Genomic DNA, 71,818 nt, shown 5'->3' with positions numbered 1-71,818 from the left:
GCTCACTGGGCAGCCAGAAGCAGCCACGTATTATCATCGACTTCCTACAGCGCTGAAATGCCCTCGGTGGCGGGGGGGAATCGCAATAGCCAGCGAGGGGAGGGAAGAAGCTGCGGCGTTTATTTGTGAGGACTGTTACACCGTGGCACGGCATAAAAACGGGGGGGGGGGGGGAATGAAGGGAGCAAGAGCGAAAGGGAGAGAGCCGGGTTCCCCGCCAGCCTCCAATACACACGCATTCAAAATGTCGGTGCAGCTCCCGGAGGGCTCCCCGAGGGGGGGGGCGGCCGCAGGGTCGGGGCAGGTCGGTCGGCCCCGGGGGGAGCGGGGGGGAGCGGGGCAGGGGGTGGCGCGGCCGGCCCCGAAACCGTTATTTCAGCGCTGCGGTTCCCCTGCCCTCGCTCTTCCTGTCCAAACAGTTTTAAATTTACGCGCCTTCCCCAACAGTCTCATCTTATTTATTTTGTTTCCTCCGCCGCCGCCTCGCGTCCCCGTCCCCCCCCATCCCCCGATGAACGCCCCCCCCCCCGGGGGCAGCCGCCGCTCCGCGTCCCCGCTCCGCCGCACCGGGCACCCCGCACCCGGTACCCCCCACCACCCCCCCGGCCCCGTAACTGCTTGAGGCCGTCGCGTTTCTTAGCTATTTGGAGCCCCTTTTCCTTCCAGCCCTCCCCTTCTCCTGCTTCTGCTCTCTTCCCTCCCGCTCCCCGCAGCCCGGACTGGAGCCTCCTCTGCATAACCCCGATGCCTCCGCAGCCCCTCCGCCGCAGTGAGTACAGCACAGAAAGGGACCCACGTCTCGCCGGGGGGGATGGTTATGACTCGTATCTGTGGCTGCTGCCCGGGCTGCGGCGCTCCCGGGCTTCCCTCCCCGCTAACCCCGAGGTTTCAGGGATGCACAAGCATCTCTTCCTACATAGAAGACAAACAGCAGCAGGTTTATCCCCAGGTTTCCTTAACAAAACGGGAAGCAAGGTGGATCTGCCAGGCTGAGCGCCTTTTGTTGGAAATGACAGAGAGCAGAAAGAGCAGGGAAGCAAAATGAATCAGCAGCCACCCTTCTTGGTTTCTATATCACAGAGGCGAGGAAATTATCTTGCGATGTGAACCCCACGGCACGTTTCTGAGAGCCACATGTGCCAAGTCTGCCTCTGCAGACCTGATTTACAGAGCTCCACTCGAAAAAGAACTAACTTCTGCCATGGCCCTGAGTGGTAAGATGGCTCCTTGCGTTTTGAAGAAGCACCAAGTGCAAATCACCAGGGACGTTTCCCAGTGCTAAAGGTCACTGTTTGTCAGCCTGTGCTTCTTCCTAGAACGTTTGAATTACCTTTCAGCACGGTATCAGTTGTAGTTGTGCGAAGTTCATCTTAAGGAATGACGAGGGAGAGAACTCTCCTGGGTTGGATACTTCAGAATAACCTTGACCTTTCATCAGTGCTTATCCTAAATCAGGCAGGGAAAGCAGGGAATTGGGCAAGGCACCTGCAAAAGCATAGATGGAACGTCTCGGGGTTGAAAGGAGTGTTAAAATGGGTTCTGAATCCCACACAGCCAGGGACACTGAGGGGCTAAAAGACAAAACCCAGAGCTCGCAGGCAAAATTCAGCCTGAGACACATACAAAGACCCCGGGTTCATTTCCTCAGCCCCAGATGCATTTTCGGCCGTCAGTCCAATCAGCACTGCTGAAACTCAGACTGCCAAAAAGGGTAAATTCCCTCTGAAAGCAACTGAATCAGCCAAAATCAGCTTTTCAGGGAAGTACAAGACCACTGAACCGTGTTTCCAGTCGCATTTCTTTATGCCTCCGTAACTGCTTTCTGATATTTGCAGAAGCAATTAGGAGGGCTGCTGATATTTATGAGTATTTTAAACAAACCTGTGTGGGAAGCATGAACCATTCTGCTTCGCAGTGCGGCCACTAAAAGGTTAAAGTCAATGCAGAGCTCCTGGTGAAGTTTTCCTTCAGCAGATAGTGCCTATCAAAATGGTCTTTCTTTCTCCTGTTACACCCTGAGAGCAGAAAACGGGGCAGCATTTATATGGCAAAGCAGCCCTGTCACTCCTCAATATTAAGATCAACACAGTGATATTTTAATGAACACTTTCATCCACGGAGCTAATGAATGTTTAAAGGAAAAGATACTCACCCAGCCCAGACCACAGTAAAATGTGATGCCCTATAGAAATGCTGAGTGTTCGGAAGCTTTTAGGGTTTGACCCTACAAGAGCAATTCTGGGTACACATCACATTTACACGCAGAGTATAGTGCAGGCTGGAATGAGGGCTTCTGCTAAAGTTAACTGTCATTTTCTGGTGAGGGAGGATCACATGTTTAGGCCTTAAGTTATTAACATCTATTCTGATGGAAATAGGGACATTTGGGTACACTTTGTCAAACCCAGGAGAGTGCTTTCTGCTTTAGGTATGTTGCCACCGAGGTGATGTGCCACCGCTTGAATAGCTGCGCTTCCCAATCAGGCATGCCAGGACAGGAGCATATTGATCGGTCGTGAACTTTTGCTTCTATTTAGTAACGCTGGAGAGCAGGCAGAGGGGATTTTCAGTCCATGCTGGCTGGAATAGCAGCAGGCCTGGAAACCGAGCTGTTAACTGTGAATGCCTCCTACAAAATGGATTATTTCTTATTAATTTCTGAAAGGAGAAGTCCCCTCTGCTAGAAAAAAGCAGCTTTATATCTGGACACACCATAGTTCTCGAGGGTGTGACTGTAGGTGTGTGCAAATAAAGCTGTATTTAATCTCTCTCAGGGAATTTTATAGAGAACATCAGTGAAAGAGAAAAGTGTATTTGTTTCATGAGCGCTGTAACTTTTAATGATACCGCCTCCTTGCTCCAACATATATGCTCTAAATAGTGTGATGCCTGTGGATTTCTCAGATGTAATTTGGTTTAGCTCTTGTAAAATAAGGGCTGCAGACAAAAAAGCTGTGCTACCCTGTCATATATTCACAGCATTCACAATCCAAGCACTGCATGCCTATATTGGAGTGAACAACAATTTCCTTCGTGTACCAGCATTTTAATTTATGGAAACATATTGTTTTGTGTAAAGAAGGTAGTAGATAATTAACTGTATTCATTTAATCTAATTATAGGCCTCTGAGGCAAAAAGCTGACACTTTTCATTGTGGTATATTCAGAGAAGTTAATTGAAAAAACATTGCAGCCACAAGGCATAACATGCCTATCGTATATTTGATACTAATTCTTTTCTCAAAAATGGGATGAATCTGATGCTCGCTCGAGATAAGGATTACTGTTACTCACTCGAGTAAGGCAAAATCTGGGGAAGCTCGTTATGCAACGCTGCAGTGCACTGCAATATCTCTGCAATTCCAGAGCTAACCACAGACAACTTAATTTGCCAAATTGCGAGATGGTTTTGAAATGCACACAAGTATCTATTACAAATTAAGGAAAGATTGAGCACATTTGTAGCTGGGACGTAGGTCAGAATTCGAACAGAGATCTGCTTTGAGAAGCAATAGGTCAATGTATCAGCTCCTAGCTCTGTTTAATCTTTAGGAGGAACCAAGTAGTAACAGCAGCCTTACCCCTTGGAGTTGTTACTCGGAGTGTAATATGTGTTTTTAAGCTATCAGTATGGCAAACAGATAAACAAACAGCAAAGCAACGCTTGCAGCTCCCAAGTATACAAAGCATCAGACCTTTTGCAGTTTCAGGGTCATTTTTCCTATCACCTGATACACACCAACAGCTTAATCTTCTGACAGCAGTGCTACTTTCATTCTCAAAAGGAAAGTAAAGCAGCTCAGCTCTGCAAAGCTTGCCTCCCAGCTGACACAGAACACAACAGACCAGACATACTGATTGTGGGGAAGCATTTGCCATGTATGTTAAAGAAATTCCAGCTTTCAAGCTGAATCATCATCTTAGAGGCAAATATCACCATTCCCCCCTACTTTTGTCACTGGAGGAGTGTAACTCTGGTGTCTCTGCAGCTCTAGCAGCACCACGAGCAGGACACCTCCAGCTGCTGAGCACCCTGGCCCCTGCTCCAGGGGCCTCCATTTCTGCTCTGCCCGTGGGCATGCTGAGGCCACCCAGCCCTCTCCATCTCTCTCCAGGCGGTGTTGCTCTTAGCTGGTGGGAGATGACACTGCAAAGGCATCACACTGTGATGAAGTGTGCCTAATTACTGCGGTGGTGGTGCTGCTAGCCCCCTTAGGTGATAAACAACCACAGTGGAAGGCCACCGAGCTGATCCCAGGGCTTTGCTCTGCTCTGCCCTGCCAGGGAGAGGCATTGCTGGCAGCCCCACGTAGAAGTCCAGAATTACTTGTTTTCAAATGTATTTTACGGAGATGTTTTTCACTGTGGCTAAAAAGGCAGCAGATTGCACTTTAGGCTCTTCAAATGTTTGTTAATAAAGTCAGAGGAAGTCTGAAAAGTAAACAGATGGTGACACGCGGTCACCTTAACTCTGGAGCTCTGGCTCGAGAGATCCAGAATATTTGATAAAGAAGTTCTCTAACAAGAAAAAGAAGTGTGGCTATAGATAGCCATACCCAGCTCCTGCTCCTACACCATTACAGATAAATCACGATTTGCACTGATGTCAGACTCAAAACCCCAGCCTGTTCTTTAGGAGTTCAGCCTGCAGCCACACTCCTCCTCTCCCTTGGTGCTCCTAACTAATCTTCCTTCTGCCTGGCTCCTGCCTTCTCTTTCTCCTCTGTGGTTTTGTCAGATTACTCCCAGCTCTTGCTCTTTCATGATTCGTTCATACATCCATTCCATGGCTCCTGCCTTTTTCCACTCTTCATGCTCTGTTTTCACCTCCTAGATTCCTTTCCTTCAAATGCACATCCAGCCTCTATTTTGTTGCTTAATTACTTCCCCTGGCATCTTATCTTTATCTCCATCATGCTTATTAACCTCCTTATGTATCATACCCTTTCCCCACTGCATAGCAGAATCTCATTATGTAGATTATGTATAATCTTTTTTTAACCCCTAGTCATGAAGAGCTGCTTCCACAACTGATTTCTGTCTATGATGTCCTAGGAGAAGTCCTAGCACTGGTCAATAATACCGGTCTCCTTGGCATCTACCTCTTTCATCTGCTCCTGCTTCTCACTTTCCTCTCCCTCCCATGCTCTGCCAGTTACCAGCCTCCTCCCAAACTCTTTCACCTGGGTGACCCAGCCTTCTTTCCTCACTGCCTCAGCAGCGACAGAAGAAAGGGAGATGATACACACAGGGGAGATGATGCACACAGGAGTACCCAGATGTCACAAACATCAATCTCTTAGGAATGCAGGAGGAGATATAGCAGAGAAAGGCTGCTTGGTTCCCAGTGCCTCAGGCAAAGAGCATACCGGGTTGCTCTGTGAAAGAGCTGCACATGGTGCCTGCACGCCAGGCGGATGCTGAACACGGAATGGCTCTGTCAGCACAGGCTCATCTTTGGAAAATTTAGCTGCCAAAAGCTAACAATTCTTAACCCATCACGTGCAAACCGAGATGCTGTGGAGCCTTCTGACTTTGTCATGTTCGGATGCGCATCTGTGAAACCACAGCAGTGGTGCTGCCAAATTCCAAGTTGCCACTGAAGAGGTACATGGATGAAAGCAGGCCAGTGATGGTGTTCCAGTTCAAATTCCTTCTCTTGAGAAATGGGGATGCTGATAGTTCTGAATGAGGCAACTGGGTTATTATTTTTTAATATGGGCAAAATATTGTTTTAACCTTGTTCTTGAAAACGACTACAGTGGTTTAGCTGGGAACTGCCAAACCCCAAACCTGGGGCAGATGCTTGGCTCGGAAAATGGTGACAAATAAGATGTTACTAAGACACAGTGGACAAGATTAAGCAGAGCAGTTCCGTGACTTTGGCCTAAATGTGGAAGATTTTCAAGTGACCTGTAATGAATTTCTTAATACCAGCTTTGCTGCAATAAGCAGAATCCAGTCAGAGTTCACGTTTTGGGGTGAAGACATTTCCTCTGAAAATAAAGGTTATGATCCAGAGTGCTCTGCTGTGAAGAGGGAGAGGAAGGAGTGTGCTGGGGCTGAGACTGGGAACACTGGGGCTGAAGGCTGGAGCAATTTCTTTGGCAACAAAACCAACTTGAAAGACCTATAGAAGTGCAGAAATAAGTTATCAAAAGGTGTTCTATGGAGATGAAGCTTTATGGAGACAGCAGGGAGAAGTGGGGGAAAGGAATTGCTTCTGATCAACAGAATTCTGATCAATTTTCCTCCGAAACATCAGAGCAAAAGAAAGGGAAGCCCAAATATTTTGTTAGCTCTGGGTTTTAAATACCCCAGCTCTGTTCTGCAGGTGCCAACGGATTGAGCCCACAGAGTGAAGCAGGTACCCTTGCCCCACACCCTCACTAGTGCAGTTTACCATCACAAGCCCCACGGAAAGCACAATCTAACAGCCCTTAAAGGTGCTCCCCATCTCCCAGAGTTGGCTGCTTACCTTCATACACCAAACTGAAAACTATGGGTGTTTGGGTGCTGCTCTCTACGTTGAAGCATCCCTGCAATGGTGACGGATGTCAGAGCAGGTTGGACAGCTGAGGGTATTACCTGGTTCAGTCATCTGACTTCAACGCTCCGCTGCCTCCCTACTAGAGATTTCAAGAGTAGGTTCCCAGCAGCAGTTGCAGCTATTACCACTGAATGCTACTGTGCATTTGAAATTGCCATTCCATTTCTCTGCTATGGATGAGAGTCACACAGGTCCATTCTAATACACAATGGACTGCCTGTTAATTTGCTAGTACATTCATCACCTTTCTTGTCTACAAAATTAACACTTTCAAATTCTCTTAGCAGATCTAATGGATTCTCTGTCTCTTGTTTGCCTGGAAGATATGCTCTTGCTTGAAAAGAGCTTAATTCAGGAAGTCCTGTGGCCTTTGTTTTGCAGGAAGTCAGATGAGGTGAAAATGGTGGTCCCTCTGGCCACTTTATGAGTCTCTGCTTGTCTAGGATTTTAAGAGCAAAACTGCACTGATGCTGTGAACTTATAACTAGTAGAGTTAAAACATTCTGAAACACCTAGCACAGCCCATGTTTGAAGAAGTTTGGTTGCATTTAAGCAAAATATTTGATATTATTGACCATGACTGTATAAATTACAGTCAAAATAGTGGTGGCCTGCGATAACACTGCATGGAGAAAAGTATGGAATTAAAACTACTTTAATTAACAGTAACCCAGCATCTATCTTCATAAGCATCAAGCTGAAAATTCATTCTAGGTGCTGCTGCTTGGCACACAGCTTCTTTTGCTTTTCTTAGAAGTGCAAGTGTTTAACATGTCCAGATTTCTTTTCAGGTTTAATATTAAACCTGAGTTGGCAGCGCTTAGTTCTGGGACCACTGCAACATTTACACAACATACCTTAATCTTCATGGTATTTTATGCTCAGCACCTTCTTCCATTTGATACAGTTTCACTTTTTTGTCTTTTTAGCTGGAAAAAAACGAGGTTTAAGGATAGCAGGAAAATTGTCCTGACAACATGAGCTAATGAACCACAAACTGCCTTCAAAGAGAAAAAGTAGCAGGAAGTTCTTTCATACCAGGTATTAAAAATAGACTGCCCCAAGTCCTGGAATGCACACGGCAGTTATGTAACGATCTTTCAGTGACATGCATTAGGAAATATTCCCAGTAAAAGCTTCTCTTTCCTAACACCCAGTTTTACCCCTCTGAAGCTTGGAAACTCTTCATATGGATGCTTCGAAGAAGTCTGAAATTACAATGTCCATTTGAATAACCTATCAATTAGCAAGCCACATAATGACACCATCTAATGGTACAATTGAAGTATTTGAATTTAATATAGTGTTTTCATAATAGTACAATATGAAACATGATGGAATCCAATTCCCCCCCCCCCCCCCCCCCAGTTAGACTTGATTTTTTCCTGACAATGTAATAACTTTGCACTGGAGCCACCAAAGAGATAAATCAGTTTGGGTCCATATCTTAAGTAATGAGAACACCAGCTATCTTGGAGCACTAAGTATTTCACGTGTTTCAAAAAGGGTTACTTGTTTTTAGGTGCCTTTGATAAGTGGCAGGCATCTGGGGAGGACTGACAGGAGCCATAAGAGCTGTACCTAGCTTCTACCATGTTGAGGAAACTAAATTGGAAATTATTCCTCAGGCTTTTCCCCAGAGACTGAGGAGCTTTCCCAGAGGTCTAAGCTCTGGATCCTGAAAGTATGATTTGAGAAGGTAATAAGGAGATGGAAAATAATTAAAGTCTAACTTTTGGATTTTCAGTGTCCTATTGTTTTCTTGGATTACTTAGTGTTCATAACACAGCCCTAGCATCCTCTGCCTATAGCAAAAGCACCATACAAGGTGAGCAACATACTTCCTTGTCTGCCCAAAGCCTGGTCTGCCTTTTCTAATGTCTATTAAAAGACACAAGCCCTACCACAACCTTTAGACTTCCACAGCCACCATGAAGTTATCTCTAACATTATTGATTTCAGTTTATACTTCAAAGACAGCAAAACTCCCCAGTGTGAAGGCTCACAGGTCCCTCTCACCCTGGTTAGTACCTAACTCACGCAGTGCCAGTATTTCCTAGGTTGCCACATACCAAGGTGTATCCAAAAGCACAATTGCAGTTTTCATCATCCACTCCTGTCAGAGATGGAGAGTGATAGGAAGCAGTATAGTGGGTGAAATTCTGCTCACATTTTGGCTCCTACTAATAAGGTTTTCCCAACTCATGTAATGGAAATTAGATTCAGGATCTCCTAAATGACTTATGGTAAAGCAATATGAGGGTTTGTTTTTTTTTCAGATGAGTAGAACTCCACTCTTAGTGTTGGGTCTGGCTCTCCTGAGATGTCTTTAAAATATTTTCAAAGCCCAAACTGCTTTTTGTGGAGCAAGTAAAGCTCCACACTGTTCTTTGTGAGAACACAGAGAAACTGAGGTACAATCAGAGAAAACATCGGATTTGTTTTCTCTCCTTCTTGTTCTGCAGAATGGCAGGATTAAAAATTCCATATTTGATGGGTGGAAAAAACTGTACCACATTCAAAATACTGCATTTTGGGAAGATACATAAACAGTAACAGCAGGAGCACGAATGAGCCTCTTGGAGGGAACCTGTCTGTTTGGTAAAATAGTGAGAAACATCTTAATAGGCAATCTGAAAGAAAATTAAATAGGGCACATGGAATCCAGGTCCAAAATCTGTATCAGAAGAAGAAAGTGAGTATCAGAGCTGAGAGAAAAGTTCTGCTTTTCAAAATGACAAACATATTATTTTTAAGATCAAGGTGCCTTTAAGGTCATAAAATGAAAGAAAAACCAATGAAGTTATCAGCACATTCGTTTGCTTCTAGATGCTGTTCTACAAATACACTTCTGGGAATCTAGTGCCTAAAAAGTAATTTGTGAATAAGTCAATACTTATTTTTCTACATTGGTACATATGCAAAGCTCGAGTTGTTTATGTGGGGAGGAACTGTTTCATGCATAGTATTCAGTAGTGCTCCGAATTACAGGAAGACTCTCTCATCATTCAGCCTGATCAGTTTACATGAACTGAAGCAAATAACATCCTCTGTTTTCTTATGCATTTCATGTCTATTTTCATAGAAGCAAAAATGCCTTAAATCAAGACTTTGTCCGTTTTGAGGGAAGGACATTTTAGCGCAAATAGAGAATTACAGACTCCTGTTACATCTAACTCCTCTGTAAGCTGGGCTTCACTCAGGCATTTGGGAATATTTCTGAGGTTTACTGCATACATTCACTTCTTGTATGAGATTTGCTGTCACCGAATGCGATATTCAAGGTCAACATTGCAAGTGTAGCTGTAAATGAAAGCTATTTTGGCTAAATTTAAAACCTCAAGTCTTTTCTGTCCCTAAACCAACATGGAAAACCTTATTTGCATATTCAGAGAAAAAAAAACATTCCCTTCTTTTCCCAGAATTTTCAGTTATTTTGCTTGTATTTTTCCTTTTGTTCACATACCATTTTTTTCTTCATTAAAGTTGCTGATGTACCTAAATAAGTCTTATTATTATATTCATAAATGAGGCAAATTTGAGCTCACCTATGAAAACAAAAGCAAAGCTCTGTCACACCCCCATTTTCATGCACTTTACAGAAAGGCAGAGATTATTCTGCAGCACTGAAGGCTGTATTTTTTGTCATGGTCTGAATGTTACACTGTTTGCTGGCTATGTACAACAGAACAGAAAAAAACCATCTGAGCTCGAGACACTTAACTCTTTGGAGTATTATGATTATGTTAACCTTTTCTTTTGCTTGAGCCAGCATTCCCCTCGAAAGGAAGAGAAATGATGCTGAGACAACTTACCACTGCAGATTAATTGTATGGTCTATTTCCCAAGCATTTAACTTGGCCATGGCAGCCTGTTTAAATCAGATGAGCTGCTGGAAGGTGACATAAAAGAGAGACCAAGTTCTTTAAAGGTGGCCAGTAAGTTTTAAGGGATGAAAGGAAATGGCTGGCCTTACTGCTTTTGTCCAAGTAAAGCCTAAACAGGGTAGGGGAAAACGGAGTGATTTAGCCTCAGCAAAATTCCTGCTACTTGAGATCTTTGGAAACGTTGACTGAAGAGCACCTATAGACTGGAGCAGGAAAGAAGTCAGGCTTCATATGGCAAAAGCATATGAAACATAAAGAAAAAAGGGTAACTTTTGACTACTTCTCATAAGAGAAGCATGAAATCTGGAATATATTTTTGAGAGAGGAACAGGGATAGGTGCACCTGCTCAAACCTGTCTCTACCTGCATGAGCACAGATGAGCTTGTTGCAAAAAGGCCCCTCCATTAGGTCCCTGTTGCTTCTAAGTCAGTGGGTCTGAATTTGATCCTTTACAGCGTGGTTTGTTTTCTCTTTTTTAGCTCTGGCATTCTAGGAAGTATTTCCATGTGTGTACCCCTTGCCTGAGTCCACTCTTGGTATGCGGGCCTTCATGATTAAGCAATCCTGGATCCTTAACCCATTGCCTCCAACTTTCCCAGCTTGCTGCCTTGGTCCTTCTCTCACAGCTTTTCAAAATCCAGTTTGATTCAGTCTGTCCACACAGGAACTTCTATTCAAAATAAAACTTTTTGGGGACCACAAAAGTGTAATTTTATGGTTAAATCCATCTTTTGTTTTCTCTGGGAAAACTTAAAGGCAGTGCATAATGAAGACAGTTTAGGATCTGGCATTTTATCAGACTCTCAAGGAATCTCTCTGAGTAAACTCTGTTTCATTGGGAATAGTTATTTTTCAGGAAGCAACACTTAAAATTTTCCTTGCCAGGAAAGAATTCTGCAGAATCCTATAGAAGAAGGTGGTGTATCACCCCAAAGAAATCTTTCACTACTCTGATTGCTGCATCTAAAACAGTGCATCCTTCCTTCACGAGGCAGGCAGGCCTAAGCGAATACTTCAAATGGGGAATTACTCTTTAAGAATAGGGCATAGACATTTTAGTTATAGACAGCAGAAGACTAATAGACACTAACACAAATTTAGAGTGGATAAAATGCTTATCCCAGTGTATTTTAGAGGTAATAAATTCCTATTTTGGTAGCACGTCCTAGAGATGACTGATTTTCAGGGAATTACCTCTCACAATTCTAGATTCCAGAGACATACGATTCCCATAAGCTCAGGGATTCCTTTTACTAAAGTAACCTTGGAGAAAGGATCTGTTTCATTCTGTGCCTAGTCTCTTCCTTTCCTGTCTCCCCTTATCGCTTTAGAGAAGGCAGTACCACCAGTGACACACACTCTGCAGGCTCTGTGCTCCTGCCAGCCCGCCTGCCCTGCAGACCATGGGCAGGAGCAAAGCTCCTTGCAGGGAACGAGCACAAACTCGTTCTAAATGTTACTCAAAAATCCTAATCTGAATCTTGGTACCAGATATCCATTCATTTATTAAGAGCAAATAGAAGAGACAACTAATGCTGCACTTTTTGTATTATTCAAACCTGCTGCTAACAATGAAGAAGATGATGTCATTCCCTGGATGTGACAAAGGACTAATATTATATGCAGTAAAAACAATGAGTCAACAGTTTCTATGCCCTTGAGGTCAAAGCATTCAACAGTTTTGAAAGTAGACTGTTCTTTTTGTGCACAGAGCTTGTAGCTATATATTAATACAAAATGTGTAAAATCAAGATACAATTAAAAAAAAAACACAGATTTTTTTTTTTAGTTTAAAACTGATTGTTCCCAACCAGAAGTCCAATTAAAATATGTTATAACATAAACTAACTGATAAAGAAGTCACCCACATAGGTTAAGTATAATATTGCAAAACAATTAAAAATACATTATCTACCTTAAGTTATCATTTTTGTGATCTTAAAAGGCACTTTGCAATTCCCAGTAACATTAGTAAGAACTGTGAGTATTAATGCAGCAATTAATATGAAATGCTCTGGAGATATTTTGTAATGGTCTGAAAGATAAGAAAGACCTTTAGCATGGAAATGCGTTTTGAGAGACAATTGAAAGCAGGGAGTCTAACAACCAAAGTTTCCCAGATATTCTGGAATACATGAGGTATTGACCAAATCCTGCCCATCTTTAACCAGAGCTGCATTTAGAATGCTTAGTGTTGATACAGAACCTTTCTTCAGTAAATGTAAAATCATTATGGAGGATTATTATCCTCCTCACACAGACAGTGAAACTGAAACACAGTGAAGTGACAGCTCAAGGTCATTTAAAAGTCAGGAGAGTTTGGAAAAGAACCCAGATTTCTCAATCCCTGTCCAGCACTCTGCCCACTAGGCTTCATTGCCTTGCTCAGTATCTGCTTGATACAGTTCCTTTTCAAAACCAGATAATTTAACAACTTTGAGAAGTTTTCAATTCACCATGTTGTTGTCTATAATAATTTTATTTTCTGGAAAAACAGACTTGCCTGATTAGATCAGGCTGCTGACACACAATCAAATGCAAGGGAATCCCAGGCCATCTGCAGCCTCTGTTCCTGTTGTCCTTGCAGACTGAAATCAGAGACAGAAGAGCAAACTGGATCGTATCTAGATGGGCTTCTATATAGCAAGAAATACAATTTTGCCTGCATGGATGCTAGATGACAGTGTTTTGGGTTAATATGAGCCCTAGTGTGAATTAACAATATTCAGCATCCAGACAATTAACTGAAATTACACCTTTGGTTCTGAATCTTTTTTTTCTGGCATGCTTGACAAAGCACTGACAAGGTTTTCTCAGTTTATGCTGACTGCTTTATTGTGTCACCTAAAATAACTGCAAATGGGTTCAGATATAACTTATGCAGTAGAGCCCAGGCCCAGTCAATTACTTACCCAAAATATAGAAGAGCGCATCTATCAGGCTAGCTGGTCAGCATCTTGACAGCTTTATTAGAGAAGTAAATGCAAGAGACATGGCTCAATCTGATCTTCAAACTCTGCTTTCTAACGCTTAAGAAACTCTTATCTTTTAGGTATCTACACCAAATATTTAAGCCCTAAAGGTATTTCAGGTGTTTAAGGGTTATGTCATACTGCTCAAGCAAGGTGAGGAAACTTCTGAGTTATTCCAACAGTCACAAGGGCTCCAGGGCTCCACACAGTTCCTTGCAAGCGACAGAACTCAGAGGATTTTAATGATGAGGACTCATTAGAGCATTCAATACAAACAGACACATTTCCACCAAAAATTCAGTGACAAGCTGCTCTTATAAACTCAAAATCAGACAGAGCTGAGACATCTGAGACCAAATGAAAAGACTGAAGTAACTTATAGAATTTCCTTTGGATATCTCAAGCTAATTACAAATTGTATGGCATGCAGAGTCTGGTATTTTAATTTCCATTGTAATTGATCCTCTATAGTCACAATTAAGGAAAGACACAATTATTTTGATGTCATGTAAAAGAGTGATGAAATGAATTTTCCCATGTGAAATAGGCAGGCATTAGAATCCCTTTTTGAAATCGTGAGAGATTTTTCCAGGCAACATCTCTTAAAGAAAGCCATCATCTGAATGTACTGCAGAAAGAGTCACGCATGCTGCAGCCATGTTAGGAATGCTGCTCAACAGAGAATATGTATTTTTTTCTTCCTGATACTCACACAAATACATTTAATTATATTAAAAGTAAAGTCATAAATGGTCTATTAAATAAGTAGGCTTATGACAAAAAATAAACATTTGGGTTCATATTCTAGTGTGTTCCAAGGAGGGATCTTTACCTGACCTTTGCTTTTAAAGCCCAGATCACAGCAACAAACTGAAAATCTGCATAACATTAAGTACTGTAAGTGCTATTGAAGCGGCTCCTTTGTTAAACAGGATATGACAAGTTTAGGCACAGAGATTCCCAGTCAGGAAAATACTGTAGATTGTATTTAAAATTAAAAACATTTTCATATTATTTTTTAAACGAAAGCTTACCTAAGCAAATGACACTTCCAAAAGACTATCATAAGCCCTCCCCAAGCAAAGGCATATTAATATTAACTTAGAGCCACCTTAGTACTACAAAGTTTGGCTAATATGAGATCTGACAAAACTGAAGTTCTGTTCAGTGTTAGTTTGACTGTCAGCACAAAAATGTCACACCAGTAGCATTTATGAATGCACAATTACAAATGTATTCTTGATGTTAAATAATAAAGATAAAAAAACCTGAAACCCAATAAAAAGTTTTTAATGAAATTGTGAAGCAAATCATTAGGCTTTGGGCTATTTTATGTCTGTGTTCATCACATCACCATTAGACCCATTTGTAGGCCAATCCTTTACTGTATGTTGCAGTGTCTATTTAGAACCCCACTCTCAACTACCATTTCAACAAATCAGTTACACAGTATAGCATGATGTTATTGATCTGCAACAGTATTACAAGCTCCAGGATTACAAAAAGGGAAAGTATGCACCAGCACCAACTCCAGTTCTGATTTTACCCTGTGATACAATTGCCATCACGCTGCAGTATGGATACAGATTGAGCTATGGCCCAGGGGTTTGTATTTCTTGGATGTATTAATCAGTTTCACAGTTCTACTGTTACTTTTCTCATGTATTAACACAGACAAGAATGTTTCACAATGTTAAAGAAAAAACAAGAAGTTTAGCTGGAAGGCCTTTTGAGAGAGCATCATATGCTCTCCTCTAATTATTCCATAAAGTTAAATCTTTGTCTTATTTTCTCTCCCTGGTAATTTTCTATTGTTGGGAGGAACAAGAGGGAAACTTTATACCAATTTTAATATATTTTCCCTGGTGAAACAAACTAAGAAGCAGGCATAACATGCATAATAGTTAACTACGTTTTGTCAGTTAGTGTTGCCTGTGGAAAAGAGGTTGTCATACAAACCCTGATGGATATTTCGTCATTCTGGAGAGATCCATACCCCCTCCCAGGGGGGAAACTTGGGAGACCTTTGACTTGATCAGTCATTTTCCTAAGTGCATAGATTGGTCTGAAGCCTGTGCTTTCTACAGAGAAATGGTGAGAAGGGCTCTGAGAGGGGCCTCACGGCCTCACTGTATGCTATCTTCAGCTGCAGAGCTGAGGATGAACCCAAATCCTACATCCTGGGAGCAGTAGCAGGACCCTGCGTGCATTTTCAAGTCAAGGTCTGAGTCAAACTGTTCCTGAACTTCAAGACAGGACTGGGGATGTTGGATGTTCCTGAATCCCAATATTAGACAAGCAAGCATAGAGGGGCTTCAGGTAAACGGGTATGGTGGGTAGGCTTTCCTACTGAGGTGATGAAATAGGGCAAGACTTTAGATGGGATAATTTTCTTGCAGAATACATAATCTGCCCTACCAGTCAGATGGAATTATTATCTACTCACAGCATTCTAATAGCTAGAATGGTATTACTCATTCTCTTTAACAGAAACTTGTACTGTGGTTTTGGTGACACACTAAACATTTATTTTGATCTTTCTTGTGTTTTCAGATGGAAATGCATTGTCTCCTTCTGTTCTTGGATTAGAGTCCATACAAAAACCCCGTATTTTTTAAAGCAATTGAGAATAAAAGTTTGTGGATTTACTTGCAAATGCTGGTTATGGGCCTCCCATCATGAAGCAGCTTTTTCCCTAGAAGTCTTGCTAAGTCCTAATTTGGAAATTGTCTATTTTCTCTTGCAAATGCTGTATTATGTGAGTTTTTCGACACGAATAAAATACTGCTTTTTAAACAGAAGTGGATGTTATCACTTCAAATGCGCTTATATGTATTTCCTGTGCTTAGATATAGCCTGGCAATAACAATACCACAATTACCAGAATGTATAATCTATAATGTAGTCCTGTGTAAATCAACACATTGCCGAACGAGTTGCACACATCCTGCAGGATACCACTGCCATTCTAAATTGTTTCCGGTTAACACTGTGCATCTGCAGGATGATTTCTGAGCCGTGCTCAGGCTGACTCCTAACTTAGAACACTGAAAATTACCTCCTTCTAATATTTAAAGGGATCTAAATGTAGATTTAGGTATAGACATAGGGCTAAAGCATGTTTTGTTCATGACTGCCTAAATGGGAAACCAGAAAACCAGACCTAGAGGAAAAATAGTTTTGATGTTTTAAAAGCACTTAAGGGATTTCCAGCAAAACCCAAAATCACACAAATATTGCAAGGGCAAATGTTCAGGATTTCATCTTGGTTGTTAAATTACATTAAATTATTAATTTAATTATTAAATTATCTTAAAAAGATAATACCTGGGTTTTACATACAGTGAAGACTTAAAGGTATGGTCTCAGATGCTCTGCAATTCCTCTTAGAATTGAGCATTGTTTCTTCTCTGTGTAAGACATCTGAAAAATACACATTTTTGAAAGTCATTTTATGAAGTCAGAGAAAAAGCGAAGTCCAAACTAAACCAGAAACACATCATTCTAATTGCAACACACATTGCAGCCATAGACTCAGAACAATCTTACAGAAGTACTCTGATCAAACGTCACTGTCGTGATTCAGTCCAAACTAACTGACCAGAGTGACTGACCTGCAAAATAAATCTAGCTGGCCTGTTCAGTGACTTTGCTCTTTTAGCTGGTTCTGTGATTCTGACTTTCTAAACAGATGCTAAAATCAATACAAATTAAAAAAAAAAAACATAAGCCACTTTAAAATACAATTTAAAAATATGATCCTTAGAAAAAACAAAAAGAGGTGGCAGTTGTGTTATCTGACGACTTTTAGAATTGGACCTGATAAACCTCTACTCTCATTCTGCTTTATAGTTGGGGGTCAGACCATCTTTCATAAGTATATGTAATTTCCACTGAATTCCTTACAAGCCACCAGAATTTTAGTGTGTTTTATAACAATAATACAGCAATTTAGAGAAAATACATTAAGCAACACCTGTTACCTTTCGGATACAGGTCTATCATTATTATGATAGATTCTAGCAGGAAGAAACAACAAACGCAATGTTTGCTTGAAAGTTATCTTAAATTACCCTTTTTTCTTGCTGCTTTTGGTACAAAATAATGTGATGAATAATGATTCAAACTTATCTATCCATTGCAGAATGTTATGGAGAATATTTACTGGGTTAGCATGCATACCTGCATCGCAGAGGTCATTTGAGAGGAGCAAGAAGCAACCATGGCCATGTGGCCAAGGGCAGCTGAAGAATGGAACAAATGTGCTGAGAGGAATGACCAAGCACCTCTGCACTTCAGCTCTTCTGGGACATGCAAATTTGCTATAAAACAGTATAGCCATTCAGATCCATACAAAGAACTTTATCCAGTAAATTTTGTTGTTTTTTCTGTAGTGAGTGGTTGATTTGTGTACTCATTTTGCATTCCCTGTTATTGCCTTTTACTTTCTCTAGTCTGATCTTGTGTAGAAAGGGGCTCATACACTTGATCACCTTCACTAATTGCAGTTTGGGGTGGCTGTCTTTTTAACTATGATTGAAGAAAAAAAGGCTCCTACCAAATTTTACCTGTATATACCAGCCCAACTGCTCTCATAGCAGGTCCCTCTGTAAGAACTTTGGATTTAACAGTCAACTGTACATTATTGTACGACAGGGAAATAAGGCTATTGCTGGCTGCAGAAAAACCTCCGAGGCTACCACATGCCATGGCCACGCCAGGATGATTACATGGAAGCTGACTTAGCTGAAGCTGAGGATGAACTATTCTGCTTGTCCAGATTCAGGCTGACTCCTGTGGTACCGCTGAAGCAATCTAGACATACATCTCCTTGTGTCGTTCATGAGAAGACACTTTGGTGGGCATGATCTTTGCACTGGTAACCCTGCTAGGACATACACAGCTCTGCTGGTCTTAGTCTCTACAGACACAGTTCTACATTCATCATCAGCCTGTCTACTTATTCCCTTTTGTACATGATTTTGGACTGTCACACGTGTGTGTGTTGCTCCCACTCAGACAGCAAACAGACCCAGCTCTGCTTACACAAGTGATTTAAAAAACAGGCTTGCAAAACTGTGATGTCATTAGAAATGCAGATGATGTGCTTATAAAACAGTTATTAATTCTTTGATGATGCAGATACTTCAGTCAGCTATAAAAACGTGATAGAATTATCAAATTATACTTGTGTTATTTATTGCTAACTTTTTAGCTGTGGCACCACCTTGTGGACATTACTACATGGATGAAAAGCTGACTAGTGCCAACAAAAGCACCTAAACCAGAGCAGGCATTTTGGAAAAACAACAAGTGTATTCAGACAAGAACTGCTAAGCAGAGTAAAATAACTAAATTAAAACAAAAAATCCTAAAAATCCACTTATGAAATAAAATGTATAACAAATACTGCCAGCAGTGTACTCAGTTGTCTCTACAGTTCTTACCAACACTTCTGAGCATCAGCCAAGAGTAGTAGCCTTCAGAACTATTTTTGTTCCTTCTTGACTGATTAATTAGCAGCATCTGAACCCCAGTTCTGTCGTTGCTGTGCAAACAGACATGACTTGTGCAAGTATCCCAAGCAACAAGACTTGCAAAATCAAAATCATAATACCGAACGCGTGGAGAAAATATTAGGTCGTACTCCATAAATGTAAACTCAACAGGCAGATTAGTGTCCAAGCTAAGCCACAAGAAAAATAAGCTGTGATAGAGATGAACTGGTGGATCTTTTAAATGCTTGCTGAAAAAAACAAAACAAAACAATGAATTCTTTTCTGTTGGACATTAGATTCCCAGAAAAACCTTTCACAGTTAAGGTAACAGGGTATTACTGTTATGAGTACTCTATCTACTATACAGTCGAGTCAGTAAAGCACAGGAGCCAGAACTGAAAATAGCAGGAGCTCTCAAAGTTGTGTGCAGCGTGTATCCATCCTAAGTGTGCCTATGCGAGTAAGCTTGAGAATGCAACCTTAAACACTGAATTGCATTTTCTATTTCTATCTCTTCAAAAAGTTACTGCATACAATTTGTTATTTACACTTGCATAAAGTGAAGGTGGATAAGAAGACTTGGACCCAGCTCCTCCCCTCTTGGATTGTCAATGGACTGTGCTATATTCTGCCTGGGGATCACACATGCATAAACTCTGTCGGGGATGAACAGCTTCCATGTCTCTGGCATAGTATTGTCTCTTCTTCAAATGGACCTCTGTAGCCCAAACACTACAGACCCTTCAATTAATACTGACCATACCACAGTCCTTCTCCAAACTCTCCTTAGCAGTATGTGAAAGTTTACTCAGTGGAGCATTTCCATTTCTAGTCTGACAAATATATAACTGTTAAAAGCAAGGCACAGAAATTTTAAAGCCTTCAGTTAAGAAAAAGTCTTTTAAGTAGCTGTCTCAGTCGATGATTTTTTCTCTTTGTTAGTATCTCTTTTTAAATGAAATTTGCACAAGTTTCATTCTTCTCACTTCTTCTGCAAACTCTTCCCAATTAATCATTATAGTGACAGGAATAACCAGTAAATCAAGTTTTTGGCTGGCAGCCTCAGAGCTTGCTCCACAACTGCCCACTGCCCTCGAGCCATTTTGAACTGAAATGGAGTGTTACAGCAAACATCAGTTCCCTAAACTGAACCAAATGAATAAATAGTTAACAAACTTCTCCAGAGAAGCTTGCTTGACACCTAAGATAACTCTTGGAAGAAGTGGTCTAGCATCTGAGAAAACCAAACCACTTTGGGAAGAAACCAAGCACAGAAAATCTCAGACAAGCTAAAATGATACACTGAGCTCTGTCAGCCAGGAAAGCAAACTCATTCCCAATGGAGTTTGCAGATCTTACCCAGCAGCTGTGGTTTACTGGATTTTGGTGACGTTACTCACATGGATTCCACATATTAGATCCCTCTCTATTCTTGTAGTTATCCATCTTCAGTAAAGGAGTTAAATCATCATTACTGCCACCCACTGCGGCATAGTCTCAGCAGAAGAGGTTTGAGGAGTACTGCTGAGGCACTGGCAGAGCCTCTGAAGACTCTGCTGAAAATAATCCATCTACAGGTATTGCACCAACAAAGAAACCTTGGTGACAATGAAATTCAGAGTCAAATTTACTCTCTCTTAAATAACTGGTTTTATAACAATGTTCATTGTCAGAGAAGTTAGCAGCTGAAAAATTAAGACTGTGGTGGATTACAGGAATGAAGTTAAAATAGCTAAAGCAACCTCCAAGGTAGTCTGTTCCATAATAATGCCACCCTGAAGCAGATTATCAGGAAAGATCAGAATAGACATCAATATAGATTTTTAGAAAGTTAGTTTATTAAAATGTCATGTAATGCAATTAAACAAATTGTTCAGTATAAAGTCCATACTAGAAAGTACTGGAAAACCGTGTTTAGGTAACATAGCTAAACATACATAGAGATGGTTGGGTCAAAATAACTTTGGAATTAATGAAAGAAAGCTTGGGCAGAAAATAACATTGTAGTTTTGAAAGGAAACACTTCCATTAATGATGTAAAATGATATGATGTCATACCTGTTTGTGCTCCTGGGCCATCTGAAACAGAATAGGCTGGACACAGTAGATGCTGTTCAAGAAGAGATTGTTATTTTCACATTAAGCTTTTTAACCTTCTTGTTTATGTAGATATTTTGAGAAGTTATCCTTAATTCTAGAACAGACACTACTCTTGTTGGAACTGGTGTCTTTCCTCTGGGAATAGCACTATCGTACCTGTTTTATGAAAGAACATAGAGTAAAATGCCATTTTCTCCGTTATTATCTCAATATTAAAATACCTTGTAAAATCTAATACAATTTTTATAATAGAGATTTTTTAGAATTGTTTCTTAGAAACTCAATTTTATTTTGTTCATTCTTCATCTCAAAAAGATGAAGCAGTTTATGCTGGTAAAATTGTTTTCCTTTCGTATCTTCATACAGTAAATATAACAGTTATTATACTTTTGGTGCTCAGTAATTCCCTGGTATAAGCGCACTGTTTGGAAAAAATACAGGGCTTCTAAATTCCTGGTGATTTTTCTTTGGGATTGGCTATTAAAATTATTTTCAATTTAACTTAATTATTTCTGAAAAATTAGGCCTTTGCTACCCCTTATTCATACCGAGTGCAGAGATTCTCCTTCTCCTCAGGCATCATGAATGTAATTCTGTTCCTCATTGCAATTAGTTGCACTAGTAGAGCCATATTAAGGGCCCTGGATGTATTTGGATGAAAGCTGTCATCCAGAAAACTGCAGCAGTGGTTACTGTAAACCTGGGGTGAGTGACACAGGAGAGACCGTGACAAGTCTTATATTGAACTCAGTTTACAGAAGTACCTTATCTCTCATCTTCCTGAGCAGGTGAAAATGTTATTTTGAGTCCACCACATTCAGTTGATTTGCTTTTAGAAAAGCAGCTAATAAGCTGTGCAGTAAAAATAACCTTGTATTTCCATAATGGTACTTTCTCCAGAGACCTGAATCTCCCTTGAATGTCTTAATTACCTCTTTCCTGAAAGCCAATGAAGTAGCATGGCACTATATTAAAATCATTTTCTTCGTGTTCTGCAAGAACTCATCTCTTGCTGAATTAACATATCAGCTGCAAAACCAATTTCCACAGCACCGGTGACCTTATGTCACTCTGTGTGTTACAGAAACAGTTTCAGAAGGCTGCAACAGTTTAAAATTATTCAGTATAAATCCACTTAATAAACCGATACATGCAGGAGACAAGACCCTGAAATTATGGTGCTAATCTGCGTGGTCTCAAGCCAGATTTCTGCACTTTCAAATGCTGCACCCACCAACACAGAACTGCAGGGGGTATTAATAGAAAATGGGATAGAATAGGCAGAAATCTGGTCAGGCTGGAGAAAATCCCGGGGGGAAGAATGAGTGAGAGCACTCAGCACCCCTGGGGTAAGAATACAGGGTACACAGGCCTTGCACCAGGGAACGGACTGGGTTCCTACCACAGGGAGAAGTGGAAGAAGGGCGCCAAACCGTAGACATGGAAGTTTCAGGGAGTCCTTCAACAAGAGAGTAATATTGAGGTGACATTCAGAAAGCTTGCAGAAAATGCTGGATCAACCCAGCCTCCTGTAGTCCAAATGCAGAACCTATTTGGTCTACAGAGAAACAAAGTGCACAACTCTCTAGCCATCAAAAGACAAGGTAATATTATTAAGTTACATAATACTTTTTTCAGCGAATGAAGGTTGCATAAGCCTCCGTGCTTATTAGACTTTAGATTTAATTTCCTGTATTACTGAGAAATGGGTGACTTGGAGCTATGCCAGGCTTGGATAGATATAATAGGCTATAAATGTATAAAAGGAAAACATTAGAAATAGGAACTGCTGCTAGAGGTGCCAATTTAAAGTAACACTCTCCCCACCAAAACCCCCATCCCACGCAGAGTCTACTGCAATCAGAGGAGATTTGCTGTAAGAGCACTAAGTCATGGAAAAGTGATGGCAGATGATAGCAACTTATGACTAAGTGTATTTGACCTTCGTATGTTACTTATGTCTGAAGACTTAATTTTGTGATTTTAGGATGAGTTCAGCCACTGCAAAATTTATGGTCTTCTAATAATTATCACAGTTGCTATTCATAAGCTGCTGTCGTTGTCTGCCAAACCCAGTGTGACTCCATATATTGATAATAAAGAAACAGGTTATTTCTTAGTGTTTCATTTTCTGGAGTGCAGAAAACTAAAATTAAGCGCTCTATAATCTATTTATTTCTTAATTCATTGTACAACATTCCTTCATTTCTTGTTTTCCAGAATGTTTTCCCTTTTTCCTAGAGGCAACACAAAAGACAAAGAGTTTTCAAAAGGAGGACCTGGGAATTCTCAACACTGCAAGTTAGTTCCTTGGCATTTTCATGATGAAAACCAAAGGTAAATCTTCCTATCACTATTCAGCTGACCTAAAAAAATACATTATTTTGCCTTGCTATATAAAACTTGTGTCATGAAAATATGAAAGCCATTTCTGAATTTAATCTTTGTTGTCTGAAGGTGCTGTAAGAATAGTTAGACACTAAGTGCCATAGAATATGCAATGTAATTATATATTTTGATTTTACCTTGATCAAATGATGACATTCTCAAGTCCTTGACACATAGTATGTGCCTATTACTGAAGTAATATGTCAAAACACATTGCAATATTTTAATATCAGTACTAATAAGGAAAGAAAGCATGTAACAAACCAACAAATTAATTCTGCACCATAAAGCATCAAATATTCATTTATAAAATAAGGTATATGGTAAGATTTTCCAGAGCAAGATTAAACTAAAATAGAGAGAAGCTATTACCCTTTACAGTCCAGATGAAACAAGAGATCATACTAGTGATCACTGGGTATTCAATGTCATTGATAAGAAGACCCAAGTCACTTCTATATTTGTATTTTTAAGTGAAATATCACTCTGAGGAGACATTCAAAATACTTAGCAGCTCTCATTATGCCTTTTCTGGGCCTCAGCCATCTGGATGTATTTCTAGGGTTACAGACTTTGCTTTCTTTAGGATTCCTATGCAGTCAAGTTCCAGCTAAAATGCTGACCAGACATAAGCAAACTGCTTCAAATATTCACAGTACCACTGAGGTTGGAAGCACGTCTGGAGACCATCCAGTTCAACCCCCAGCTCAAAGCAGAATCACCCAAATAAGGCTGCTTAGGAGTTTGCCCAATTGAGTTTTGAGTACCTTTAAGGATGCCAGCTCCACAGCCTCTTTGGGTAACCATATCACAGATGCTCTTGTCTCTTAATCACCTCCATGGACTTACCTGCAGTCACTCCAGTATGTCCATGTCCTCCTTGCTGGGGGGAGCCCAAAAGTGGGCACATTACTCCTGCTGAAGTCTCACAAGTGCTGAGTAAAGGAGAACATTCACCTCCTTTGACCTGCTGGCAATGTTTTTCCTAATGCAGCTGAGGATGCTGCTGGTCCTCTTTTCCAGATGTTTACAGCTATAACAGTATTTTAAGGACATGATTAGTTTTATATTTCCAGGGCCTGCTACGTATGAGGGAAATAAAACTATATTATTTTGCTAATACATGTTTTATGTTAGTATCAGGGACTGTATTTATGCTCTTGTTACATGCTTTTTTAAATAACTGTCCCATTAAAAACAGTTGTTTGGGATGACTATATACTGCCTTGTAAAAACATCTGTGCACTGAAAACCTCTAACAATCCTGTCATTATAGGAATGAAGGCATTTTGGAAAACTGCAATTCTAAAGAACAGGAATTCTCAATTTCATCATGTTGTCAGTGTCAAGATCTACAGATAGCAGATTAATTACCATTATGCTTAACTCACAGATAACCTTTTGTAGCAGTAACATTCAGCTCATAAACTTCCACAGCTTCCAAAAGCACTCCATACTGTGTTAGGAGCCAAAAATCTAGTTCTCCCTCATGTATTCCTTGAGAACCTTCCACTTCCTCTGCAGCTGCCACAGTGCAACTGTGGACAATACGCTTATGTACTGACAACACACAAATTTACTGTGGAGAAAGGTCCATAGACTTTCCAGTGGGTCCTCAGGCAGCCTAAAGCAATGAGATGTTCTATCAGATTTGTTTGTCTTGGCAAGGAAGAGAGCAACCTTGTTCTCGAAAAATCTACATTTAGTTCCTCATTTATAAACAATTTTCATCAGTTCTTCCATCTGCAGTATATGCCTGTTTGGAAAACAATTTGCAGTGTTTCTTGTTATACATGTCAAATTGTTTATGTTCTGCATGAGCTATGATGACTTAAAGGACCAAAGTTTCATGTGGTGGAAGGACTTTGTTCCCTCTGAATCCAGTGGTAACCTTACTGCCTGGGCTGCTCCATGATTTCTTTGCATTTCTCATAGTCTGTGACTGAAGAAACCTGAACAATTAGACAAAGCAAAACTTGCCGTTAATGACATACCAGTACCCTAGCCAATATGCAGTGTAGCTAATGTCCTTTAACCTTCTGGAATAGTTTAAAGCAGGATGCAAAATATTCTTCCAAAAATACACAAAGTCCTTTCCATCCTTTTTTCCTATAAAGCTATGCCAAAAGCCCTGAGAAAGCCTTTTGACTCCTAGCTAACACGCTGAAAAGAAAATTGTGAGACTGGCAAAACCCCACAATATAATTAGGACAATGCTGGGATTCAGATTAACATTATGAAAAGCAAACACCTTTCATACCACTCCCAGCTCTCATGTATCTGTACTGAAGTGAGATTAAAATCCAGATTCTAGAAAGCAGAGTAGCTCATCCCAAAACAATACTATATTGGCCCAGGTGGCCACAACCTGCACGATTTTTCACAGACTTTGAAAGTGCCTCACAGCTGCCTCTTGGTCTCCAAGATGTTGAATATCTTTCTCTGCTCTTTCCAATGCAGACCAGATGTTGTATTGTGATAATTCTCTCATGGGCCTTTTCCATTTTGACTCTCCATCAGCTAGGAATCCAAAGAGACGTTACTTGAAAAACAGGAACCGTAAAAGAGCCAGGAACTTATAAATTAAAACATAAACATTAATTTGTTTTCCAAGATACAGATGTCTTTTGTCAGTTCAAGCCTTGATCTCTCCACCAGTTAAAGGCAACAGTTGTTCTGTGGAGGCATGCACTGGAAATTAGCCAATGGGCATTAACTTTTGGTTCTGATTGAACTGGGGAAAATTTGAAACAGAAACAGAGAGTTAAAAGTTGTGATAGTAATTAATGGCTGATGCCATTTTAAAATGTTCATGACACTAATACCAGAAAAAGTGTCTTACTACAAGAATTATTGACCCTTTTGGACAAGGCTTGGAAGAATTTCAAGCTGGCTGGTGATAGCAGGGGCTTTTCCTTCTTACCTTGCTGATCTGTTTTTGCATAGGGACCAGGATCTGTCTCTGGGAACATGGTTCCTATGGTGGTGACTAATGGAAGCAGCAGTGGGGTCATGGCAATGTGGCACCAACATAGATCTGGAGAAAGGTACAGGGCTAGAAGAGGAGTGGGCAGAAGGCAGAGACAGTACAGGTGCAGAGTAATGGAACAGCCTGATACATGTACCACACAGACATGAAAACGTAAGTAATGAAACGTATACTTTAAATAATTATGCTGGTAAATATTACAGTAACAACAGTATTGTTCTTTAATAGCTTCTACAGCACTGTATCCTTGCAGAAGTTAATTGCAAGACAAAACACTGTCTGGTCAATAAAACATGAACTCTGGTATGAAGGAGTGGCTCTGGTGAGTTTATAAAGAGGTAAAGCAAAAGCTTTCTTCCTTTTGATTAAAAAGAAGAATCCGCTCAAAGCATGACCCACCTAGCTGCAAAAACCTACACTGCTGAAAATCAGATAGAAAGTACTATGCTAAAATTACATACCAGAGTTGGAATTCAAATGACATAATGAAGACATGGTTTTAAGAGAACCCCTTCATACATTATAAACGCAAGTGCTCAGAGTTCAACTGCATATATTGAATTTTGTAGCAACATAACACATCAAGTCTTGCTTTCAAATGCTCATTGAAAATCTATCTTTTTAATATTAAATCGCTTCATATATCTGTATTATTACATCTCTTAACGTTTTTATATCAATAAAAATCTAATATGCAAAGATTTAATAATAGAAAGGCTAGAAGTGACCAAAGAAAACATTTACAAAAATATGCATAATAAAGAGAGAATGATGAAGACTTGTTTTCATGTGCTTAGTACACATGACCTACCTGTGCACTAAGTTTTTATCTTTAAAAAGTAGCAATTCACACCTCTTCATTCCTTTTCAAATCAATTTTATACACCCACACAGTTCTTCTGCAGTGGATTACTGCAAATTTACACTTAAACTCTGAGCTGTATCTTCTTGATAAAAACCTATTAGTACAAGAGATGCATATTACTCTGCAACTTTAGCAATTAACCCTCTGTTTATGATACACTGCAACTGAATGTTTTATCGTACATACTAGCAGGGGAATGTCCAACAGATTACTCTTCAGCGTCTTGATGCCATCAGTTTCCTTCCTCCGATATGGGCATATAAAAGCAACTTTAGTTTCTAATACAATCCAATATGAAAAGTACCACTGAATGCTTGCCTGTGTCTCATACTCCTTTACAGACTTTTGCTTTCACCCATACCACCTTTTTCTAGGGCCTTCTGCTCAGAGTAAGGACACAGGCTGTCTTTCATACCAGAGGTTGCCCTTTCTCTGTACTACAATGAATGTACTCGGTGGAATAGTCATTATTCCCTCCCTGGACACCTCTGGAATAAATTCTTGTTTCCCAACACCCTTTTATTACAGACTTTACATATTCATTTTCTTCTCCTAGGCTACAGCTTCTTCTCTAGATTTCATACCACACTAATGTGTCTGTATTCCTCTTGTTGAATTGTTCATGCTTTATTGCTTAAGTGCAGGGAATTTTAAGTAGCTGTTCACACTTCATATGCTCCTCCCTTGAGGGTCAAACTAGCATCTGGTGTTCCCTGTCTCTTGAGGAAGAAACACCTTCTACAGAAAGGAGCAACAAAGCTCCTTTCATGACTTCATTTCACACTAAGAAAGATTTGTATTTTTATTGCATATGCTGGTTCCAGCAGAATTTACTCTCAGGTAAAAGATTTAGTCCTGTATATTGCTAAAGGCTTAATATTCCCTTCCTTAAGGAACAGACCAAGGCTACAATTGAGAATATGCATCTTTCTCAAAGGTTTTGCCCTGGCTTGGACAATTCCTCAAAGATGCCCTTGACCAAAATACAGAATTCTATTTCTTTGGATTGCTATGAGAAACAAAAGGAGTCAGTGAGGAACTCCTAAGCATCCGCAGGCTTTTCTGAGACTGTTTTAATAATACGCTGGTAATGCGCATTTACAGTTTTATCTGTTAATTGGTTAAAAACAATGACTTTTTTACATCTATTTATGTTATGAACAAGTTGTGGCTATGAAATTCCCAGATTACTGAAGGATGAAAATCTATATGAAGTAAACAGTTATTTTAAACTAAACTGTAAAATGGCAGATATACACTTACTTTCAGAGGTAATTTTAAGTATTAAAATATATTGTACCTGATATGGCTTTAAAGTGAAGATTTCATCCAGGCTCCTCCTGATAAGAACTAGGAAATTCTTTCCTGGCTTTGTAATGTCCAGATCATGAACTTTCGTCTCTTTTTTAATCACTGTTATTAGTCAGACATCTGCCTGGAGGAATAGGAACCTCTGTTCCCCTCCCAACAAAGGGCTGGTATAGCACCCTATTCACATGCCATATTCCTTTTTCCTCTTGTCATTCCTTCCAAGCAAGTCACACCAAACAAACTTTCCCTGGGGACATTACCTTCACAGGAAAAAAAAATGGTTACGTTTTCAGTTAGAGATGTTGACTGGCTTTTGAAGAGCAGATTGGATTTAAGCACGAACCCATCTCCTGCTTAAAATTCACACAGATCTAACTTGCAAATTTAGTCAAGAGCAGATTTTCAATACTATCAGCCCTCCAAACTCCTACGGGGATCATTCTAAAACCTTAAAATAAAGATCATGTTCTCATATTCATTATGCTTGCTTCTAAAGAGGTTATGTTGCTCAAGACATTATTCTTTTTGCACGGAGTATAGCTGTCAAATGCCAACCCATAAAGCAAAAAATGGAGTTACAGATGCTTTAGCATGGAGGCACTTCTGCCAAGCTTTCCCTAGATGTCGCTACACTTTCTGGCTACTTTATTATAGCCTTTATTATTAAATGGAAAACTATCATATTTTTCTATTTCTTCATATAGAAGAAACAGAAAACTATCATATAATAACCCAATTGCTTCAGAGTGACAGAAAGAATTCCTATGTGCATATTATGTAACAAAAAGTGAATATTATATAATAGAATATATATTTTATTCTACTAATGTCATACTGAAATCTGAAAATAGCTTTTATCACAGGCTTGTTTCACACTCTTTTTTACCTACCTAATGATTTCCTGTCAAGTACGTCATCTCAGTGAGTCTGGAGTTGTTGCCCTTTTCTATTACTTTGTGCTGAAACCAAGTATATCATAGAATGGTTAGGGTTGGAGGGATATTCTCAAAGTTTCCAGATTCAGTTATCATGCATACTTTCCCATTCTGTCTTCATTTTTTCAACGAATATACTTCAGCCTTTATATGATTTTGCCACCCAAAGGCTAATTTATACTATACTATAGAAATGCTAAAGGAAATTCTTCTGAGAATTCAAGACTTGTTAGTGTTTTAGCTGGCTTAGACTAAAACCAGAGTTCTAGGGACAATTTTTTTGTTTCCGTCCCTGTTTATCACCTCTTTGTAATTCACTGTTTCTCACCTGTGGTAATAGTCTTCAAAAAGCATATGTTGATTTCTACACATGAATGAAGTTTCCATATTGTCCAGCAATATGAAGACTTTCCACTTTATTGCTACAAAATACCAAAATACCTTCAGATTTTCTAAATATTTCAAATCTCAGTTGTGCTGAAATAGTCATTGATTGCTTGTCCACAAGATGGGGCTTCTACAACAGAGATCTTTGTATCCAAATTTTGATACAAAAGCTATGAATGGCATCACAATTGACAGAAACACTTTTAGCCCATACTTTCAAACTCTGGCACAGTCCTCACAAAAGGAACTCCACTCTCCATTTCTTGCATAAAAACAATAAACCCTCAGGAAACAAAAACAGCAGTAAGTGATTTTATCTTGCCCTTAACCCTTGCGCTGTGTTGGTATACAGCTCATGAGTCAGAGGCAATACATACCATTATAATCATCTTGCATCTTGCAGAGATTCTGTAATGTCTTCTACAGGAGCTTTTGTGGAAAAGCACGCAGTCCAGAACACACCCGAAGTGTATGTTGGTTTAGACATCCCGAAATGAATATGTAGCTTAATATATGAGTTTTTAAAGCAGCCTGACTGTCCACTGTTAGGATGCTCCTGTTAAGATAACACCTCCAAAAAAACAGTGAAAGAAGTATCTCCACAGCATGTAGTTTCCATAAACTTAACAGAAAGAGGGAAAAGTCTGCCCTTACAAAAACTAATTGGAGGTATGCACTTCAAAATAAATTAAAAGAGAAATTTTATTCCTAGACACAATAATTCTGAAACATTAAAAAAATATAGGAATAGACTTACAGTACCTTTAGCTGTCTTGGTACAGTGTGTGGGAAGTGTTTGTTTAAACAGTATGTGATTTCTTCTGCTGAGAAAAAAAAGGCCTTCCTCCTCTTTCGTCATATAAGCAAGCTTAAACAATCAAGATTTTCACGTGTTATAGGAATCTCCACACAACAAAACCAGGACAGACCAACTGGGACTGTACGACTACCTTCTTGTATCCCTTCTCATAGCACTAGAGAAATCAAGAAGACTTAATTTATGATCATTCTGCTTTCTGCATGACATAGTTGTTTTCTGTAACTTTTTTCCAGAAAGCACAGTATTCCATCAGACAACAAAAGCTGCTCGAGCACGAAAAAGCAAATACTGGTACGAACTTCCAGCCTGCTCTCCCTCCAAGAGGAGGGTGCACACACATGGACTATTTGAAAAGTAAAACTGAATCCTAAGAGGAAACACTTCTGGCCAGATGGTAAAGTTGATTTCCCAAAGACTAATTCCTCCCCAGTGCCAGAGGCAGTCACCTAATACTTTTTACACAAAATCTTCCGTAGTTCCTCCTCACATTCCTTCTGTTCAATCTCCAATAACCTGTCTTCTGCAATTCAGCCAGCTAAGCTGTCACAGACTACAGTTTCAACAGGAAGAGCAAAATAGTACCCTTCAGAATAATCATCTGGAGAAGCACAAAGTAAGAAAATCTGAATAGGCAGGAATTACATGGAGACGGATATGGACTGACAGTGCACTACAAACTGAAATCAAAGCTGTTGTATTATGAAACAGGAAAGACACTAATTTTGATAAATGGCATTTCTGCACATACTAAATAACATTTTTACTCAACACTGAGGTTTTAACTACAGTACTCTATCCAGCTTTGGATGTCTACTGAGGAAGTTGACCACATGAAGAGTTTTCAGGACAGTGAAACATATGGCACACTTACAAATCATGATTCGTATGGAAAGACTGAAATAAAGCAGCATAAGTGTCTTCAGGTATCTAAAATAACTTCAACAACACAGGCAGGACATGTAATGAAGAGTTTGACTTGTAGGAATCTCAGATAGTAGGAAAAATTTTGAAATCAGAACACAGTACCTACAGACATCGTTCAGCATCCAGAAACAGTTTCAACAGTTTTCTGTCAAGGAATGACAAAGACATAGGTAATCTTGGACTGGGACAGGGTTGTATGTCAGAGGATCACACTCCATAGGTTCCCATGAATCTTTCAATGCATCATTTTATCACTTCATTGCAGAAGACCTATAGCTACCTATAGGAAGAAAACAGATTTTACGGTACAGGACAAAGGTTGAAAAGCAGAAAACCAGGAAGGCTTAGGAGAAGGTAAACAAGAGGTGTTTTAAGCTGTGCAGCAGAAAGCATATTCACATTGGATAAATGATAAATGCCCCAATTCTGTTTCAAAGAGGAACAAGCATTTTGGGTATTACCTTAACTGTTGCAGAATTAAAGTAACACAGCAATAATGCATCTGTTGTAAGTCACTCAAGAGAAACAAAACAGTATAAACCAGTCTGGAACCTTCTGAGGTTATCTGTGTATTATCGACTGCAATTAAAACCATTCCTGAGACATTTGACCCAATCCGCCCTTCAAAGCCTCCAGAAAGCAAGATTCTCAGCTAATAATTTCCAGTGCTAAACTACTTCTGCAGTTTGAAATGATTTCTTAATGTCTACCTTAAATCTCCAAGTCCATCACCTCTTGCCCTAGACCCACAGAGAAAAACATATTCCTTCTCACTGCTGAGAAACCTTTCACATTTTTGAAGATCATTACCATGTTTCCCAACACTTTCCTTTTCTTTAGACTAAACAACCCCAATTCTTTCAGTCTTTCCTCTTGGATCATGTTTACTGATCTCTGATCATTCTTGAAGTTGAGACTGTGGTATTACGTGGTATGCTGGGAAAAAGAAAACTTGACTCCTACACAAAACTCACCATGAAGCTGGGTGACAGAGGGTTTGTTTGAAGAGGTTACTTCTGTATGATGACTGTCTGCTTTGTTGTTTGCATTTTTAAATGCCAAAATATGTCTCCTTGTTCTTCTTTGTGACATACAGTGTAGGTGCCTCAGTAGGTAGGCTCCTTGGTGATAAAGCATTTTGGATCTGAGGAAAATAGTTATTATGAAAGGCAACTTATTTACGGAAAACATATCCTTAACAAGATGGTATCTTTGGGATGAATTGATATAAGTGGTATTTATGATACTGAGATAATTTAAGCAGAAATTTAAGCAAGTTTTAGAAACATGAGGAAAATGCTGCATCACAAAATACATTTCAGGGAAATGTATTAGCTTCATAATTGCCTTCTAGTGCTGTGTTCTCTCTCTTGGAAACAATATACAATTGTAATACACACCGAGAAATGTCTATGGTTCAGCTAAAATCAACAAAACTAAAAATAATCACATGCTTTTTAGAAGATGCTATGTTCCTTACAACCATATAAATTAACTCAGTCATTCCCATAATCAGATTCACATATACAATAGAAGAATGTAATTCACTTCCATTCTCTAGAGGAATACAAGATCTTTTTTTTTTCCCCAGAAAAAGGTTTTAAAATTATAATGCATCTTATTCACCAACACTACCTTAGCAAACAATGCTATCTCTGAACCTACTGGTACCATGGCATGGAAAGATTGCACTCAGAATTTAACTGGGCTTCTGTATATGGATTGAGAAAACAATCTTATCCAGAAGAAAGATAAGACATAATAAGAGATGGTAAATGCTGGGAAAATGAGCCTGATGGAAGAAAAGGAAGTGAGAAAACTTTTCCATGCTGAGGACAGAAAAGGTCTTTCAAAAACTTTTGTTGAGCATGACACATTAAGCACACCCAAAACGTTGCCCAACAATAAGATGACCATGGATCATGTAAAATGAAGTCACCAAAGGGTCTTTTATCTATAAATTAGGCAATTTATGATGTCACCTTTGCAGAGAAACTATTAACAAGGAAGACTTTTCAGGTCCTCTGTGGTTTTAAGATTTTAAACTCAAAAATAGAGGGATTTTTTGGTAAGATCCCTCATCTCCAGCTGCTTCATACAAGCCATAAGAATACAGCACTATAGAACTTGTTTGCCCTCAGATCAAACCCCTCTAAAACATCAACATTCCACTGTTTGCACCTTTTAAAAAACATTTTTAATGAGTCTGTACTTTATTTTTTAAAAACACATTTCATTTAGAAGACTCTAGCTGCTGAAAAGTGGTTAGAACACACCTGTGTATCACATTGTTGTACTGAGACATATTAGTACATTAATCCTGTGCGCTGTCAAAGTTCGGACTTCCCCATTTCCATTCTGACAACAGATTTTAGTCAGTTGTTTAAATGTGTACTGGTAAGAAAAGGTTTCATTGACTTAGGTTGCCCGTTCTGTATTGGTGTTAATCTGATGCATTTTTTTTCTACCTGCATTCATCCTTTCTACCAGTAGTATCTATGCAGCCCTAAACCACTACATGGCTCTAGAAAATGCAGTCTCCCTTGAAAAGCTCTTCAGCTGCTTTCTTGTCTCCAAGCTGCTTTTCTTGTCTCAAAGCGGCAGCAAAAGGAGTAGCCTCACAGCCACACCAGAGCATATGCAGGGATATTAAAAGACAACATTTGTGCATTTCTGAACACAAGAAATTTTCCATTCTCCATCTCCTGGACTGTTGCACAACTTTGAGCTGGTGGTGCAAAAACATTATTAATGGCCTACCTGACATGATGACGGAATTGAACAGCCTAGAAAACAAGTGATTTAAACGGTCCTTACTTCAAAGAACCCAGTAATGACTGGTAATAACTCTTGCTCATTTGGAGCTTTCACAGGTTTTCTCACAGGTTTGGAGCTCTCATAGGTTTTCTCACAGAATTAAGTCTGTCATATTGCAAAGCCCCATGTGAACTGCTGCTTCCTCTTAGGTCTTGGTGAGTTCACCATGACAAGTAGATCTCTTCCAGCATTTGACAAGTCTCTATCTTTTGAACGGAGCCCAGACTTGGAGCACCCTACCTACTAATGGGTACATTTTAACTGGGCTTAGCAGCTATTCCTCTTGAAGACATGCCTCAAGATAAATAAATACAACATCTATACTGTGGGATCCCAGAGTATATCCCAGCAGTGTCCTGATATCAGGATGAGAGCAGAGACCCATGTTTGCACACCAGAGACCCATGTTTCCACACTGGTTTCCAGAGAAAAGAAATCTTGGGATGCCAGTCACCAGAGAGGCACCACACGCTCCCACAGGGCCTCCACGCTGTACACAATCAGGACTGCAAGGCACAGTGCAACACACACTTGTGATCTACACTGAGCTATACCAACGACACAGGCTGAAGCTCCACAGAGAGAATAAACCATGAAATGACAGCTGAATAAAGAAGTCTTTCTAGTTTCCTATAATCCTGTTTCTGATGTTGCCACTGCACAACTGAAAATACCAGTGACACAGCTGGAGTCTCACCACCAGGCTCTCACAGAAGCCAGCTCTGACATTGCCTTAACCTTGAAATCACGACTGGGTGAGGCAATGGTTTGCTGGATCCTCTCCAATGATTGCTTGCCTAATTCTATTAAACCGAGTCAACATACTCATAGCATAAACACCCAAACAACCAAGTCATGTACCACACTCATTTTTACAGTAATCCATTGCAAAACCTCTCCAGCATGAGCAGTGTTCACAATTCATGCACCATTTTTATTCTCAGTTTCCTAGAAAAGCCCAAACCTGTGTTTGAACACCATAAATGCCACAGTGAGATTTCTAGTGCTACACATTTTACACTGGGGCTGTTTAGGTGATCCACAATAAGTGGCAAAACAAAACTTCTAAACAGTAATAAAATTAAATCTTTGGGAAAAATCTCATAGGGATAATAAGCAAAAAGCCTGCTCCCAGATGGAGGTCTACCACAGGCCTTCCCAAATGCTTAAGGAAAGGTCACAACTATGACCCTCTGAACAACTGGGTCTGGTTTATAGATATTATATATTATCTTGTTTCTAGATATTTGACTTAAGATGGAAGCTCTTGTGCAAACCAGGACTGACATGGATCAGCAGAAAACTTGGGGATAAAAAGTAGCTTTGCTGTACTTCTTTACAGACTGTAGTGTCTATCTGTTCTCTTTCACACTGAATTCACTTTACTTCAAAAAATGCTGTAAAAAAAAAGGATTTGGAAATACTTGTCCCAGTGTGACTCCGAAAGCCAGGGAAGGATTTTGAGGAAGTGTCCCAGACGACAAAGCTGGAAAGAAAACTTGAAGTATCAGCCTGTAAATGAAAAAAAGTCCCTCCCCTCTGTGCAGGTCTGCACTAGCATGCTCATGCAGTGAAAGGGGCATTCACTCTCATGACATTTGCATTTATCACTATGTATAAGCAAGCATAAGTAAACTTTTCATGAAGAAAAAAAAGGAGTGCAATACATGCTTTATCTCAGAGAGGAGACTGAGATTATATTTTAGGCAGAAGTTCTTCCCTGTGAGGGTGCTGAGGCGCTGGCACAGGGTGCCCAGAGAAGCTGTGGCTGCCGCATCCCTGTCAGTGTTCAAGGCCAGGTTGGACACAGGGGCTTGGAGCAAGCTGCTCTAGTGGAAGGTGTCCCTGCCTGTGGCAGGGGTTGGAACTGGATGAGCTTTAAGCTCCCTTCCAACTCAAACCATTCTGTGATTCTATGATCTGCTTATCACATAAAAATCCTCAATGGCTGCACATTCAGAAGCCCGAAAGTGATTGAACAGGACGTGCCTGTTGCTTTTTCCGCTCCACACTCGCAGGTCAATGCCTTGCCCCTACAACTACAAACGAGCCCACTCGAGTAATGCCAGCAGTAAGCACCAGGGGAACCTCCTTTCCTCCCTGAGCGACAACCCAGCGGCGTACCACCCACCGGGGAAGGCCCCTTGGCCTTACACACCCCACAAGCCGACCCGGGGTGGTGCGGAGTACCGAGGACAGGGATGTCCCTGCAGCTGCAGCCGCCGCCCGCCCTCCGCCGGTGCGGGACGGCCTTCCCGCTCCACCATGCCCGGAAAACAAACACAAACACAGCGCTCCGGGGGTGGAGCCAAGCGGCACCACCATTTTGGGGCCGGGGGGAAGCTCCGCCGCCCCACAGGAGACGGCAGGCGGCTCGTGCCGCCGATTCGCTTCCCTTCGCCCCGCCACAGGCGGGCAGGGCTTCCCCTCTGTGGGGCTGGGCACGGCGAAGCGGGGCTTCGCGGCTGCTAACCTGGCCCGGTGGGGAGGAGTAAGAGGAGGAGCCAGGGCGGCCTGTGCGACAAAGCCCAGTGCGCAGGGAGCTGGTGACCAGGAAGCAGAACAGCGCCGGGCTGCCGTGGGGAGGGCGGACCCCACCGGAGCCCGCTGCCTCACGCCGCCCCTCCGGGGGGTGGGAGGCCAGTCCTGCCGCCCCCCCCGGCTCGGGGGTCGGGGCGGCTGTGGAGCGAAGCGGGAGGCGGCTGGGCTGCTGCTGTTGCTGCTAAGCCGCTTAGGGCCGGGGCTGGCATGAGCCTCCCCGGCGGGGCGGCTGCGGGCTGCGCGCTGCGGCGGGGAGGCTGAGGGCGCGGAGCCGCCGCCGGCGGGGGCTGGCGGTCCGTTCCTGAGGAGGAGGAGGAGGAGACGGCGGAGGGGGAGCCCCGTGCCCCGGGGGGAAGATGGGGAACTGCCTCAAGTCCCCCACTTCGGATGACATCTCGCTGCTTCACGAGTCCCAGTCGGACAGGGCCAGCTACGGGGACGGGGCTGAGCCGGATCAGGAGCCGCCGCCGCCATATCAGGTAGGGGAGGGGGCGGGCAGCGCCTCCGCCGCGGCGAGCGGAGGCCGGTGGCCTCCGGGGGGGACAACAGGAGTCGGCGGGGATCTGGGTAGGACGCTGAGGAGAGGGGAGCGGTGCAGCCGCCAGGCCGCTCGCCCTGAGAGCCGGGCCGGGGCCGCCGCCGCTCCTGCGCTGGGCGGCCGCCCGAACCTCTCCCTTTCCGCTCACACGTAGAGGGGGGGAAGCCGCTTTGTCTGCTCCAGTCTGGCAGCTTGGGCCTCCCGGCAGGCGGGACGCGAGGTTCCGGCGGGGAGCGCCAGGCGGGCCAGGCCCGTTGCAGGGCGGGAGTCGGCCGCGGGGTCCCGGAGGAGGAGGATGGAGGGGGGAAACAGGCCGGTCCGTCCGGTGCCGCGTCCTTTGTCGCCTGCCCGCGGTGACATCACTGTCTGGCGGTGCGCTGTTCGGTGGCGCTCCGGCACCGGGACCGCGGGTGCCTGCACCGCCCGGGCTTTGTCCCGGCGGGTTCGCCGCAGCCTGGGCTCCACTCCCGTATTTTTAGCAGCATCTGATCCCCTAGTAAGTAACTGTCCCAGCGCAGCGGATCCTATTTCCCTCGGCCGTGTGGGGCACCCGCAGGGAAGTATGTCCCATTGTTCGGGTTTTTCCCCGTCGCTGAGAATGTTAATCCACATTTTTATGACGAGTCAGACGGGGGAAAAATACCAACCGCACAAAAAAGCCCGGTATTTCCTTATATCGCTTTCCTCACAGTGGAGGATAACGCTGGTGTGGAGTGGTGATGGTCTTGGCCGCTTCTCGGAGGGATGGCCATGGAAAGGGGAAGATTAACTTGGGGCTGCACTTGCCTGCTGTTTGTGGTTCGATGATGGGACGTTGGAACAGGCTGCCCAGAGGAGCTGTGGCTGCCCCATCCCTGGCAGTGTTCAAGGCAGGGGGTTGGAACTGGATGAGATTTAAGGTTCTTTCCAAACCATTCCATGATCTCTGTTCCCATATATAGAAATGTATATCATAGAATCTTATGGCCCGAAACAAGCCATTTACAGTAAATGGTTGTGCAGCACTAAAAATGAAGAGGAAAATAATAATCTAGTGGTATAACTGCACATCTTAACAGTATTTTCCAGTCCATGACAATGGGATATGTTCCAGAGAAATCTATAAGAATATCAATTGAGACTTGAATTCTGGAGGGTGACAGGAGAGCTCTCTGTTTTCTAGGATGGGAGTCATTCAGTAGTTGTAGACCTTGACATGTAATTAACAAAATTGCAGGAAGCATTTAGTCGGGCAGACGTGTAATCTACAAATGCTTTGACAAGTTCAAGAATTACAGCCCTGATAGGAAGCCCTATAAAGGCTGAAGAGAAGCCTCACACATAGCAGCCCTGGCTGGGGCAGTGAAGCTGTGCTGGTATTGCTTGGCAGTGTGTGCCTGTTGGTTTTGTTTGGGTGCAAAAGCTTGTCATTAGAATAAATTTCATGATGTGGGGATTTCCCCCCCCCCCCCTTGAATTCTGAACTAAGTCTGCTGAACTCCAGTAAATAGAAAGTGCTTGGTGGCAGATTAAGTACTTTTTAATGGTTGTGGTGTTCTAAATTAAGCCTGAATTGTCCATGCAGTTTAGGAATGCATCCTATTTTTGTCGAATTGACATATAAAGTTTGACTGTTCTATTTATTGCATTTACATCTGTGATTCTAGGCAGCTGTGTAAATTTGGTTTATTTCCCTTTCCCCCCTTTGAAAGCTACCTGTTACCTCTGATAAGAGACACAAATTAAGTATATGCCTTCTGCCTTCTCGTGTGGATTTCGGTGTAAATAAGTATTCTTCCTTCATTTTTTGTTTAATTACTGCTTTTTTTTTCTTGGTGAAGAACTTCTTGTTCATAAGTGTGGATGATTGACTGAGAACATAGTAGACAATAAAATAAATGAACCTACAGGTGTCTATTATCGAATGAGTGTATTCATAGCAAAACTTCTCATGCTTGAATAGAGCTGTGTAGCATCTGATGTGCCCACAGGCACTTGGCTGTCTCGAACATCTCCATGTCTGTCCTGAAAACCTTTTGCTGATCCTAGCAATTTCTAATGTTTCACTGTAAGGTAGCATTTGTGTCTGTCTCGATCAAATTCAAAGCTATTTTTTCCACAGATTTTTTAAACACAACGGTTTGTGACTGGGGGCAAAAAAAGGGCCTTACCTATAATATTATGCAGGATTTCATGCACTTTGCGGCTGAGGGGATGTATAATTTCAAATCTGAGAATTGTACAAGGTGCACAAGCCAAACATCAAACAATTACTTGCGTTCTGTTATTGCTGTTGTGCTAGCAACAGGTCACTCTCTTGTTTCAACTTTCAAGTGGCAGCTTGGATTCAGTGTTACAAAAGGGAATTTAGGAGTTTTGTCCTCGTTTGCGAGAATTTCTTCTTTTACAGTGTCTTGACCAGAACTAAAGTGGTTATGTAGACATTAGGAAAGAAAGAAAAGGATAAAATGCATTTGAAAATCTGTGGCATTTAGCAGTGTATGTGGGGAAACTGGGAGCTGAACAATTTGAAACTGAACTACTGAAATTTCAGCTGTAAAGTGGATGTATTTTAGAAGAGAATAAAATCTGGTATATTTCCTTTGCTCAGGTTTGCAGCAGTGATGTGTCAACTTCCTGGGTAGATCTTGCAAGGTATGAGAACTAGGAGAAGAAAGCTTGTTGGGTGAAGATACACAGTTGTAGAAAATCTGTATTATTTTGACATTTAAAACGCTTGTTCATCTTCTGTGACAGGGTTGTGCCATGGGTATCCATATGGGAATTTTATTAAGCTGTAATTTTTATTTAGCTATTGATTTCTAACCACAAAATGCGCCCCCAATAATCATTTCAGTATTGCATGTCAAATCTCTTTTATCAGTGAGTGCTATTGAATTGCGTGTGTGAAATTCCTGCTTCCAAAAGGGAGATTGAAAACTGGATTGGCAATGTGGGCACATGGAGCAGCAGGGAATATAATTTCCCTTCAGAGGCGGTGCATATACCTGTCTCTGCTCTCAGTTTCTGTGGCAGTACATGTTGCAAGCTACAGCAGAAAGGCTTCAGAGGAAGCATCTTTTTAAACAGGTATCTGAGTTAATGAGAAAGTGGTCCATTAAAGCAGCAGACATTTTCTAGTGCATGGAGCTTAATGGCTAACATGGGAAATAATTAAAACACACCAAAGGGAAAAAAAAAGTGTATTTATGTGGCGGGGAGAAAGGAATTGATTTCAAAAGTAGACCAACATTTTCATAGGCAGATGCTAATTTTGGATGCCTCCATTTTAGAACGCAGAAATTACAACTGTTTTTTTTTTTTAAGTGCTAAGCACATGCAACTCCATTTTTAACCAGTGAATCTGTGATGAAGAAAGAGTTAGCCTTGGTTTTGTTTTTTCTCAAGCCCTCAGAATTGAGTTTGCTTTCAAGTTTGTTTTCTTTTTCTGTGTACAACTTCTTTGCCATCTGTTGGCAATATGCCTTCTGCTGGTTTTCCATAAAAGTTCACTGTTTTTTTCTAGTTTATCTTACTTCTAGTAGTTCTTAGACTTTATTTTGCAGAACAGATGTGCCCCTTTTCTTAGTCCTTGTTTCCCATTTCTGTTCTTAAATAGTCCTGTAATAGTTGCAGGAAATAGTTTGCCAGTTTATCAGACTTTGGAATTTCAGTTAAGCACAGAACATTTTACATCTTTTCACCCTAAGTTTCTACAAGGTACTACTGTGAACAAAGTATACTGCAGTCTTCTGAAAAAGATGTATACCGCTTGCTAAATTAATAAGCTAAAAGTGTGAGACATAAATGCATGTTCTTGGTATTGATACTGAACTCATAAAAGCATGCTTGATATGTTGATGTGCAGATAGGCTAAGAAAATACTTTACCTGAAGAGATCCAAAGTGTGCTCCAGTGCTCAGTACCACCCTGTGTTGTCTTACACATGCAGATAAAATGTTTCCGTGGATCTAATGGATTTTTTTTGTGGGGGGATTAATTTAAAACCTTTTCATCTGGATATTCCTTTGATGAGGCTGTAGGCACAAAATAAGAAGAGATGTCACAGACACGAGCTTAACCCAGTGTTGTGCTCCCATAACATTCCAGAAGCTGTTGGGGACCGCAGTTTTTGAAAGCGCGATTTAGGATGTCTCAAGGCCTCTCCTAAACTGAGGCTACTGCAATAGCTTCCTTGGGCTTCCTCTGTTAACTGAGTGTAACCTCAGTTAACCTAATAAGCACTGTATCCTCATCCCCATCTGTTTGTCTTGTTGTACTTTGTTCCAGCCAACCCCAGTTCAGGGAGGTGGCACAGCAGCCTGTGATGATGGTGCACTGGGTCCCTACTTAGTCACACTCTGGGATCCTCTCAGCCTGAGCACAATTGTGAGCTTATCCAAGACACTGAAGAAATCCCCATTTTGAACAGTCAGAAAATGTTCTTGAAATAGTCTGCTGAGTTTCTGTGTGCAGTGTGCCCCTGGGGATGCATGTGTTGGATATATTTTGCTCAACAGAGGAAAAAACCCTTTTATTATGCTCATCATGAATCAAATAATCTATTACATCAATGTTCTGATGCTGTCTTTTCAAAGGCATGGTAATTAGTATCATTATAAATTGCAAACCAAATTAATTCTGATATAGGAGTTGCACTCATTTATAGAAACATCCATACAAAATTCTCTTGTGCCACAAATGAAATGATTTATGATCTGTTATTGCACGTATTGTACAAGAAGGAAGACTACGGTAGTATAACATGTTATAATTTAACGTTGAGTGGTTCTGCAAAGCTAGAACCAGAACTGCTATATATTGGAACAGCATAAGAGGAGGAAAGCTGCAGTGGGAAAACATTACATAAAGACAGCTATCCATGAACAAAAGCAAACAAATGAGTAAGTTTACTTTCATTTAAGAGAAATGAGTCTATTTAAAAATTGCCTAGGCAGCTCTTGCTCTTTTCTCTGCTTGTTCTCCACATCTCAGTGATGACGTGCATAAATTACAGTTACGTTTGTGGATGTGAACTGAAGCACTGCTCCAGTCCACAATTCATCAGTCTGGTGGAAACTTCAAAGGGCTTCAGAAAAGTGTGTGCCTTTGTTGGTGTGTTGCTGGCTGGTGCCTTCTGGCAGCACTGCCCTAGATGGAGATCAGCTTCAGTGAGAAGAGAGAGTGATGGAGGAGCTGACGTTGAGTTTTCTGAGTGGATAAGGAATGGTAGAGTGAGACAGTGACGTTTTTTGTTTACGTATTTTCAAGAATAAGATTGCTTAAGCTAACTTATATAACTCATTCTCAGAAATGAACAAGTGCTTGAGTGGAATTCTGGAATAATATCTCTCACTGAGGAAAGATAAAGCACTAAATGATAAAGTAATTCCTGATAAACAGGTATGATACAATTTAGACGACTGCATTCGAAAAGTCTGTAAGTCCCCCATGTCTTATGGTGCAGTTCTGATAAATTACTTGTATATGCAAATCAATAATTTATTAATGTCTATATAGGGATATACAGTTCTTTTATTCAGACAGTAATGAAATATACATAATACAATGAACTTCATTGTGATAGCATTCAAGATTATTTGGCTAGTAAACAATATTCCATGACACTTCTTACTCCTTCCATGTCTGAAGAACTTTGCAAGTAGTCTGGAGAATTGTATTTCTGGTAGTCAGTGCTATGTGGAAAACTTCCTGAGGGTGCTAAGTCTGACTTCCTTTCTTGATAACAGTTAGAGAAAACTGTGCACCTGTATTTCCTGTCTTAATGCATGCTGGTTTCAGCAAAACCTGCCAGGCTGGCTGATTGGTGCCTGGGGAGGGCAAGGGGAGAAGAGAGGAAGGAAGGCAAACCTGAAGATAAAAGGTATCAGATGATATCAGAGTTAGATAACTTCAGTCTTGAAAATACCCATTCATAAACAGTTTTTAACGACTACTGTAATTCTTTGCTTAAAATAGATTTTTGACTGCAGTTGGTCAAAGTGGGAAACGGGAAGTGTATGCTGATGTTTGAGATCTCTGTGTTATCATCTTTCTATTATGAAAATTAGAACAGTTTCTAGACTGTCTGTTGTTGAGTCGGCGGTTGTTAAAGCTCTGTTCCTAACCGTTCTGGCCAGGAGACTTTTATTCCAAGAGGAATAAAGAAGAGAATGTTTATAATCACATTTGTGCTTCGGTACTGCTTGCTGTTCTACATGGATTTCGGCAAGAAATGTTGTCAGTTGGATCAAGATGCTACTCAAGGCCCATCCCTGTTTTCCTGTGTCCCTGTTCATCACATCAGCAAAGAAAAGAAGCTTGGTTTAATGAGCACTTCTGTGGACTCTGGTAATGGTTTTAGTCAAACTGGTTGCCGAATGTAAGGTCAAGAAACTAAAAATAACACCACTTGCAAGTGACAGACTTGTCTTCCAGTCTTTGTGCATGTCCTTGTTATTGCCTCCCTGTGGGCACGCAGAGAGAAACGTATTTATATTTTGAAGAGGTAATGGTCTGTGGAATAGACTAAAGCAAATCAGCCGTGACACTTCTATGAGCTAATGAAACAGTTTCTAAGAGACCAAAGAATTACAAAATGAGCAGGTTTTTAGGGATGTCATGGCTGAGTTAGAATAAAACCTCTTCAGGGGAAAAAGCTGAAAAGTCACCGTTCTCTGACTTCAAAAGGCAAAGCAAGCTTCAGTCCTGATTTAGTCTATGAGAGATATTTTCCCTGACATTGTAAAGGTTTCAGAAGTGAAGATGTGTCCTTCCTGAAGGTAGGGTACACTTTTGTAGAAGATGCTATCTTCTTGTCCTGCCAGCCTCTTGAGGGGGCAGCTGCAGCAGTGACCTTTCCCAGCAGAGCTAGAGTCATGTGTAGCTTCTTGCTGGGTAAAACTGCGCTGTGGACTTCAACCAAAAAAACCTCCCACTCCCAAAATGAAACTAAACAAAATCCACGAAAAAATCACTCTAGCAGCGCTAGCTTAAGCTATTGTCAGTCATAGTTCAGTTTGTAGCTTTTCGCAGATCACTGGTCTGTACTTCAGTTTCCTTACGGTAATATAAGGAGTAAAAGAGTAATAAACTTTATCTTTAGTGCAGGCATGCTTGGTAATTTAATTCATGTTTGTAAAGTGTTCCACAGTAATTTGATTGTGATAAAATAATATTCCTCCATTACAAAATGAACCTCTTCAGGAGTTTGCAACAAACCTGCTGATGTAAAGAGGGAGCTTTATCGGGAGATCTGTTTAAGGCAGCAGATAAGTCTCCTAAAATCTGTTTTGGAATCTGAGAGTTCAGCACTTATTTGGCAGCCCATGTTCCAGATGCTCAATTAGTAGGAATGAAGAGGCCATGGAGATGGTAATAAGAAATCTTGCTTAATCAGGATGATGAATCCTCATTATGCTGGGAGATTGTGTGTTCTTTCAGGCAAGCCAACCCAAACAAGCAGTACCTCCCTCCCCAAAAATCTAGGACCACCATGTGTTTAGGAAGCTCTTGTACTTCCCGTACGTACCACTGGCTCATTTCTGGGATGTGCAGCTGTTGCTGGCCGTACATCTGGACTTCAGTTTCTGAACCATGGAGAACAAAGTAGTTTTATGTTTTGAAGAGATAATGATCTGTGGAATGGACTAAAGCAAATCAACCATGACTTTCCTATGAACTAATGAAACAATTTCCAAGAGGCCAAACGGTTCTAGAGAGCGGTTGTTTTATTTACCAGTCCTCTGTAGGAATCCGCCAGCCGCTCTGTTTCTCATCAGTCAAGAAGAAAGTCAGAATGCCGGTGGCATAAAAGCTGCTGGGCCACGATCCACGCGCAGTGACACGGACAAACAGCAGATGCGGGCAGCAACTGGAGGAGGAGATAAAAGAACCGTCCTTCCAACCGCAGTTGCGTCAGCCAAATCACAACCAGCTGGTTTATTGCATCGGGCATTTCTGCTGATCCACCAGAACGCCTCACACACGTGTGTGCACGCATAGCATTTTATCAAAGGCTGGGCTGGGTTTTGTGCGTTCTCATCCTGCCTCTGTTTTTAGCCACTGGTTTAAGTTTAGGGATGATGTAGACCTGAGGTGCCCCGGGGAGGACTGAAATTGTTGGAAGAATAAAAGAAACTGTGACTCAGGAAATTCAGTTCTTCCCTTAGCCCCAGCATGCAGTGATGAATGTGCAGACTATTATCCCTGCAATACTGAACCTGTTTCCCTTGATCATGTTTTTTTGGACACTGGAGAGTCCTCTGTGTCCTCTCCTCTGCTTTTTCCCCACTCAGAGCATTTCTAGAGGCATTGCTCAGAAGCAGTTCTTCTTTGTAGTTCACTGAACTCCAAGGCCAAAATGCCTTTGAAGATGAGTAAGGCACAGCCTCATTCTCAATCAAAGACAAATCTCAGCTGGCTGACGATGCTGAGTTTTCCAGTGCTTGGGATTATAGCTAGTCCATGTGCCATTAGAGTTTGGACTGCTGAGAAAGGTCCCAGAAGCATCAAGGAAACGCCTGGTTTATGACTAATAAAATTTAATGAAGCTGTGTGAATATCCAGTGGTAAGCAAAAATCATTCAGTCAGTGCTGGTTTGGACAAAAGCAAGGAATCTGCTATCCTGCAGCCATGATTAAAACCATCAAATTTACTAGATACTGCCAGTTTCTAATCTTTGTCTGGGCAAAACTGATTAAAAAAGACAGACTAGACTATAACCCAGAAATATATCTGTAATATAGCTGTATATACTTGGACAGTAGTTCTGTAGAGACTGTAAGGTTTCCCTGTAGTCCTCACCACTAACACTCTGCATGGCTCTCCCGATGATTTGTATGCAAGCTCTAGCCAGAAGGAAATGGAGCAATATTTATCTGACTTGATTTATTCCCCTAAGGTGCATCTTGGTAGTGGGGGATACAAATCTCTCATGAGTCAGTGTGCAAATGTTGCAGAATTGGATGAGGCTGGGTGCTCTTGCCCTTTCTGTTTCAGAGCTGTGGGAGACTTATCTAAGAGATCAGAGTACATCAGATTCTGTTATTTCAGTATCTGTGGGACAGTATAATGCATGACTACTCTGGGATGGTGCCCGTGTCTGACTTTCATTCATCACTGTAATTAAACTCAGATACAGAGTTTGTTCTGTGCACTGAACGTTTATCACAGCATTTTATTAATATGGTTGTCGAAATCTGTGGTTCAAACGTAGCATAATTTTGCAGTGTAGATTGAGACCAGTATTTATTTTGCCTGAATAAAGTAATAGTATTTAGAATGCAGAAAGAGAAGTTAATTGCTTTCAGGTTTTGAGCACAGGTGCAAGCATTGCTTTAATGCAGAAGTACCAAACTGCGAAACTGGTTTGGTCTGTACTGTTGCTTAACAGAAAGCAGTTACCTACTGTATTCAGTGGAAACTGTATAAAAGTCTCAGATCAGCAAACTAATGCTCTAAATTCAGGTTTAGTTAAGACACTGAAATTAATATTTTAACACCAGAAGACTTTATGCTCTGTAATAGTACTTGCTTAATTACTGTTGCCAGTTTCTGTTGTTTGGGGATTTCCCTTTGTTTTGTGTTTAGGTATTATGATTTGTATTGCAGTTGCATGTATTTATCTTCAGTTTAGCTTATGAAATATGACCAAGTCATTGCTGTAGTGTCGCAGAGTTCTGTAATATTGAATCTATATACTTGGAGACCTTAGGGCAGTTGTGAATTGTCTAATAGAGAGTGTCATACTTGAAAGTATATTGCCCTTCTTGGAAGGAAACAGTATCACTTTTAAAATTCAGGCAAAACTACTCAATTTAAATTAGCTGTCAATTGTTTTCTAGGTTAGTGCTTTTTTCACCTCTTAGTTCCTGAGTCTCTGGAGCTCTGGGCTATTTTTGCAATGCTCACGAGAGCTGATAAAATCCCTGTAGTCACTGAACTGACAACACAGGTTCACACCTCTACTTGGCAATTTTGGGGGATCTGCAAATCAGAAACTAGTAAGAAGTGCTGCATAGGTAGTATTACCCTAAGGTCTGTCCCTGCCTAAGGGTAGTCCTCTGCCTGCCCTGATAGAAGCACGCCTTTTTAGCTAATGGCATCCGCGTGATGCTGCAGTGGTTATGATGGCCAGGTACCCTGGGTTGAGTTAGATAGCGGCCTTTGACCCAAACCTGAGTGATATGCTCGGTTGCTCTCCCAATCCACCCTCAACTGAAAGTGGTAATGTGGTAGTTAATCCATCAGAGTGGAGTCTTATGATGACTCGCCTGGAACTCTGCTGGGTTGTATATAATCCTTCCAGCCGGTCATCTGTAAGAACCAAAAATGAGGTGGAAGGAGGGATTTTACTTGATGTCTGAATTTAGACAAACTCTCTGGAATTTCAAAGAATTGGAGTTTTATTTGTTTTACTGTGTGGCTAAACTACCATGAGTAAGTTTACCGAAGAGTGCTCATTCTTTTTGTAAATACAGTGGGTTTCTTGGTTTACAATAGATGGAGTCAAGGTGTTTAGAGATAGTGTTTAATGACTAACTAGTTTTATTTTTAAACATACTATTCACACAAAATGTCATGCTTCAAGTAACCTTTGTTTTCCTCTGCAAACCATATTCTTGTTCAGTGAGTAACCTGTTTTTTCATACTTCCCAGAAGAAGCAAGATGACCTAGATCTAGAGCTTCCTGGAGAGAAGTTCACTTCCCCCTATATATAGCTTCTCCTGAAGTGTCTTTATGTAGCTGCCACCTACTCTCAGCCGATAAACTGAGGAGAAAAGAACTATAGTTTTAGGCTGAAGTAGGAAAGGAGGGTGTGTTAATCCTTTGTCTTTTTTTTTTGATCTATTAAATCCATCTTGCAGGTATGCCACCAGCTGGATTCCAGCGTGGTGCAGGCCACACTTCCAAGCTCCCGGCTGCAACATGCAGAACTTCATGTCTCTGCGTCTCCTGGATGTGCTGTGGCTGAGTAATGACCAATTACTTCTTGGTTAACGAGTGAATTGGATCATGCCTTTGTGTTGGCAGGAGTTTCTGCAGTGGACTCTGAACGTGATATCCTGGGGTCAGTGTGTTCTTTGCTCTGGTTGGATCGCGCAGATGGAGATTCCTCCAAGCAGTGCTGCTGGCACAGTGGTATTTTTATTGGAAAGCAAAAACTGGGAAAATGGTAGTAACAGCTATGTAGAAGATGCTACCAAACAGGCTGGTGGTGTTGAGGGATCAGAGAAGTGTTTCCATCTCAGGGTAACAAGTCAAATGTTGAAGAGTACTGTAGGTTGAGGGAAATTTGTCTGTCCCTTTGTTAGTGTAAGGCATTTTTTATAAATACAGGGGAGTTTATCTGAGTCAGTGCATCGGCAACTTAAGCTGTTTGGGTTTCTGCAGCCTTTCTGGGGAGAGGAGAATACTTTCTGTGTTCCTAAAGAAAGTGCTGCTGCGCAGGAGTGATTCCACTCCTGGGGCCTTTACCATACTGGGGATGGGTACCAGTGGAACCCACCGGTGGCCCTGTGTTGGGGTGTGCACATCTCTGGCACATGGCAAAACTGTCATCTGTGTTTGCTTAACTTGATTTGAGGCAGGATTCTGCTCCAGCACTTAAAAATAATGGCTTTGACAGGCACTGCTCGAGAGTGAATGCAGCCAAGGCCAAAGGAGAGGCTCTGGGGCTATCTCTGCAGCAGACCACAAGCTGAAACCAGGCGAAAATGTGGCGTGCCTCGTGATCAGCGGTGTGTGTTTCCATGTTTCTGGCTCAAGGAGGTCTGATCTAACCATCTGCTGCTGCCAAAAAGGATTGCTTTGCTTTTCCCTCCTGCTTTCCACTTGCAGCCGTGTGCTCTGCAGTTGTGACTTGGTGGCTTTGATGCTTATCTCATCCCTCAGTGAGTCAGCTTATACTCTTCAAGTGTCTGAAATGGGTGCTCCTGCTCTTATTTTCCTCCTGTCAGATTAGTGAACCCAAATGACTTCCTGGTGGTGAAAAACTTATCTGCACTCTGCCATCTACCTATTATGTCTTATTTTGTGACATCTCAGGGAAGGTCTAGAAGTGTCAGGTATAAGATGTATGCTATCACCACCAAATACTAAAGGATTTTTGACTTCTCCCTATTGCAGTTGAGGATCTCCTTGGTCTTAGTCCATGCATGCTCTGGTTTGCAGTTGAATATCTGATATTGGTTTGGGTAGTAATGCATTGGGAATGGTCTGTAATGAGATGCAGTGTAAAAGTGCTATTTTGAACTTCGGTGGGATGGTGATTTCAGTTGGAGGGATTCTGTTGCTTCAGAGCAAATCTCTGATGTAGACAAAGCCTTAATTCTGTTTAATGTGTTTTTTTTTTTTTTTAAAACAAAACCCCAACAAAACAGAATAAAAGAATGTAAATCTGTCTGCCACAACCACCTTTAAAGATGCTTGGATGCTTTTCCTCTCTATTTTCTTCTTTTTTAAAGAAGCTTCATTAGTGTATCTAACAGTTCATGAGTATATTTGGTTAAGTACAGGACAGGATGAAGCCTTTCACAGCCTGTTCATATTGCACAGCAGACTGTGGCATCTCTTGGGACACAACTAACTACAGTAATGTCATTCATCTGCATTGTGGGGTGCTGCTCTGCCTCTTTCCTCACACAAGCCTTCCAGTTACGACTCTATGGATAGTTTCCAAAGTCTGAACATAACTTGGCAAGCTTTGTCACTGCTGTTAGGAGTTTGATTACCTTTGTGCATATGTATGTGAGGACTGACAGTATATGTGCCTTTTAATAAAACAACTTCTCCGTTGTCTGTAATGTCTAGAATTAAGAAATTATACAAGTATGCAAATGCAAGAGCAGACATTAAGCTGGACACCTCAATTTGACTGTCCTGTTTTATACGTTGTGACTCCTTATTCTAATGTGGCGTCCCTCAGGAGAGGCCATTAGTTTCCTATTGAAGCCAGTCGTATTTAAAGCAAATAGAGGGGCAAAATCCTGTTTCAAGAAATGAATTTGGGAAGCTACCGCTTCTTCATGTGCCTGCTTATGCAGCATTAGCAGCGCCTGTAATTTCTGTGGTAATGCCATGCATTTACATAACTCGAACCCTCTTGCTCAGTACCTTTCTATTTAGTTTTCTGGATTCAGAAGTAGTAATGGTGAACATGAGCAGTAATAAAAACAATCTTTACAGCTTTTTTTGCATCTCATAAACCAAGTTGTGCCAGGCTTAATTTTTGTCTTGGAGACCTACAAAAAACCCCCAAAAGCCACAGGAGGTGGGGCTGCTGGGGTGGGGAGCAACACCCTTCCTTGTCAGTCACCGATGGGTGAGCAGGTGGCCCAGCACGTTATCGGGGCTGTGTGGCACTGCAAAGCTGTTTTCTGAATGAGCTTGCTTGCTGTTGCTAATGTTTCCTTGGTTTATTTCACAAGATACGCTGGCTGGGTTTCAGTTTGAATACAGTAATGCGCTTCAGCTGGACAGAGCATAGCTATTTAAATTAGACCAATAGCTATTGCCCTTCCTCCTTTAAAAAGATGCAAGTAACACGTCCAACTGAAGTAAGACACATTTTTAAGGCCTCGATGCAGAATGGTTACTGTGTTCCAGCAATAAAGTGCCTGTATATCAACATGGAGTGCAGTAATCCCACATATACTTGCTCACTGATGACCTTGCATATTTTGCTTGCCACAGGCCAAATCCTCACCAGTGGTGCAGCTGCCTGGTGCTACTCAAGCAACACAAATGGGTTTATAAAGCTGGAGACTTCAGAACGTGCCAGAACCTCCAGCTAGCATACTGTCATCAGGATAAGCCTTTTAAAGGTCCTTTATTTTCATCTCTGCCTTCACTGCTGCTTCTACCTGTAGCTTGTGCTGCAGGAAACACAGTTTGGCCAAGAACCTTTGTGCTTCTGCCACAGGTTTCTTCCCCCAGTGTGCTTCTGAAAACTCAGCAGAGATCAACCCAGAATTGCTAATGGAAGATCATTTTATCCAGAAAGAATGATTTTATCCAAAAAGAAGTTCTTTTGCTTTTAGAGTTTCCTTATGTTAGTGCTTTCAATTTTATGTTAGTGTTTTAAATTCTAAATGTGGATGTGACAGTGTCTGCAGACGTTTATAATGGCATCAACAAAACGAGGCTCAGATTTAATGAGTGTTGTCGTCCATATTTGAATTAGCTTTGAGTTAAATATGACAAGCATTATTGCTAGTTGTTACGCTGCCTCATAGATTATATTAGAATCATAGAATCATTAATTTGGATAACAGCACTGTTCAGCACAGTGTTGGAAATTGCATATTAACAAGCGTGTGAATTGGACTGTTTCCTGGTGTCTGTGAACAGAGAGATGTATGGATAGCTACATGTGTGCTCAGTGAAGTTATTTCCTGCATAGAATGTATGATTTAGCAAAGCGCTGGTCAAGTTTTTCCCTTACAACCCCTCCAGGGAGCCTCTTTTGTTGAACTGAGAACTAAGGCTCAAGAAGCTATTTCACAGTTCTAGATATCTATGGCAAACTTGGCCCTGTTATTCTTGTACCAACCAGATCTTTAGTTGTTTCTCTGATGTTTACTTCCCTGATTTATTTAGACATCAGTCCTGTATCCCTTTCAGCCTTTGTTTTCTTTTCTAGGCTAATGCTTCTATTTTTATTTTGTTTGTTAGTGGATGTGATATTCAGACAACTTGGTTTTCCTGAAAAACAGAATCTGTCTCGCCTGTAGTCAGTGCAACTAAAATGAAACAACAAAAAATGGAAAGAATATTAAAGTAGGGCATATTTTATGTGATTGAAGGATCACTAACTGTTTGTTGAATATCTTGCAGTGAATTTTGTCATGGTGACTGATGATGGGAGTCAAAGGCAATACTTTAAATCTGCAGAACATGCAGCTCAGAAGTCCAAGGGGCAAGTACCTTTTCATGCTCTGCTAGCCATTACCTTCTCTCATTGGGGTGAACCATTCCATAACATGATGAAGACCTTACCAGGAATGGAGCATTTCGTGAAGTGATTAAAAAAAAAATCAGGATCAGGCCTGTAAGTTATTTCAAGGCTAATTTCTGTACAGAGCTTCTTTAACCTGACTTGCCAGTCTGAAATTGCTCCATAGGGTACTTGCTGTAGGGCTTTCAGCAGATTTCATTTGATGAACCTGGGACTCATTTTTATCGAAGTTCATGGAGAAGGGTATGCCCAGCCCTTTTCTGCCCCCAGGGACACATCTAGAACTGCCCATCTCAGAAAATGGTTTATTTCTGCTTGTACTGTCTGATTCAAACCAACAAATTAAAGAACAGAAGAAATGTTTGCAGTAATTCTTGTTTGTGTCTTTACTGCAGTGGAAATCCCTCTGTAGGAAAGGAGGTATCCCAAATAAAGACAGGAATTCAGACTCATCTTGTTACCATGGCTGTTTGATTCAGATTACTCAGGAAATCTTTTAGTGTCCCCAGGGAAGCACCTTCCCCGGCTTCACTTAACTCCAGCAGTCTGTAAGGAGACAAAGTGAGTTTTAGTTCTACAGGTCCTTGGACTTGGAGGAGTGTCACTAAATGCCATCTACTTCCCAGGCTACTCTGCTGCACCCGAACCTCTCAGAAATGCATTTGAGAGGTGTCCTTTTGGGGACTGTACAGTGAGGTGAAAAGTCTAGGATAACTAAAATACTTCTGTAGTAATTGCATGATGATATTTCTAAGTGGGGATTGAGATGCAAGCAAGAAGCTGCTGCTTCTCTTCTCTTTGAGCCTATCTAGTTATTGCAGTTACCTCTGTAGTTACACCCTAATGACTCTGAAGGTGTGTTCTAGACTAAATGTCATAAAATAAACCTAAGAAACTCCCAGCTGTTTACTTGTGGCTGTGTGTACTGTTATTTATTTTTGGACACGATGACACACTGAATACCTCCAGATTTGCTGCCTCAAAGCTCAGTGTTACTCTATTATGGTGGTTTACTGTGACTGTAGTTTGTGTGTGTATGTATAAACTGGCAAAACTTATTTTAGCAGTAGTGTGGGTTGTAGCAGGATATGGTTATTCAATGCTAAACATTAACGCAGGAGAATGCAGTAAGTAGAAGTATGGTCTTTATGTCCTCATAATGAGGATCAATAGAATAATATTAATGACATCAGTCTTTCAGTTCTGACTCTGAGGGGTATCAAAAGTAGCATGCACTTCACCTATGGTACCCTTATGTGTCGGTGCAGTGTCTGAGCTGTTGCCTTGTACCTGTGTGTCTAAATCAGAGTATTTGAAAGTCGCAGGTAATGCTTTTGGGAAGTTGGCACTTCTAAATTTGTGCTGATAACCTTTGTATTTCCATGTGATCTTCTCAACCCCAGCCCTAAAACTGCATCCTGTCTGTCACTGTGTTAGGTGTTGAGGGTTTCTGGGGTACTTAACACAACATGAAAGATGTGTTGTTGTGTATGGATGAGCTAAAGCTGGAGACCTCTGGGCTTCGCAGCTGCTCTCCTACAAGTGTGTTGGGGAGAAATGGGGCTTTGTTTTCCAACCGGTCAGTCCATATTCAGAAAAATGACCTCTCTGTTTTCATGTCCCTGCTCTCAAACAGTTTTCTGTTCTTCTGAGATTTTGTAGCAGCCTGAGCCTTAATTCAGGCAAGTACTTAATTGGTGCTCAAGTGCTGCAGCCCTGGTAGTGTTTGGAATCCTTACTGTGTTACTGGGATTAGTAGTGGGGATATTTGTAGATCTTACTATATGATGTTTGCAGTCAGCAGGATGGACCCATTGTGGAGACCTCAAGCTTTCCTTCAGAAAGCCAGTTTCAGTGCAAAGCTCTTGCCACTTTCCATTAGAGTAGATATAATCAGGGGGATGGCGTGGTGAAGTAGAGGTTTTTCTTTATCCCGTCAGGTCTGAACAAGGTGAGATGGGAGATGCAGTGGCTGCGGAGGAAGGGCTAGGCTCTGTGCTCATCTTCGCCCTCCTTGACTTTGCAGAGCCCTGGATCTTCTTCATTCCCCCCTTCAAACCACCTACTCTGAAAGCACCTGTGCTGAACAGAACATGAGTATTTTTGGTGTAAAACCAGCCCAGGCAAGATCCAAAGATATGTGTTTAAAAAAAAACCCAACAAAAGACTGAAATGGTGTTCAGACAGGTGGTTGCTTATATTTAGTGATGGATGTGGTACTTATTCATCTGTGGGAGCTGAACGTTTGTTGCTCGTCTTGGTTGCACCGGCAACTGGCTGTGTGTTTCAAACACAGCAGTAAAATGAGCATGTGTTTTCTGGTGGCAGATTAAAGAAAGAGCCAGATGCTCATTGAACTGTCTCTGTTTATTGGAAACTTTAAAATAAGTGGGGGAAAACACATTCTGGAAGTATTCTGCTGGTATAACCAACTCCTGAGAGAGCTATTTAGGTTTTTTTCTACCTGTTCTTGGCACAAGTTTTTTTTTCTGTTAGAAGAGGTTTGACAGTTGCATGAGATCACACTTGGATTTGTGCCCTGCGAGCTAAAAACGCAGAGTCACTGCTTGTGAGGACAAGACTTTGCTGGAAAAAATAGAAACGTTGCCCTTGTGTTCACTGCTAATACTGCATTGAAAAGGGGAGCTTCGTCAAGTTTTACTATGCCTTAATGTTCATGCAGTTGTTCCTTTTTAGCTAGAGCACTGCTTTAAAAAACCCAAGAAAACCCAAAGCAACAGATTTAGTAATAATTGTTTAAGGCCCGAGACATTCCTCAAAGATTAATAAATGACAGGCTGAGATGAGCCAACAGCCTGAATCGGAGCCTCTGGCTGTTTACATCTGCTGCTCATTAGCTCAGAGTTGAAATAATGAATGTTATTATCAAGTGATGCTAAACAAATGGCCAGATTACATTTTTTGGTCTGCATTCATTGCACCAAAGGAGGAGATAGCAGCAAGTATGTGCCTGGGAGAGGTGACTGCGTCTCCATGATGCAGCACCCTGGGCTGTGCTTGAAGCCCCTTGTGTGCAGCCCAGCAGTTCAGGGTGTTGATTCAAACCCCATATCCAGCTTCAAGAGGTGGAAAAGATTAGCTGAAATCCCTCCACCCATTGTGCAGGATCTGGTGTAAGGGAGGAGCCATTGGCTGGGTGCATGGTTGGGATGTCCTGGCCAAGCTGGCATTCCACTGCTGGTGACACCCAGGAAAGCTGCACACAGGGAGTCATACTGCATTTAATGTGCCCTAGTATATGTGAGGCTTCATCTGTCTGTGGCTTTCTGGACGGCTGATGCAGAATCATAGAATAGTTTGGGTTGGAAAGGACCTTAAGATCATCCAGTTCCAACTCGCCCATCATGGACAGGGATGCTTCACACTAGACCGTGTTGCCCAAGGCTCTGTCCAGCCTGGCCTTGAACACTGCCAGGGACAGAGCATTTACCACTTCTTGGGCAATCTGTTCCAGTGCCTCTCCACCCTCATATAACATGCTTAAAAAAGCTGTGGCTGTACTGTTGCACAATGCAACATTGATTATATCCTTTAACTGGCCTCAGGAAGCCTCCTGGCTGCCACTGAGGAGCAGCCCAGTCCCCTGCTGCGCTGCCAGGGCTGAGGTGTCAGTCACATACCTGGGTCTTGGGGGCATCTACTCTGTGTTAGAAATTCACTGCTAGGAAAATAAAAAGACCTGTGTATCTGAGTGTACCATCAAACTGCCAAGGTGTGGCAGCTTCCTGCTTGAGCAAGCGCGTGTAATTGAGCAGGGCTTCATTAAAAAGGCAATTAAAATCTTCCAAATGGAGTACAAAGTAATGATCAAGTGAAGTATAGCACAGATTCCTGAGATTTGAAACAAACCCTGCTAACATGGTCTCAAAGCAGGTGTCTCACACCAGCAGTCTCTCTGCTTCAGGGTTCCTTGCTCATCACCAGCCCTGCCTACTTCTGAAGCCTTTCTGCAGCAGGACATGGACTGTTACCACTTTTCTCCTCCAAGTCATTTATCCTCAGTAGAGCAGTCTGTTTCCTCTGCTTTCTCTATGGTTTGCACTGCGTGAGCCCAGCTCTGCTGAGTCCCTGTTTGCTGTAAGGCCTGGTGGAAAATTCTTCATTAGGTTTGTGCTTGGCTTACCTTGGTGGGGGGAGCCTCTTGCTAGCCCACCTTGGCTGTGCTGCTATTCTTTACCTGCTCCCTCCTCACTGGGGAGGCCCCTGTCAAGGTCTGGAGAAGCCCTCTCTTATGTTGCCTCTTCTGTGTGTTTTGGTTGAGTAGCAGACTGTATCTCTATAAAAAGAACTACTGTGTCCTCTTCTAAACTTCTTTTTTTGGTCCTTGCTTACAACTGGATGGCTACAGGCAAGTATTTTCTGTTGTCGCATAGGGTGGTACATGAGGGGTAGAAGATCTGAGATAGCTGCTGTTGATCTGCCTGTTTGTTTTCATTATGTGTTGCCTCTTGTCTGAAGATAAATTGACACCTCCCGGATGACTGTCCATGGGTGATGTTCTCCTTCCAACTGCGGTTGTTGTGTCTATGTAAGTCTTGTTTCAGGAAATTGATATATGAGGACTTGCATTTGGTATGATGGGTTCGGATGTGTAGTGAAACTTGCTTTAGGCAAGGCTGTTAAATGGTGCTCTGCATAGCTTTCTTTGCCCAAGGAGGATGCCTGCCATATCGTTGCACAGTCAGGTTGAGGCAGCACCATACAGTGAGCCTTGAGATAATTTGTCACTCGATTTCACTGATCCTCTGATAGCCTACTCACACTGTACTTATACATTCCTAGTTCTACATAGAATAGAACCATAGCATAGTTAGGGTTGAAAAGGACCCTAAGATCATTTAGTTCCAACCCCCTGATAATCATAGAACATAATCATAGAACAGTTTGTGTTGGAAGGGACCTACAAAGCTCATCTAATCCAACACCTCTGCAGCAATCAGGGACATGTTCAACTAGATCAGGTTGCCCAGGACTACATCCAGCCTGGCCTTAAATGTCTCCAGGGATGGTGTATCCACCAGCTCTCTGGGCAGCCTGTGCCAGGATTTTCTTCCTCGCATTCAGCCTGAATATCCCCTTTAAAACCGTCACCACTTGCCCTGCTAAAAAGTCTCTCCCCATCTTTCTTTCAAGCCCGTTTTAAGTACTGAAAGGCTGCAGTAAGTTCTCCCCTGAGCCTTCTCTTCTCATTGCTGAATTCCCTCATAGGAGACGTGCTCCATCCCTGTGGTCATTTTTGTGGCCCTCCTCTGGACCTACTGTATGTTACTATGTTGTTGTTCTTATTAGCTCAAACTAGCACGTTTAAATATACATGTACACATCTTCTATTTCCATATGGAGGTACAGCCTGTATTTATACTTCATGAGTCCTTCCCTGATGGGTTGCTCCTATCTTTGGCTTAGGTGCATTTCCACGTTTACTCCCTGCTTTGGCCCTTTGTGCCCAGCCTGTTCTAGCTAATTGGGGCCAATTCCTGTATTTTTGCTACCTTGTTCCTGAAGTACTTGGAAGGGGTTGTTTTGTTCTTAGAATTGCAGTCAAGCTGACCTAATTTTTGCCAAAAGATACATTTTAGCGCTTCTGCTGTTTTAAGTGTTTGGAGTCAACTGGCTGAAGTCCTGACAAGGGCATTCCTCCCGTTTTCCTCTTGGCTGCCTGTTCCTAACTTACTCAGTAGCTGTAGCAATCACAGAGTTGATGGTAATGGCCCATTGCTTTTCATGAGGTGAAGAGTCAGTTGGAGCAATGTCCTTGGTCCCAGTGGAAGGGAAGTGGCAGCAGGACCTATGGTCCAGGGGCAGTGCTGCTTTACACCAGTAGTGTACAGCAGTGGAGTCAGATGCACCCTAATCCCCAAATTCCCTGCAGAGGCACCAAGAGGTAATCAGGGGCTGTGTGTGCACTAAGCTTGGCTGTGTTGAGTCTGTGGGCTCAGTAAGCAATTCAGGGCATAATGTGTGCTTTTAGGGTGTTACATCACCCACCTGAAGTCACCTCTGTGCCTGTACTCTTGGTTGGATGCCCACCCATTCAGTAACCAGTGTCAAGCCCTTCATGTAAGGGATTTGCATGGGCTTGTCTGAGTGATGCAGTGTTTTGGGTGCTATAGGATGGTAGACTTGGGCCAGGCTCATGTCTCAGGAGGCAGAAGCATGTGTGAGCTTAAGGTTCTTTTTTGTCTGCTGTACCCTGAGGTGAGTCAGAGCCTCTGATTGAGTGGTTTGGGTGGCTGTGGATGGGGGACAGTGTCTGGGACAAAGCTCACAGGGAGGAGTGGGGCAGGCTGTGAGCATCCCTGTTTGCTGAGCTGGGTATGGGACCGGGCTGCATGCAGGCTTCATGTGTTACCCAGGATGATCAATACTAGCATTTTTAGCTTCTTTCCCTTTGGTTTACCCTATAAACCAGCTGCACTGATTGATGTTTACTCTTTCCAGAAAGTAAATATGTGTCTGAAGGGAGTGTGAACCATTCCCCTCTTTCTGTGTTGGCTGTTTGTGTTCTGTCACCTTCTTTGTGGTAGCTCCAGAGTGCTTCCCCCTCTCTTGAGCTTGAGTGAAAAACTTAACTGGTTTGTTTGTCTGAGGTGTTCTTTTTTACTTCCTGCTAGCCAGGAGCTCCACAGCAGTACATGAATGGGACACAGTACAGGTTCACTCTACACCTTTCAGCAGAGACTGTCTGAGAGATCTGTTTGAGCCTCTTCTGCTACAGGACCATTTTCTTCTCAAAACTTCAGTTTTTTATTTGTTGTTAAATCTGCCCCTTATTCTCCAGCAGTTGCCTTGCTTGAACCGTAAGTGCTGTGTTTAACATAGCCATAGCACTGTAATGACTGCCTGGGCTTGCCAGGCATAAGAAGGGGTTTCTGCAAAGATAATCACTTGGTGTAAGTAGGAGAGAACATGCACCAATAATGCAGACATTGTGGTTTGCTAATGGGGTAGGATGATCCACATACACGTGCTCTCCTTCTGCCACCAGCTGCAGTAAAAACTGCTGGCCCTTCTGCTAGATGTTCTCCTTACCCAGCTGCTTTGCTTTGTAGTCCCTGGGGTGTGCACATCTCAGGAGGCTGCGTTTTGTGCCTGAGTGCCCTTAATTTAATGTACAGGTGCAAGTGTTCTTCCCTGGCTTTGCTCACTGCAGCAACTTGAAAAGCATGAGGTTTTGTAGATGGTTACTGGATCTTTTCTCTCCCTGAACAACACCCCTCCCCCCAAACTATTAAAATAAACATGCTAGGAGCTGTAATAAGAGGACTTTGTTATCTCTCAGGAGTTGTGGCCTGATGCTGTAAGTGGAGCTGTCTGGAGGGATGGAGTCAGCTCTCTGGTGAGCAGTTTGATGTCTGGGATGTGTTGGTGTCTGTTATCCACTCTCCTGAAGGAATTCACTTCCTGGTATTTGATGGGATCACTGGAGAAAGGAACAAGGGCAGCTAAAACTGACACAAAGCTTGTGTATAAGAATTCAGTTGGTGGAACCGTACCCAAGGATATGGCCCTGGAGTCAGAGAAACCAGCTGTGCAGCCTGGAAATGTAAAATCTGTCTGGTTGTGTCAGGAGAGATTGTGCTTCCAGGGATTAATTATTGCTTCTTAATTACTGCTTTTCCCCTACAACTCCTTCTTGCTAATCTTTTCTATTTAGGTTTGCATTGATGGTTAATCGAGTTGCAGAGCAGGTGAGGTGATTTCCATCTCCCAGGTAAGGCTGGGTTTGCACTGGCCAAGCTGCAAAGGGCACTGTCACCTATTTGTGCTGGTAGCCTTTTTGGTTTGTTGTGACAGCATGGGTAAGAAGCTTGAAAACAGAGGCCCTTTCTCTAATAACCCTTGCTGCTGGCTAGGAGAGCAGCAGACAGAATGCATCTAGTGTGTACTTCTCTCTCTGTCCCAGCCCTAGTTCGGGTTGCAAAGCTAAGCTCAGGGGATGGGTGACATTTTAAGAGGCAGCTGCCAGGACTCACTCTCTTTCATGGTTCCTTGTCTTTTCCATCTCCAGATATATTTATTTCTCAGTAACTTCAATAATTGTGGGAAGTGCAAAGGGCAATTTTACCATTTTAGCAAGAGCTTAAAAGAGGCTATGCACTGCAGAACCACCGTGGCTTTCACCAAACCCATCTGATACGTGACTCAGACCAGGTGCTGCTGCTGGAGAAGTGCCCTGCAGATCCTGCAGGTTCCTCTGCTCCTTTGCAGACTGTTTCCTTAGTCTCATTTTAATTACTGACCATATCTACAATGTGTTCATGTATGTATGGTAGGAACGTGACTCCGTCCGAGGTGCAGGGGGCCCTTGCTAGGGTTTGAAGTGTTGCTCTCCTACTGGCTACGGACCAGGAAGGTGCTAAAGCACAGGTTTATTTCTGCATGAAAGTTCTCTGTTTAATATTTAAATGATAATTGTGGTTTTGGATGTTGTGGATTTGTTTTTTTTGGTCCTTCTGTGCTGTGAAACGTATCAAGGAATACATCAAACAAAGGGAAGTAAAAGCGATTTTACTTAATATGGTTACAGACAGTTAAAGCAAGCTGTCTGTGGCAAGCAGTACCTGCAGAGCAATCCCTTCATAAACCTTAAAAATGAAATATAAATTTATTGGCTTTAAAGTTCTGGCTGAATCAAATATACATTCAGCATTTAAATTGTGTGATTAGTCTCCTTAGGGAGGAATGTGGCACTCCTGGGAAATGCAGGGACTTGAACTGCATCTTGAAGGTGAGCATGTATTTAGTACAGCTGTGCTGTTATTTTTTTGGGAGAGAACTGCTTGGATCTTCACACTTCTTACACAAACAAAGGGAATCTGTCTTCGGCATGCTTGGAAATTTGATAAAGGATCAGTTACAATTTTGCTTAATGCAGTATTAATGTTTAATCTCTTTTCTGACTATATTGCTGTTCAGTGAATGGGGTCTGCTAGAAAAGCCCACGCTTGAGGCTCCAGCCTGTGCCAGAATGGCTCCTCTTGTGCACGTGTGTGTGTGTGTCTGGACTGGTTCTGTCCCAGGTGTCCCCTCCAAATGGAAGAGGTGAGAAAAGGTTATCTTACCAGCTGCAGTGTTCAGCTGTTGCAGTTATTTACACTGACTGGCTACCTGGAAGCAGGAATATAAAAGGCTGGGTAACAATTTCATTACATGATGTTTTATAGCAACTGCTATTCAGCTTTATAAATGAACTGTTCTGTATGGCAGAAAAAGGTTTTTATAGTTGGCAGGCTGCTTGTAATAGTCTACGAGTTATTAAAGTAAGCTGTAGTTGCCATATAATGCACGTTACAATGGTGAGTGGTTTTACGTTAATATGCCTTGGGGGAGGATATTATTTCAGAATGTGTATTCACATACAGATGGAGTTTGAGTCTTTTTACTGAGATCAGGTTGGCATTCACAGAAAAGGCCCCTGGACCGACATCCCAGTGAGTTCCTTATGAGTAATAAAGAGCTAAAGAGAAAATCTCTTGAAATTCAGCAGGGGTTTGGCAAAAAAAAAAAGCCCCCAAAAGCACAATCTTTTTCTCACCTCCTGACTTTACGTCTATAAACTGAAGTTGTTTGCGCCTAGATTAGTTATTTCGGCTTCCTGCTAGCATCTCACCCCAGAGGTGAGAAAACTGAGAAGCAGCAAGGCAGGAAGGTGTGTATAGTGAGGATAAGCACTGTAATAGGCAGGACGTTGCATGGCTGTCAGGGTAATTAATGGAAAGGCCAGGCCACTCTTCAGATGCATGTTTGAGGGCTGGTGAGCAGTAAGCTCTGTGGCCCTGATGCAGCTGTATGTGAACCAGCACAGCTGCTTTCAGACAGCACTTGCAAGAAAGACATTTGCATAGTGAAGGGATCTCAGAGAAAGAGCTGTGGGAATGGCTGCGGCAATTCAAATGGAACTGTTCCATTTGCATTAACTAATTAGGCAGCAGCCGCAAGGAGCGTAAGCACTTGGTACTGGTATCTAAACTATGTAAAAGAGACTTGGGATAAACACAGCTAGGGAGACGTTTGTCTCCTTTGTCAGAGTGAATTCCACAGCGATGCTGTTGATCCAGTGTTAAAACGCAACTAAATATCCCAGGGTGAGAGACACGGGGAGCATTGGATTAGATGGGGAGGAAAATTCGGAGATGGAAACCGAGCAGAGCAGTTGGCAGCGGCAAGCAGGTGGCTGTAGGCAGGATCTGTGGGACAGCAGTGAAGCTTTAACCTCTGGAACCATTAGATGTTATGAATTATTCATCTCACCTTTGGCCTTCCTGAAAGGATAATTTGTGCATGTTGGTGCAGTTACTCACAACAACAAACAAACAAAAGCCCTGATAACCTACTGCTCATATGTGGCGTAGAGGGATCTTAAAATAATCTTTATCCAGAGATTAGGAGTTTCTGATCTACCACTGACCTGTTTTCAGAGCATTGCAAATTCATTGCGCTTGCAAAACCAGCATGAAAATGCTGTAGAACAAGAGAAAGGCAGGTTTACCTTGGTTACTTACGCTGCTGTAAGTTGCATTGAGGAGAAAACTTCAAACTAAAAATCGTGCTTGATGAAACCTCCTTTTCCTAGGTGAGAACCCAAAGCGTGCTTGGGAATCTGCATGCAGAAACAGTGTCTGGGCCTTTTAAGCCTGTGTGAAAATGTTTATTTTCATTGCAAGTGAAAAATGCAACCTTCAGATGCCCTCTATGATTTTTTTCCCCCTCTTGTTTCCCCCCCAGAGGATGAGAGGCCAGGGTGAGGTGGAGACACAAACCCTGCCCTAGTCCTTGAGTTTAAATTAATGCTGTTATTTAAGGGCTGAATAAACACGAGGGACCAATGATTTCTGTGCACAGAAAGCCAAGGAATCTTGTGCTGACACCACCTACTTTGTGAACAAGAAAAATGTGTATCTCCAGATGTTTCATCATTACCAAATTCACATGGGGGTAAAAAAATAATTGATTAAAGCAAATTAATTGCCAGAAAGTGATTTTTATTTCACTGCCTGACACTGATAATATGGTTTTGATTCTGTGTTTCGGCCTTTTTGCATCGAGGAATAGAGTTAACATGAAATTTCATCTGGGTTTGAAATGCCTGACATCTTTATCAAATGATAAATAACATGGACTTTGGCTGGGAGTTCAGTATTTCCTAATTTGGTCTGCAAAAACATTTTCCAAGGGAGATAAGGGAGAAGTGAGAGCAATAAATTCATGCTTGTCTTTGGAGTAAGGTAATAATTACTTGGGCAATACAATCTTGTGTGTATGTATATGTGTGTGTGTGTGTGTGTGTGTATGTATGTGTGTATATATATATATACACACATATGTCAGGGGCTTCTTAACTACAAATGTAAGTTTGCTGAAGTCTCACATCCTCATGTTGTTACCCTTGAATATCCATGCTGGAGTGAGCAGGACCTTGCCTTAACGTGGGTTGATAACAGCAGCCATTATAAACTGTGACAGATTAGCAGAGGGGTGATAAACCCGCGTAGGCAGGGCTGCACTCTGTCCCTGCAGGAGGCTTGAAATTACTGTCCCATGAGCTTGACTTCCAAAAATGGTCCAGAGATTTGGTGGTGGAGACACCAGAGGATGCAGCTGCCGGGGTGCTGATGCAGTGGTGGCTGTGAGCAGGCAGCCTGGGTGCATGCTGGGGGTGCCCAGCGTGGCTGATGGCTGGTGAGTGGGTCGCAGGTGAGGGAATCACAGAATGGTTTGGGTTGAAGGAACCTTAAAGCTCATCCAGTTCCAACCCCCTGCCACAAGCAGGGATGCCTTCCACTAAAGCAGGTTGCTCCAAGCCCTGTCCAACCTGGCCTTGAACACCTTCTGCTCCATCTCTTACTTTGACCCCTCTGGGGTAATGAAAGTCAGCTCGTCAGACTCGGAGAAATGTGGTCTCTCATATTCTCATGAATAAATAGTTTAAAATATGTTTAGAATCATACAGGTATAAACACACCTTTTTGAAGGGGAAGGGACTGGTTTGAAAAGGTTATTGACTGGGTACCCTATAACTTGAGTCTCTGCAACACGCACACTGTGTTCTCCAGTTTTACTGGTGTGTTTGGATCCAGGGGACTGCTGGCTCAGTCTAGGCAGGCTTTTAATAGCAATTGGGAGGCGAGAGTGGAAGTGCCACCAGACAGCGTGCTGAAGGAGCGCACCCGATCACCCGTAGTGAGCGGTCACTCTTCTTCACTTGCAGTAGTACAACTTATGCATTTTCCACAGCAGCTTGGCAGCCACACCACCCCCAGTATTTTATATTCACAACCATGAGGATGTCGTGGTGAAAGCACCATTTTTCACCCGGTGTTACTCATCCGACAAGAGATTCTTGTCCACGCTGTGAAATTCTAGAAGCCCACAGCTGGCAACTATAAATTCCCGCTGTAATTGGTTATGTTGGACATGCAGCGCGGGTGGGTGGCTCTGCGGGGAGGGAACCTGAGATGGGACGCCAAAAGGAGGAATGTTTCCATACAGTGCTGGTGGTCGGGAAAGCATTTGTGTGTTTGGCCTGGGAAGGAGGCCTGGGGGGGTCCATCCTGCTCCTCTTTGGCAGGGGGAATGTGAGACCCCAGGAGAGGGGCACTGCAGTAATGCAGAAATGGGTTCCCCAAGTACATTGTCCCTCGGTGGTTGCTTGCGGCAAGCACTCGTGAAAGACTAGAACAAGGGTTCATTTTGGTTTGGCCTATTACAAGCTAGCAAGTTGTGATAATTCACTGTCCAAAACATAACTGAAGGAGTCATTGGATGGAGAGCACGACTGATTTCTCATTTCAGAGTTGTCCAGCAGCGATGGGTTTAACTCGCACCAGGTTCCTACTTAACCGTGGTCTTCTTCCCCTGTATGATTTCTGCCGAGATGATCACTGCTGTTGCATTCACTGACAGCTGTTTCTTCTACTTTCAGACATTCTGAGAGTTTCTTGGGTCTTTTTTTTATCCTTCTGTTTTCCCCTTTCTTTGTATTTCTGCATTATCACTTGCAGTCATGGATCTGTATTAAGTACAGGAGACTCCCCTTCATCTGCCCATACTAGCATCAACCTGGGCCGTGCACATACAGTTCTGCTACTCCTCTTGTATTTCCTAAGACTGGAAGGAGGGTGCATCTCTCTCCAGATCCAAAGTGTTCTTTACATGTCTGTAAGGAGTTAGCAGTAATGTCTTTACTATTGATTTAATAATCTGTTCAAAGTAGTATAGCAAAGCCTTGGAGTTAAAAGTTACCGACAGTTCATAGTGTTAAGTTCTTGAAACATAAAACCAAGACCAGGCTCTGCCTTGAGCTGACACGTTCAGTGCAGAGGTTCTGCAGCATTTGGCAGGGGCAAAAGTGTTTATTTCACTGGCACCAAAGGTTGCAGAGCCACTTTAAGAATAGCTGGTTATACCTGACAGGTCATCTCTAGCTTCAGCTGGTGTTTTTCCCTATCCAAACGCAGATTAGAGGATACTTTAGGTAATTTAAGCTATTAAAATGTGGCTGATCTGGAAGAAATTGCGATTCTGTGAGATAAAGTTTGGCATAGTCAGGAAATTAATCAAATTTACAGCACCGCTGGCGTTTTGTCTTTTGAACCTCATAATTCCTCAGAGTTCTGCTAGGAAATCAGAGGGGGAAATCCTGGTGTAGCTAAATTAAGAGAAGACTGAATTTTACCCGACAGCAAGCGGTGGGCAGTATGTGAAAAGAGCTGCCAGGCAGGCTGGTGGTTTTGACTGGCATTTCTCATAAGCAAGGCCTTTTGCTGCTGGCGCTGGCTGGTGAGAGGCTGCTTTCTCTTGGCCTTCCAGGGGCAGTCTGTCACTTGCTGCTAAGCAGCGTGGCACGTGGAAAGGGGAATGGCTTTATCAGGTTTTACAAGCACAGTTTGCATGTGTTAAGCCCCGTATCTGGGCTTTGCCAGGTGCTGGTGTCAGTTGAACACTGAACGCTGCACTAGACCGTTGCCAGAGGAGGCGAAAAGGCAAAAAGGGAACAGGAGAGGGGAACAGAGCTGTGGTTCCTGCTGCTAGAAATACCTGGCGATGCCAACAGCGGCCCATGCTCTCTGGAAGGACATGCACAAAGGCGGTTGCTCTGCCCCAGACAACAAAGGCCTGTGTCTTCCCCGCATCTGTGATGAGCAAGCAGGAGTGTGGCTAAAGGGAACTTTGTTGGAGGTGATGTGTGCTGCATCGGCGATTCTTGCAGCGCAGCTGCACGCACCCCTGCACTCTTGTTTTGCAGCAGTGTCCTCTGAAACACCTACTTCTGCGTTTTTCAGATGGTGGAATCGATGCCGTTGTGTCTCCAGTGCACCAGGGTTATTCTCAGAATGCAGCAATAAGTTGAATTTTTTCTGCTGTTTAAGAAGTATGGTTAAAATAGACCTATTGCAAGAAATTGTCTCCCTATAAAAAGAGATGTATGGCTACTGACCTAACAGTGCCTCCTGTTCAAAACTGGTATTTATGTCCAAAAAAGTTTGCTTTAAAAGCAAGTAAAATAAATACCATGTTAATGTAACTGTTGGTGAAAGTGTCTAATCTAAAGCTTGTTAATAGCAAAAGAAGCTTCTGAGAACATGGCAGAGGACGGACTGCATAATACTTACATGTTGCCTATTTTTAGTTTGGGAAGAACGGACTTGAAACCTAACAGAGGTTGAAGTTCAGCTTGGGAGAACTCGTAGGCTTGTATTAATGTATTGAGAACAAATGTAAAACTTGGAGTCCTTAAGCTCTTCTTTTTATTGTCCAGGTGACACAGACACAAAAGAATTAAACCTGTGGTTCTGGTTTGGAGCTTGTGTGGCCCCGAACAGGTCACATAAGCTGCAATTGTTACAGAACCAATGAAACCTTTCTCTCCAAGACTCTTAAGAATAGGCCCTATCCTCCTCTTTGCAAGTCACTGTTCCACAATGGAAAGTCTGCTTTTTGTTGCAAACACTGGTGGTTCTTCCTCAGCCATGATGTTGCTCAGTCAGTATCTGTGTAGTTCACCAGGTGCTTGGAAGGTTTATGTGCCTTCTGCCATGTGGAGTTTGTTGTACATTGGTTTTAATTCCTGGAGATAATAGAGCTTTTGCAGAGAACAACCCCAAACAGCTCCTTGCTCAACATACTTGCCTCAGTTTTTTACCCCCTTCTCAATGTAATTATAGCCCCCAAAACTGCCCAGTTGGAGTGGGAGATCCTACAGACGTTTGTAGGACTAAGTGGAAGAGTTCAATATGTTGCCTGTGCTGTGCTATGAATTGCTAGAAAAGCCTCTGTGGTTTGTTTAATGGAAATCTTTTACTTTTAGGAGCAGGTCCCCGTTCCTGTTTATCACCCAACTCCCAGCCAGACTCGGCTAGCAACACAGCTGACAGAAGAGGAACAAATCAGAATAGCGCAGAGGATAGGCCTTATTCAGCATCTACCTAAAGGAGTCTATGATCCTGGAAGAGACGGCTCCGAGAAGAAGATCAGAGAGTAAGTTACAGAAACTGAACCCATGTGCCTGTTGCACTGGGTGATGATACTGCCCTGGGGAACCTGATCTTGTCCTCCTGGTTTGCCTTAAGAGACTGCAGTTTAATGTAGCCTCCTGGGGAAAAAAAATGACCATGTAGACAGTTCCTTCCTTTATCCACCCTTGTTTTCCTGTTACAGGTGAAACTTTCCCAAATGTAGTTCATGCCCCTATAGGGTTTTTTTCCCTCTTTATCCTCTCTTCACGGATTTAATAATTTTATGTTACTCCCTCACCTCTGTGGCTCCCTTTTACCATTTCTAATCTTATGCACTCTTCTGAGCTGCCCCCTCCCCATGCCTATAGAAGGCTTCTTGCCCTCACTAACGTAACCAGGGGCACATATACTCAAATGAATGCCAAAAAACCCTCTAGTGCTTGGTGGGGCCAGCACTGACAAGAGCTAAGAACTCCTCCCAGTAACTACAAGTACTAAAGGTCTGTTTGACTCAAACATACCTAGGAGTAAATATCACATTACTCTTCATTTCCAGTGTGGTAACAGCAGTTTAAATATTGTTATGATCTTTCTTTCCCCCCAGGTGTGTCATTTGTATGATGGACTTTGTTTATGGGGACCCTATCCGATTTCTGCCGTGCATGCACATTTACCACCTGGACTGTATAGATGACTGGTTGATGAGATCCTTTACCTGTCCATCCTGCATGGAGCCAGTGGATGCAGCACTGCTTTCATCATACGAGACTAACTGAGCCAGGGTTTCTCCACTGAACCTTCAAGGAGACCATCCACTTTAAGGAGTTTGATCCTTTTGTCATTCAGCCCAAAGAGCCAGGAATTAGGAATTAAGGTCATGCACAAAGTATACATTTCCTAATAAAGAAATAAAAAATATTCCTGAATGGCTGCAAATATTGGAAAAAAACATAGTATTTTAGAGACTATAGAGAAGTAGGTTGTTATTTTTAATGTAAAGCCTTGACCCACCATTGTCTTTTAATGTTTGTTCTTACACCCATATATAGGAATTGTGTAAAGTGTTACAGCAACTGTAAATGTTTAAACTCCGTGTATCCAATTTTATTAGCAGCGAGATAAGAGTATTTTTTTCCTAAATAAAGTAACCAGTTTTGTTCTGATTCTTTTCACAAGTCCTGGCATTTGGGTCAAGGCTTTATTGAAATCTACATTTTATAACACTGGCACAAAGAAATAGGTTTAAGCTTGTTTGCACAGTTGTTTTTCTCTCTCTCCCCCCCCCCCCCCCTTTTTTTTTTGACTTCATTGGAGATGGAATTCATTGCCTTAGGTCTTTTTAATAGTGTATTGTTATTGTTGGGCTGGCTCTATGCTTGAAAACCAGTTTATTTATAACCTGTTAAAAGTGTTATATTTTGTTTGCAGTTAGGAATATGCAGACTTCAAAGTGATCTCCTAGCTTGTAAGCAAACTGAGATGCATTATCCCTTTCCTACACGTGAGGTGGAATGTGAAGATATGAAACAAGTCCTACAGTGAAATTATGGTTTCATAGGTTTTATCACTTGCTTTGGTTCTGATGAAACAACAGGTGTTAAAGTCTAATGTCACCTTTAACTTGCTCAGATTAAAAGTGGGCCAGGAGGGCAATAAATAGTTACCGTGACTGAGAGAAAAAGAGAAATGAAATTGGAACTAATGTAGTGTTAGCAGTGATCACTTACTCTACTTCTTTTCTTCCTAAAAATGGTTGTCTTGGATTACAGCAAATGGATACTGCATCTCTCGTTCTTGTAGTTCTTAGGTTATCAGAAGTTAAGAATAAACATACTGTATCTCGGTCTCCTGTATGAACTGTATCTGTTGAGCCCTGCTGGCTGACACATCAATCCACCAAACAGGTATGAAATCAGATATGAGAAAAATACAGTTTGTTCTGCATGTAAGTGCACAGTTTCTATGAACACAGACTGTCTATAAGCAGTTGAGGGGGAAGCCAGTGCTGCTATGGCCACGACAACACCATTAGCAAATTTCTATAGCAAACAGTATGTGCTTGCTAAGAGATGGTCTAGCAAAGATTGTAGCTGTAAAGAGCTTTTCTCTACACTTAGCATGGTTTGGGTTTTTGCTTTTATTTCCCCCCTTAACGTACTTTACTGTGACTCTTACACATTCACCACAATGCTGATGCATTGAGAAGTCCTGGTCTTGCAAAATGAAATGCAATCTCAAGTTAACCACAACAAATCAAATACTCAAGCTATAGATGACAACCAAGTTGTGTTTAAAGGCTCAAATCCTTTGAAGACTTGGTGTATTTTCAACATAGAAGAATTGTGAGCATTGTGGATGACTTTTGAAGGGTTGGTCAGCACCATGCAGAGTCAACATTGTTGGTTTATTTATTACTCCTGCAGCAACCTGCTCTTAGCGAAGAACTCCAAGTAGCAGTCAGAAGGAACTGAAAGCAGTCTACAGGTCTAGATTACTCACATTGCTACACATGCATCCGGACACAAGTTTTTTTGCTGGATCTAGACGTACCTAATTACATGGATCAAAATCTGGGAAGAGAGACCTGAAGTTGTGCAATATCATTGTTCCTTTTCATCATTCCATGTGTGTTCCTTTGTGTCCTCCTTTTTGTCTGTTTTTGGGGGTTTGGTTTCTTTTTTTTTTGGTAAAATAATGTCCACATAAAGTATTCATTTCTTTCTCTTGTCAAAACTGGCAAATGAAGAACTTGAAAAAACCAGCCTTGGCATGTTGTTGATATTAGTCTTTATTTATTACAAGACTTGGATAAGAAAGATTGGGAAGGAATATGAAGTGACCCGTTACTGAGCTGACTGCTTTCCTAGGCACTTTGTAAAGTTGGACTTTCAACACTGATTTGCTCACTGGCCTAAGGGAAAACTTACTTCTATTAAGATACTTGTTAAATAGCAGAAAGGGGTGAAGGGCCAAAACTCGAGGTGATTACACAAAAACATTCCAAAAGGTTCAAATTTGAGCTTAAAGCAAATGTGTAAATATAACAAATAAATCAAACTGATTTTTTTCAAGTTTTTAGGTGAATGCTCTTCTCTGGATGGTTTCTAATACAAAAAAAGGTGCAACTGATCTGAATTTAATGCAAAAATAATGTGTAACCTGAATTTTAGGTCCAGTGGTGAAACCAGATCTTGTGTATTAACTAACTCCACCATCTGTAAGATGAAGATAATACTTGCCTCTAGTCTCAGAGGTGTCTAATAAATTCTTACACTTCAGCCACATCAGACAGTCCATTTACAGCACAGCTGTCTCTGAACCAGAGCCTCCTGCAGCTCAGGCAGTGGAAGGAGCTGGCTCTGACTCATCTGGGCCTGTTCAGCCATAGCCCTTCTTAAGTCAGGGCCGTGTGTGCCAGGGTGGGCAGGCCCACAGTAAAGGGATCTGCACAGCAATTTGTATGAAACAAGCAAAAACCCCCTTACAGCTACTGCAAGTAACCAAGGTTGCAGGTGCATCAGGAGTCATCAAAAGAAGTTGCTTTAAAGTATTTCATAAGGGCTGGGCAGGGTGATGAAACAGTGCAACAACAACGCTGTTTGTGCTTCAGACCTCTAACTGGCAAAACAACCCTGGCCCAGACCCAGCAATAGGGTCAGTCCTCTGCAACTTCAGGCAAGGACGCAGGAGAGATGGAGTGTGAGAGTCCACGCACCCCTCCCTAGCCATTGCCAGATACTGCAGCTTCTCATAGCAACCTGCTCTGCCATTTAAAGGCAAAAAGCTGCCACAAAACCAGAGCAGGTAGGGGCCAAGGGCATCGCCAACACCTGAGGTGCTTGCACAGCAGAGAAACTGTTAGGTTACAATTGCAGG

General features: G+C 42.0%; 1 protein-coding gene and 3 long non-coding RNA genes across 4 annotated transcripts in view; 2 read left to right on the top strand and 2 right to left on the bottom strand.

Moving 5' to 3' along the window:
• The window catches only part of LOC133268338 (uncharacterized), a 3,984-nt gene extending 1,247 nt beyond the window's left edge, over positions 1-2,737 (bottom strand). Inside the window, exon 1 of the long non-coding RNA XR_009743042.1 lies at positions 1,331-2,737. This is a non-coding gene — a long non-coding RNA (uncharacterized LOC133268338). The remainder of the gene's footprint in view (positions 1-1,330) is intronic.
• A 14,720-nt stretch (positions 2,738-17,457) lies between these two features.
• LOC133268327 (uncharacterized) lies at positions 17,458-26,531 on the top strand. Its single transcript, XR_009743037.1, has 3 exons — positions 17,458-17,779; positions 23,229-23,345; positions 26,343-26,531. It is a non-coding gene; the product is annotated as an uncharacterized LOC133268327 (long non-coding RNA).
• On the bottom strand, positions 20,728-26,393 carry LOC133268326 (uncharacterized). The gene is made up of 2 exons (XR_009743036.1): positions 26,320-26,393; positions 20,728-25,916 (listed from the first exon to the last, which is right to left on the bottom strand). It is a non-coding gene; the product is annotated as an uncharacterized LOC133268326 (long non-coding RNA).
• A 10,800-nt stretch (positions 26,532-37,331) lies between the features above and the next one.
• Positions 37,332-70,561, top strand: RNF11 (ring finger protein 11). Its single transcript, XM_061451254.1, has 3 exons — positions 37,332-37,464; positions 67,795-67,964; positions 68,547-70,561. Exons 1-3 carry the CDS (start codon positions 37,342-37,344, stop codon positions 68,716-68,718), a joined length of 465 nt encoding a protein of 154 aa, XP_061307238.1. The 5' UTR covers positions 37,332-37,341; the 3' UTR covers positions 68,719-70,561.
• The last annotated feature ends 1,257 nt before the right edge of the window (positions 70,562-71,818 follow it).

This window comes from Pezoporus flaviventris, unplaced genomic scaffold (genome assembly GCF_033815535.1).
Source record: "Pezoporus flaviventris isolate CSIRO_AGI_PZ_B2104156 unplaced genomic scaffold, CSIRO_AGI_Pfla_v1 ptg000013l, whole genome shotgun sequence".
Taxonomy (NCBI): domain Eukaryota; kingdom Metazoa; phylum Chordata; class Aves; order Psittaciformes; family Psittacidae; genus Pezoporus; species Pezoporus flaviventris.
The sequence above is the reverse complement of the archived record's forward strand: the minus strand, read 5'-3'. Positions and strand labels throughout refer to the sequence as shown.

Coding starts and splice junctions, on each gene's coding strand:
- RNF11 (XM_061451254.1), top strand. CDS start 37,342: ATGGGGAACTGCCTCAAGTCCCCCACTTCGGATGACATCTCGCTGCTT. Junction 37,465..67,794: donor AGCCGCCGCCGCCATATCAG/GTAGGGGAGGGG, acceptor TTTTACTTTTAG/GAGCAGGTCCCCGTTCCTGT. Junction 67,965..68,546: donor TCCGAGAAGAAGATCAGAGA/GTAAGTTACAGA, acceptor CTTTCCCCCCAG/GTGTGTCATTTGTATGATGG.